Source organism: Telmatherina bonti (assembly GCF_933228915.1).
Source record: "Telmatherina bonti genome assembly, chromosome: 7".
Lineage (NCBI taxonomy): Eukaryota > Metazoa > Chordata > Actinopteri > Atheriniformes > Telmatherinidae > Telmatherina > Telmatherina bonti.
In genome coordinates this window covers 38,114,628-38,174,121 of record NC_136625.1, presented here as the reverse complement: position 1 = coordinate 38,174,121, position 59,494 = coordinate 38,114,628, and the positions used below count along the sequence as shown (strand labels likewise).

The window sequence follows — 59,494 nt, the reverse complement described above, 5'->3', positions numbered from 1 at the left end:
ACGTTTGGAAACATCTGGGGACGTCTGGGGACGTTTGGAAACATCTGGAGACGTCTGGGGACGTTTGGAAACATCTGGGGACGTCTGGGGACGTCTGGAAACATCTGGGCTGTCATCAGCAGCAGCTTCTCCTGGTGTCCTGGGACGTTCCTTCCTCCAGAATGACCCGCTCTGATTCTGACAACACACAGCAGCTCTTATCAACACACTCGTGATGAGTGTGTGTCAGGAGTCGCTGATTCTACTCACTGATGCCAGCTCCAAGTCCGATGCCTGCCGGGACTCCACGCTCTCCTTCTGACAGGACGCACTTCTCAAAAGCCAGCGCCGCCACCCTGAAGAAGAAGCTCTGCACGTTTTCCCCTGGAAACAACAGGAAGAGCCATTTCTCCTGTTACAGGGACTCGATGCACAACGCCGACAGGTCTGAGCCAAACTTTCACCTGTTTTAGACGAAACAGCCCAGAACTCGGCTCGCATGTCTGCTGCCAGCCGGACGGCATCTCTTTCTGTCCGCTGTATTTCTCCTGCAGGCTTTTAATGGGAAGACAGCAGAGAAACGGAGGAGAAACGTGCACCTGGTTGTTTGTTTCATGAGATGCAGAAGATACTCACCAGAAGGTCAGTTTTAGTGCCAAGTAAGAAGACGAAACAGGAATCAGGATCATTTTCCTTCATGGCCTCCTCCAACCACTGGCTATGTGAAGATAAAAACTCTTAAAGCACTTTTCATTCCAAACCTCTGAACTCCTCCACATCCGACACATGACTGCTCCAGACATACTAATAGAAATGGATTGAGAAGAAGCTACAACCCAGCTAGAAACTGAGAAGGATCTCATCGACCATCTCTTCTTCCCAGCAGCAGATAAACAACATGATGAATTTGAGACATTTGATGGAAAATGTGAATCTGAAGCAGTAACACATCTGTAAACATCTGGTTCTAATCAGAAACAGCTGGAGAAACATTTGACAACTAACCAGGTAAACTACCAACAGCTTGGTAACATGACGGGGTATGAAAGGAGCATTTCAGAGAAGCAGAGTCTCTCAGGTGGAGACGTTCAGGAGGAATCTCTGTATGCTTGGGACAAGGCTGGATGCTGGTGATCTCCTACATTAAAACCATGAGTCTCTACTGGAAACCAGTGCGTGGACTCAGGAAGCTTCCAGAAACCAGTGTGAACCCAGTTCATGCAGGTTAAAGCTCCATCATATGTGAAGAGGATCCAGAAACACGCCGTCTTCTCTGGACCAAAGCTCATTTAAAATGTTGAGTGGAAACCTGGATGAAGATGTGGAATAGTTTGTGGACAGCATGGACGGCGTGTCCTGCAGACTAAAGAGGAGAGGGAGCATCCAGCTTGTTATCAGCCTGCATCTCTGATGGGATGGGGTTGCATTAGTGCCGATGGCGTGGGCAGCTTCCACATCTGGGAAGCTCCATCAATGCTGAAACATCTGCTCCCATCCAGACAACGTCTCTTTCAGGGAAGACCTTGCAGGATGAACCACATCCTGCATCATCACAGCAGCTGCTTCTAGATTCACAATCAGATTTAAATCTTCCATCAGATGGTAAAATGTCTCTGTTTCCTCCGATGATGCTTATCTTCTACAGGAGGTTCAGACATCACTGCACACGCTACGACCCCAGCTGCTATCAGCCTTTAGGTCCCAGGGTTCAGTTCCTAGATAATTTCAACATGTATTTCCTGTTAATCTGCTGTTTTCTATGTTTCTTTATGTGCACGGTAAAATAAAAGACTAGAAACTTGGCCTACCGTGTATGATCAAGGGACTTAATGTCTGCCATGTCGAAAACCACCACAATAACTGAAAAACACATCAAAGTATGCAGCAAATGATTGATTGACTCCGTCAGAAAGGTTTGTGGTCTTATAGCAGCTTTTACCCTGAGCTCCTCTGTAGTATGATGATGCGATGCACTTGAATTTCTCCTGTCCAGCTGTGTCCCAGCTGCAAGAACAAGCTCAGCTGGATGAAACTGGACACGCAGAATAACTTGTGTAAATGTAACGTATTCCTACTCACATCTGGAGATAGAAAGGAACTCCACACATTTCAAAGCGTTCAATCTCAAAGTCGACTCCGATGGTGGCTTTGTAGTCTCTTTCAAACACGTCTTTACAAAACCTGAAAGTTGTCATGAAAACAATTCCTTCAATTCCCTTAGAGAAATCACATGAGCACATGTACATCACATGCTTGCATCTGCAAACCACGTGTTAACACCATAGACTGTATATAACAGATGGGCGGAGCCTCCGTGACGTCACCCGTAGGTTTCTGAAGAGCTGAATTGAAGCTCGGTGGGCGGTTCCTACCATCACCATCTTGGCAGGGGCATGCGTGTCGTCTGACCCGGAAAATACAAATATGGACAAAGAGGTGGAGCTGAGAGGGGGGCTGAGAGCGTCATGGTGGATGATTGACGTCGAGCGAACTCTGAGCTTTCTGTAGCTAAGAGCTAACCGAGCTAACCCGGAGATAACAGGAGCTAACCAGCTAACGGAGGTAAGCGGGCTAAAGCTAAGTCACGTTGTTAACCGGCTAAAAACCGCGGTTGTTCTACGTTCTTCTGACTTGAAGCGGGAGATCGGGTACCTGTCAATCAAAAGGACACGCCCCTAAATATGCCAAACTTCGAGATTAAATTACTTTTAAACGAGTTAGAAAAAAATTCACTCCCCCCACAGTTGTCATGAAGGTAAACCTGACCTATTAAACCTAAAATGGATTTTTGAACCAGCCTGTAAATATGTTTATTTCTGCTGTAAACATGTTTATTTCTGCTGTAAACTTGTTTATTCCTGCTGTAAACTTGTTTATTTCTGCTGTAAACATGTTTACTTCTGCTGTAAACATGTTTATTTCTGCTGTGAAGTTGGTCTTTTTAACATGGGAGTCTATGGGGATTTGTTCTGTTTTGCAGCCCCTAGTGGATGAAGGGGGAACTGCAGTTTTATGCACTTCTGCATAGGTTTCACATTTAACCACCGGAGGCTGCAAACCACACGTTTGTACATGTAACAATGTAACATTTTCATGTGATCCACATGAGTCATTTGTCATGTAAACCACATGTAAAGCAATAGTTGTGAATCACAAGTGTTTGGCACATGTGGTTTACTTGTAATCCATAAATGAGCCGTTTGAAAACATCTACAAACATGTGGTTCACATGTCAATCACATGTTTATGTAAATGACTTGTGAACAACATGAGTTTAACACCTGATTCATATTTTATACACATCTGGAGCTCGTGTTCCAAAACCACGTTTAACATGTGGAACATGCACATGTGGGTTTCTTGGTGAAATCTCTTGTTGATCAAGCTGAATGATTCTTGTTAATATCAGAAAAAACAGCAAAACGTATAAAAACACACGTTTAAACACAGCTGTGCAGAAACTGCAGAATATGGAGAGAAATTAGACTAAATAAAAATTAAATCTGTCGATGATCTAAGAAGGGCTGTTTCTTTCCAGACGTGTTCATACTAACACACCTGATCAAACTATGTAAAAAATGAAAGCATTTGCACAGATTTTAACTCTGATCACCATGGAAACATAACTACTTTGTGCTGAGTCTCTGATTGGTTGATCCTTCAGTTCCAGCAGATACTGACCTGTTGATGAGACAGGTCTTTCCAACATTCATGTCTCCAACAACTACAACTTTAGACATCTTCTGCCGGTCCCACCTGTCGAGGATACAACCAGGATTTAACATCGGCGTTGCGGTACGGTGTGTATGGAGGATGACTGGAGTCAGGACGAAGACACACGTCTGGAATCTTCTGTCTCCAGTTGTCTGAGTGTCCTGAGCAGGTTTGACGTGGGATGATGTGGAGGGACGTGCAGGTGAGACAGGTGGGATGATGTGGAGGGACGTGCAGGTGAGACAGGTGGGATGATGTGGAGGGACGTGCAGGTGAGACAGGTGGGATGATGTGGAGGGACGTGCAGGTGAGACAGGTGGGATGATGTGGAGAGACGTGCAGGTGAGACAGGTGGGATGATGTGGAGGGACGTGCAGGTGAGACAGGTGGGATGATGTGGAGGGACGTGCAGGTGAGACAGGTGGGATGATGTGGAGGGACGTGCAGGTGAGACAGGTGGGATGATGTGGAAGGACGTGCAGGTGAGACAGGTGGGATGATGTGGAGGGACGTGCAGGTGAGACAGGTGGGATGATGTGGAGGGACGTGCAGGTGAGACAGGTGGGATGATGTGGAGGGACGTGCAGGTGAGACAGGTGGGATGATGTGGAGGGACGTGCAGGTGAGACAGGTGGGATGATGTGGAGGGACGTGCAGGTGAGACAGGTGGGATGATGTGGAGGGACGTGCAGGTGAGACAGGTGGGATGATGTGGAGGGACGTGCAGGTGAGACAGGTGGGATGATGTGGAGGGACGTGCAGGTGAGACAGGTGGGATGATGTGGAGGGACGTGCAGGTGAGACAGGTGGGATGATGTGGAGGGACGTGCAGGTGAGACAGGTGGGATGATGTGGAGGGACGTGCAGGTGAGACAGGTGGGATGATGTGGAGGGACGTGCAGGTGAGACAGGTGGGATGATGTGGAGGGACGTGCAGGTGAGACAGGTGGGATGATGTGGAGGGACGTGCAGGTGAGACAGGTGGGATGATGTGGAGGGACGTGCAGGTGAGACAGGTGGGATGATGTGGAGGGACGTGCAGGTGAGACAGGTGGGATGATGTGGAGGGACGTGCAGGTGAGACAGGTGGGATGATGTGGAGGGACGTGCAGGTGAGACAGGTGGGATGATGTGGAGGGACGTGCAGGTGAGACAGGTGGGATGATGTGGAGGGACGTGCAGGTGAGACAGGTGGGATGATGTGGAGGGACGTGCAGGTGAGACAGGTGGGATGATGTGGAGGGACGTGCAGGTGAGACAGGTGGGATGATGTGGAGGGACGTGCAGGTGAGACAGGTGGGATGATGTGGAGGGACGTGCAGGTGAGACAGGTGGGATGATGTGGAGGGACGTGCAGGTGAGACAGGTGGGATGATGTGGAGGGACGTGCAGGTGAGCGCCTCCCTGAGGGTTCATCATAATGGACCTGCAGACCTGGGTGTGTTCTGAAGATCAATCTGACATATTTTACTACTTTATTTCACTGCAAGGACAAAGTAGAACCCGGTCCAGAGGAACCTTCAGGGTTTTGTCCACAGATTGCATCATGTACTGTCTGTCCTCATGCTGACTCCACAGGGGACAAAACAGACTTACGGCTCATTCCTGGCAGCTCTGTCTTTACAAGCCGTCTTTGTCTGATGGTCCCAGTCTGTCTTCAACTGCAGGGACGCCTCAGGTGTGTAGCACTGAAAACACAACATAGTAAGTGATCTCATAACACACGTCCTGCATTGTCCTGCAGAGCTACAATGCCGTGCAGACATCGTGGCTCTGCAGAACTGCATTGTCCTGCAGGACTACAGAGTCCAGTCCTGCAGAACTGAGTGGATGAGGCGACACAGCAGTGAATCTGTGGTGTTTTCAGCCATTCAGATGCGTGTTTGGATACAACATCCTCTGTGTGCAACGTTCACATGACTGTGTGTCGACTGAAGCCGTGATTGAGCAGAATCCCATTTGATGATGGACTCTCTGAGAAAGTAAAGTCACAACTTTCAGCTACAAAACAGACCAAAATAAATAACTTCTGTGTGACAATAAAGTGCAAACAAAGCATCATATAACCATTAGTGTCCAACTGTAAACTAAACCAGGTAAAAGTGACTGATGGTTGAAAAGGGTTTGCAGTAAATAATGAAGGATTTACTTTGGGAAAATTACAGATGATCCTATCTCTGCTGACCGCAGGTGGGAACGTCAACATACCATTTCTGTTGTTGTTCATGGTGACCTGAGGAGGAAAGTCGACAGGTGGTTAGAATCACCTGACACCAGACACAGTATCCATTTCTACGCAGGGAACCTTCCACAGACCTGTATTTACATGATGAGCCTCCAGACTCCGGTTTCCTTCAGAAACTGGTTCATCTTGTCTGTTTGTGGCCGAAACATATTTAACTAACTAGCTAAGCTTAGATAACGCTCAACGTGCTATATTTCAGCATTAAATTATCCTGGACATAAAAAATGTTTTTCTATTAAAGGTTAGCTCCTCCGTTGCGTTGTGACCGGAAGTACTGCATTTCTCCTTTAAAATAAAAGTATATCACAACAACTAATTAAAATGACCACGTACAGTTATGGCATTGTTAGAATATTATTCGTTGTGACTAATATGTTGTTTTAACAGTTTTTATGTCGTAATACTTGCTTGATGTTAGGTTACACCGTCTCTCGGGAACGAGAGGTGTTTTAATGTGAAGGGAAAACCAGGAAGTCTTTTCCACGTTTTGTTACTTTGACGTTAAGAAGCGATTGGCACGAGCACAGACTCTAGCAACCTTCAGTCCTCTTCAGAACATCAGTTTATGACACCGTAGTTACACACCTGACGCCGTGAGCGACGTCAACTCACCGTGAAAGAATTACGTCGAATTACGTTCTTTGAAGTTCCTCGCGCTGAAGCTGCGAGCTCGTGCGCTACTGGAAGATGAGCTCGTATCTATGGCAACCGCCGTTGTCACGTGGTCAATGGACGCAGACGTGATTAAAACTGCAGGACTTTTAACGATCCCGAAATGTTCATTTTCAGAGATTATTATGGGTGTCAGTGCTGGAAGCACTGAGGCACACATATTACTGTCGCTTTGCGTTTATTTCGCGATCTTAATATTAAACTTCTTCCGTTTCCGTCTCAGTTTTCGGTTCGTATCCTACAGTTTAGACTCTTATCCCCCCCCACTAAACTTATATCAAAACGTGCGTCTCGATCGGGAGAAGTGTGATATGACTTTCGCTCTACGAAAGTCTTACCGGTTTTACATGATTCGCAAAACAAACTGTGATTTTTCCACCGGTCATGACAAATAAAGCTTTTACCATCTCAAAGGACTTCGTCATATCTTGTAAAGTTTTGACCATATACAGTCTATGTTTTCGACGTTATCGCGAGTTGCGTTTTTGAAAAATCAGAAAAGCGACCAAAATCCCTCTCCTCCGCATTCTAAATCTGCCTAAAAAAGTTTAATTTATAAATTCCTCAAACAAATGGTTCTCATGCCTAGAGTTTTCGTCCTATATGGACAAGCTTTATATCAAAATATTGACTCAGAAACTGCTAGGATTAAAGGTTTTTGAGTTACCAAGATCCAAAGGTTAGAAAGTCTACTTTTCCTCCCATTGAAGCCCCTTTCAAATCTGACCGGACTGAAAAAACACCCTCATGTTTTTAACTTGCTGTCGTTTAAATTCATTTTACATTAGTGCAAAATAAATTACATTTGTGTTTCTCAAAGCCTTCTGGCGCTTATAGTTCAAAAATTATTTTGAGAGAACTTTTAGTTTGCGAACTGGTATGGTATGGTTTTCCAGTGCTTTGCTGATGATGTGCAGGTGTATTTGCCACTGAAAGGTCCTTCCTAAGATTCACTAAGCTGCATGACTGACATCAAAACACAGAAGGATTTGAATTTCTTCAAATGAAATGAAGCAAAACAGTGCTGATGTCAGGGATCTGGGTTGTCTATGGGAGTGGTGTGTTTTATCTTATATGTTTTTATTTAATTGTCATTATTTTGCAGAAAAGGTTTTCAATTTAATATGAACAGTTTTTTTTACTTTCCAATCCAATCCACTTTATTTATAAACCACATTTTAAAATCAGACGTCTCCAAAGTGCTGCGCATCAAAAATTAACTACATCACTAAATAAAATAATGATCGCATTAAAATAAATAATAATCTTTTTGAAATAATGAAACAGGTAAGCAATTTCCCCTTGGGGATAAATAAATTATCTTTGATTTGATTAAGTCAATAAAAAGTAATTCCCAGATAAAGACCGAAAAAGAACAAAACATAAAAGTACAGAGAGGACTGCAGAACTCTGTGGGTCTTTGGGAAAACCTGTTGGGAAATTCTCCTGGATTTTCTCACCATTTGTTGTGGAGTTCTATGCAGATATACTGAAAATGGTTCTATCTCATAATGAGGAAGAATCCTTCACAGCATTCCTGCATTCACACGCTCATTTGGATCACTCCTTACATTTAATGGACTCTAAGTTAGACCAGGACCAGTTCTCAGAAACACATCATGAAAATACCTCCAGTAGTTTTTGCATAAAGTTGCTTACAAACATAACCTCCTCCATTTCCTTGGTGGAAGAAATAATCCTAAAATTTTAAATAATTAACCTCTAATTTGTGAGTTATTCACTTCTTCTAGTCAGGACATTACTCTGCTTGGTTTTCGTCTTGGTGCTCCACCAGTAATAAACTGGTCCTCTCACATCTGCCAGATTCATTTTCTTCCCCCGTGACTGTAAGGGCAGGTATCTTTCCAGGAGCTGGACTGGCTTGCCTCATTCATGAGGCCACCAGCCAGGAGGTCTTTGGATGCTCCTGTGATAACAGTGGCTTCATTCTCTTACTTTAAGTCTGACCCAGTCATCTTTAAAAAGCATTTGTTTTAAAGTTTGTGTTTATTTGTTTTTTCATGTTCTCTGCATTGTTTTGTGTTTCATTGTGAAGCAGAAATCCTTTTCCATGCTGCCTGCTGACACTGAACGATGAGGTGAATGTGTTGCTGCCGTCTTACCAGAAGCACTTTGTGAGCATTAAGCAACAACTGAGCAAAAACAATGAAAAGTTCCTCTCGGTATAAATGCTTACTGAACTATTTACTCTGCTTGTAGATGTGGGGCTCGAACCCACGACCCTGAGATTAAGAGTCTCATGCTCTACCGACTGAGCTAGCCGGGCACATGAAAGTGGTGGTGACATTATAACTTTTTCTGACGACAATCACGACACTATGAATGTGTGATATCGTGCATATAATACTTAACATACAGAGGTGTCGAGGATCTTGGTCTTCCCAGGCAGACTGTATACGGTGTTTACATGCATATGAAGTGTACACAACTGAGTTTGGTCAAAACATCTGTTGACATAGCAAGCTTTACGGGTCTCTGTGGCGCAATCGGTTAGCGCGTTCGGCTGTTAACCGAAAGGTTGGTGGTTCGAGCCCACCCAGGGACGGTTATGGTTTTAATAGAATTCTTTATACATAACTGGACTCCGCATATAAAAATTTAAAATGTAATTGTTAACTTTGGGGGTTTTTTTTCATGTACGTCTGTGGTGGAATTATTGGTTTGAATATTTATGACATGTTTGAAATAAATGATCTGATATAATTTTACTTATTATTGTATGAAACTCTATATTGTATTACCACTAATGTACCATTAATGTAAACATCACACAAATAATTAGGGAAAACATATGGCTCCAAAATATTAATTATAAGTATAATACAATACTTTACAGTGAATAACAGTGTGTGTAAGGGGCAGAGTTTGTGTGTGTGTGTGTGTGTGCATGTGTGTGTGTAAGAGCAAGTGATAATGAATGAGTGAGAAAAGTTGTAAAGAGGTTACAAAAATGAATATATAAATATCAACATATATTTGAAATAATAAAATAAATGTGTATAAACATAACTTTACAGTAAAAAAAAAACATTTACAGATATTTACAATGACTATTATTGAATAATGAACGAAGCAAATGGTTTTACAAGAAAGCGTATGTACAGACAACTCTATATATCTAAACATGTTTGTAAAATATGAGAATTTGTTTATGATAAAATAAGTGTATCATACCACATAAAACGTTTTACATGAGCAGAAAACATTTAAATGAGAATAAAATATATACAATTAGATTATTTCCTTTCCTCTGACCATCTCTTTTTCTCAAGGTCATAAAATGGAGACTTCTGGAAGTCTTTCCAAGTCATTTCAGTCTCCATGCCCTGGCCACGATACAAGGCGTGCACTTTGGCGGGGCAGTATATATATTTCCCTGCAACACCAGGAAAGCCTGTGTGGATGTGTGGGCTGTTTGGTCCTTGCTTCAGCTCACTGTGGCAGAACCTGCAAAGTCGGCCAGGCCGCTGGCTTGTCTCAGGCCTCTTCCTCTTCTCTGATCTCTCCTCTGCCCGTTGCTTAGTAGCATCCAGCTCCCTCTGGAAAAAGTCTGTCTGGACAAACTTCTCAAAGGGCATCTTGGGGTCTGAAAGACCCTCAGCAGAAAACAGCTGATGGACCTTCTGGGAATTTTAATGAATGAACGACAAAAACTGTTGTCAATTCAATGTATTTATCCACAATCACGTCTTACCTTTGACTGATGAAGATGAAATAAGACGATCTTGGTAGCCACCGATTACTTTCGAAGAAAGTTTTTTAAATGTCCGCCACAAAATCTATTTCTCGCCGTCGACTGCCGCTCTGTCGAGGAAGCCGCAAGAACTAAACTTTCCCCCGAGGGAAATAGAAAAAGAGAAATAGCGCTACACCTTCGTAGTGGCCAAAAATGTATTGCATCCGTAGTGGTTTAGGACTACCATAGAGAATGAATGGGAAACGGTTTAGGGGCGTTTAGCTAAAGTGCGCGTAAAGGAGCAGTGACATGTTTTTTACCACACGCTACCTAGAAAGCACCAGGTCATTCCTCGTTAGTATAGTGGTGAGTATCCCCGCCTGTCACGCGGGAGACCGGGGTTCGATTCCCCGACGGGGAGGATCGCAAATTTTTTGTTTCCCCTCTTCCAGCATGTTAAAATCAACGTTGTGTAAATAAGGCAGTAGACATCATATCACGTAAGAAAACGTTTTGTGCAATGTAATATTTCGTATATTTTTCCCTTTGCTTTTCCACAGACAAGATAGGTAGGACATGTCGGTCCCTGCCGCCCCATCGCCTGCTCTGTGGTCATGCTCAATTTTAAAGTCCGGCTCCCCTCCGATGTTCAGCACTTCCACCAGAAGTTCCCAGATAAACTTCTGCAGGCCTCGTCCTTCAGCACCCTCAGCTATTCCTACAATACAGACGTTGTTACGGTGGCCGGCATCCTCGAGGTACGTGACTTTTTCTTGTAGCTGGATTATTGATTTGGTTGCTTCTCCCACCGCAGCGTCTATGTTGTGATTTCGGTCTTCTAAGGCTGGTGCGAGTCTCCGCCTCGGTCACGCGTGCTCCCAGCTTTTCCACTCCCGTCTGGACCGCTTCCATGCCTGATTTTAATCCACTCATGTCAGATGCGATGCCCTGTAGCAACAGTTTTATACTTGTTAACTCGGCTGAACTGTCCGTTTGCGACGGGTTCGAAGCGCTCGCCATGCTCTCCCCAGTGTCTTCCTGAGTCTGTCGAGCGAGACTTCTCAGACCGTGTTGTGCAAGACTTTTCTGGACTTGTTGCATAGAAAAACGAAGACCTACATTAATATATACTTATTATTCTAAGGTTCCTTCTGTCATTGCTTGAAGGGGGTGTAAGGTGAGCAGCCAGACGCGCGGTCCCTTATGCTGCCATCTTGGGTGTTCGCTCCACCGGAAGTCCAGTTTTGTACATTTTTAGTATATTTTTAATCTACAAAAATCAGCAATATAGAAGAATTGTGAGAATCGCAATTTAAAACAAATCGACAGACAAAAAAATCGGAATCTAATCGAATGAGGACAAAAGCATATCGTCACAGCCTGGTTTTTACCCATTAATATTACTTCTATCTTGTCACAAGACAGATCAGATGTTTATTAGATCTGATCTTTAGAGGTCTGTAGTGGTTTTTATTATTACAGTACCCTGAAATAAACCAAAGCCATGACTGCCCAGTGAGTCATTTATAACAGTAAATTACCAGTGTGATTCACTGAAGATAAAGAAAATCAAACAAAAAAAGCCTTCAGGATTGACTTGGTTTTTTTTTTGCTTTTATTTCCAGTCTAACATCAGTGTCAGACGCCGAGAGGTCGTCGCCGCTCACAACCATCCTTAAAGAGTAAGGCTTTAAAACAGTCATGCAGATGTAGCATCTTATCCAGTGGTTCAGCCACTCTCAAGGCCTGATGGCTTATTGTCCACAGCTAAAGGCAGAAAAAGGTCTTTCCTTGCACCGCACCAGGTCACAGCAGATGGCTGATGGAAATGTGGAGCTATCGCTTGAAGGTAGTTTACTATAAGGCTGAACCAGTAAAGCTTCGCCTAAAACTCTCAAACTGAGTTAGTTTCTTTTCCCTAACTAGATCATTACTGACATAATGCCTAAAATATGCTACCTATGAACAAAGTCTTATTACTCTAGCTTACAGAAGAATTACAACCACAACTCTGTCCGTCTGAGAGACTCTGCCTCTCTGAGGTGCTCTTTCATGGCCAACCATGTGACTGACCTGCAGATAATTAACCTGATTGGATTCCTCCAGATGTCTTTTCTGTGCCCATGCAGCCTTGTCCCAGGCATACAGAGACTCCTCCTGATCTGAAATGTTGCTTACCTTCCACTGGGAGGGGAAATTCTTTTTATCTACATTTTACTCAGAGCTGTTTTGCAGCCGTTTCAGAGTTAGGGTTGTAAATAGTTCTGCTTACCCTACATAAAGATGCCGTAATAACAAGCTAATGGACTCGTTACTCACTCCGCTGATCTTTGGTGTCAGAATTCAGATCTGTTGCTTGTTTTCAGTATGTTTTACTCTAAAATCAGTCACTAACACCACACAGTTCCTCTCCGTTATTAAGTCACACATTACTACAAGATGATCAGAATGAAATGACCTTATTTACTCAGTAATACTTATATTTTATGCAGGACCTTAAACATGGAAAGTCTAAACTTCAGTTTCCTAATGTGTTGTAAAGTTTTTGCGTTAACTGAGAACTGCTCTTCTTCCTACATGTATGTATGAAATTGTTCCTTATAAAGATGAAAAACAAGGCCTCTTAATGATATTCTTACTGCATTTTCAATTTGTTTACAAAAGTCAGATCTATGAAAACCACAAGCACCAGTTTAAACATCTAGCATGGTCAAGCACTTACCTTAAAGTGGGTTTATTGCATTGAATGTCACCGTTGAAAGCAACATGAAGCATAAGAACACTACCAGGGATGTGTGGCTGCAGCACAGCCACTGCTTCAACACAGATATGCAGTAACCCTCCTGCACCCAGAGGAGTTGCTGTGCTTGAAGAGGACAGGAAACAGCTCCAGCCTGCCGTAGCCAGGCCTAATCTAACCCTGGCCGCTCTGTTTCCTCTCACCTACTTTTCTACCCTCCCATTTCTTTATTTGTCAATCAGTTTAACAAGGCTCTGCCGCAGGTCGTTCAGGTCAAAGATCTTGATGTCCAGAATCTCTATCGCCCTGTGGATCTCAGAATCCACGCGATCCCGTTCCTCCAGGGCGTTGCTGAGGTTCTGCTCCGTGTTCTGGATGCGGCGCTCCAACTCCGAGTTGCGCATCTCCATCTCCTGAGGAGGACACGAGACGTAGATTAGCTTCCAGAGAAGACATGCGGACTAAATGATTGAGCTGCTGGAGACATGTTTTCATCCTCGGAGCAGTGATATCAGCGGCTGCTTCTGGCTGATCCTGCGTCAGTTTGGACTTTATGTGAGCAGAAGTAAAGATGAACGGGGTGATGAGAGAACAGGTGAATCTGGGGGTTTTATAGGGCCCTATACTTTCCGCCATCACGGAATCGCGGAATTGGCCAATTAAAACTTTTTTTTTTTTTTAACGCGGAACATCACGGAAGTTTACTTAATTTGATAGCAAAACTGTTTCCGTGTGGAGAAGGAACGTTTGTCTGGAGAAAACTGCATGGAGGCAAAGAAATCTGGTGGCACAACAAGCCGCTTCCACTGACAGAGCCCCCCCCCTTCCCCTGCCTCTTCAAAACAGGGCAAGCATGGCGAAGCGGCTGAACGCTACTCTCGCTTCGTCAGTGAAAAAACTGCGGAACTCAACAATAACCCGTCGGTACAGAACCGAGGTAAAGTTAGTTTGATGTTTGATATTCAACAGATATTCGGACACCCAGTCTCCCGACCCGAAGCCACCTCGTCGTGGGGTTAAGATGCACGATGCAACGGTCTTCTTAACTTCATACCTTCCATCTATATTTGAACACACAGTCTCCTCGTAATGAATTGCCGACCCTAAGCTGCTTTGTCGTGGGGTTGTGACAGCAAATTTCACCGCAGCGGTCTTCACCACCGGCGGATAGTTAGGGACCGTCAACAAATTAACCATGGCAGAATTTAAACAACTATCTCCGCAACCACTGGGGCTATGAATGTCAAAACAATTTTAAACAGTTTACGATTTATCTGTGAGTGCTACACTGCCTTTATTTTCTCCATTTTCATCTAGTCCTATTTTATATGAATTTTTAATCAATTCAAACATCAATAGGTTTTTACTCACATGACTTACACACCTAAAATCACTGCCTAATTACTAGTCCAGTCCTGCCACACATTGCACAGCCTTTATTTTCCTCATTTTCATCTTGTGGGATTTTATATGAATTTTTTAAGATCTCAAAGTTCAATAGCTTTTTAGTCATGTGACCTACACACTTCAAACACTGCCTAATGGTTCAGCTAGTCCTGCCACATGTTGCACAGCCTTTATTTTCCTTCTTTTCATCCTGTGTTATTTTATATGAATTTTTTAAGATTTCAAAGTTCAATAGCTTTTTAGTCATGTGACCTACACACTTCAAACACTGCCTAATGGTTCAGCTAGTCCTGCCACATGTTGCACAGCCTTTATTTTCCTTGTTTTCATCCTGTAGTATTTTATATGAATTTTTTAAGATTTCAAAGTTCAATAGCTTTTTAGTCATGTGACCTACACACTTCAAACACTGCCTAATTGCTCATCTAGTCCTGCCACATGTTGCACAGCCTTTATTTTCCTTGTTTTCATCCTGTAGTATTTTATATGAATTTTTTAAGATTTCAAAGTTCAATAGCTTTTTAGTCATGTGACCTACACACGTCAAACACTGCCTAATGGTTCAGCTAGTCCTGCCACATGTTGCACAGCCTTTATTTTCTCCATTTTCACCTCGGGTTATTTTATATGAATTTTTTAAGATTTCAAAGTTCAATAACTTTTTAGTCATGTGACCTACACACTTCAAACACTGCCTAATGGTTCATCTAGTCCTGCCACATGTTGCACAGCCTTTATTTTCCTTGTTTTCATCCTGTAGTATTTTATATGAATTTTTTAAGATTTCAAAGTTCAATAGCTTTTTAGTCATGTGACCTACACACTTCAAACACTGCCTAATGGTTCAGCTAGTCCTGCCACATGTTGCACAGCCTTTATTTTCCTTGTTTTCGTCTTGGGTTATTTTATATGAATTTTTTAAGATTTCAAAGTTCAATAGCTTTTTAGTCATGTGACCTCACTACCTCAACACACTAATTGCACAACAAGTGCTGATATTTTTTTATTCATTTTATTTTTATTTATCTCTTTTATTTAACTATTTATTTTATTTATTTGTCTATATTTCAGCATTTTTCTATTGTATGAGCTTACCAGTATATCATATAATTATTGCATATTTATGCATTATATTCCATCCATCCATCCATCCATCTTCTGCCGCTTATCCGGGGTCGGGTCGCGGGGGCAGCAGCCTAAGCAGGGAAGCCCAGACTTCCCTCTCCCCAGCCACATTTGCCAACTCTGCGGGGGGGATCCCGAGGCGTTCCCAGGCCAGCCGAGAGATGTAATCCCTCCAGCGTGTCCTGGGTCTTCCCCGGGGTCTCCTCCCAGAGGGACGTGCCTGGAACACCTCACCAGGGAGGCGTCCAGGAGGCATCCTGACCAGATGCCCGAGCCACCTCAACTGGTTCCTCTCGATGGGAAGGAGCAGCGGCTCTACTCTGAGCCCCTCCCGGATGACCGAGCTCCTCACCCTATCTCTAAGGGAGAGCCCGGCCACCCTGCGGAGGAAACTCATTTCAGCCGCCTGTATACGAGATCTCGTTCTTTCGGTCACGACCCACAGCTCATGACCATAGGTGAGGGTAGGAACGTAGATCGACTGATAAATCGAGAGCTTCGCCTTCTGGCTCAGCTCCTTCTTCACCACAACAGACCGGCGCAGAGCCCGCATTACTGCAGACGCCGCACCGATCCGTCTGTCGATCTCAAGCTCCATCCTTCCCTCACTCGTGAACAAGACCCCGAGATATTTAAACTCCTCCACTTGAGGCAGGACCTGACTCCCGACCCGGAGAGGGCAATCCACCCTATTCCGGCTGAGGACCATGGTCTCAGATTTTGAGGTGCTGATTCTCATCCCAGCCGCTTCACACTCGGCTGCGAATCGCTCAAGCGAGAGCTGGAGATCACGACCAGACGAAGCCAACAGGACCACGTCATCCGCAAAAAGCAGGGACCCAATCCTGAGGCCACCAAGTCGGATCCCCTCAACCCCTCGGCTGCGCCTAGAAATCCTGTCCATATAAGTTATGAACAGAATCGGTGATAAAGGGCAGCCTTGGCGGAGTCCAACCCTCACTGGAAACGAATCCGACTTACTACCGGCAATGCGGACCAAGCTCTGACACCTGTCGTACAGGGACCGGACAGCCCGTACAAGGGGGTCCGGTACCCCATACTCCCGGAGTACCCCCCACAGGAGCCCCCGGGGGACACGGTCGAATGCCTTCTCCAGGTCCACAAAGCACATGTAGACTGGTTGGGCAAACTCCCATGCCCCCTTCCAGGACCCCAAAGAGGGTATAGAGCTGGTCCACTGTTCCGCGACCAGGACGAAAACCACACTGCTCCTCCTCAATCCGGGATTCGACTATCCGGCGGACCCTCCTCTCCAGGACCCCTGAATAGACCTTACCAGGGAGGCTGAGGAGTTTGATTCCCCTGTAATTGGAACACACCCTCCGGTCCCCCTTCTTAAAAAGAGGGACCACCACCCCAGTCTGCCAATCCAGCGGTACTGCCCCCGATGTCCACGTGATGCTGCAGAGGCGTGTCAGCCAGGACAGCCCCATAGCATCCAGAGCCTTAAGGAACTCCGGGCGGATCTCATCCACCCCCGGGGCCTTGCCGCCAAGGAGCTTTTTGACCACCTCAGCGACTTCAGCCCCAGAGATAGGACAGTCCACCCCTGAGTCCACCAGCTCTGCTCCCTCATGGGAAGAAGTGTTGGTAGGAGGTCTTCGAAGTATTCCCTCCACCGACCCACAACGTCCCGAGTTGAGGTCAGCAGCTCCCCACCTCCACTGTACACAGTATTGATGGAGCACTGCTTCCCCCTCCTGAGCCGCCGGATGGTGGACCAGAATCTCCTCGAAGCCGTCCGGAAGTCTTTCTCCATGGCCTCGCCGAACTCCTCCCATGCCCGAGTTTTTGCCTCGGCAACAGCCGGACTAGCTGAACCATTAGGCAGTGTTTGACGTGTGTAGGTCACATGACTAAAAAGCTATTGAACTTTGAAATCTTAAAAAATTCATATAAAATACTACAGGATGAAAACAAGGAAAATAAAGGCTGTGCAACATGTGGCAGGACTAGCTGAACCATTAAGGCAGTGTTTGAAGTGTGTAGGTCACATGACTAAAAAGCTATTGAACTTTGAAATCTTAAAAAATTCATATAAAATACTACAGAATGAAAACAAGGAAAATAAAGGCTGTGCAACATGTGGCAGGACTAGCTGAACCATTAGGCAGTGTTTGAAGTGTGTAGGTCACATGACTAAAAAGCTATTGAACTTTGAGATCTTAAAAAATTCATATAAAATCCCACAAGATGAAAATGAGGAAAATAAAGGCTGTGCAATGTGTGGCAGGACTGGACTAGTAATTAGGCAGTGATTTTAGGTGTGTAAGTCATGTGAGTAAAAACCTATTGATGTTTGAATTGATTAAAAATTCATATAAAATAGGACTAGATGAAAATGGAGAAAATAAAGGCAGTGTAGCACTCACAGATAAATCGTAAACTGTTTAAAATTGTTTTGACATTCATAGCCCCAGTGGTTGCGGAGATAGTTGTTTAAATTCTGCCATGGTTAATTTGTTGACGGTCCCTAACTATCCGCCGGTGGTGAAGACCGCTGCGGTGAAATTTGCTGTCACAACCCCACGACAAAGCAGCTTAGGGTCGGCAATTCATTACGAGGAGACTGTGTGTTCAAATATAGATGGAAGGTATGAAGTTAAGAAGACCGTTGCATCGTGCATCTTAACCCCACGACGAGGTGGCTTCGGGTCGGGAGACTGGGTGTCCGAATATCTGTTGAATATCAAACATCAAACTAACTTTACCTCGGTCGGTAACCGACCGAGCAGTTCACCAACGACTTTTCTGTGTCAGGTGAACTGATGTTTTGCAGATTCTGTCAACACTCCGTTGAAAAGTAAAAATACACGCAGTGACATCGTGTCCAAAAGCCACGTCGAGAACAAGGAAAAGCACGATGCAATAACAATATAATAAGATGACTGAATGTAGGTTTTCTAAAAAAAATTATGATAATTAATAGATTATGCATAAAAAAGAAAAAATAAAACTCATCCAATGTGGGAATCTGACTGACATGCACATACAATTAGAATAAAAGGCATTACTTTCTGAACATGTAAATCAAATTGTAATAGAAGTAAAATGTTGCCCATTTACTTTCCCTATTTTTTCTTTTTTTTTTAACTGATACTTTTTAAAATTACATGTTCAAAATAAAATATAATAAAATTATAATCAAATAAAAATAATCTGAACAGCCATACAATTGATATTATTCTTATTACTAATAATAATTAACATCAATAAATAAAACACATTTAGTATTACATGTGTAAATTAATGTTTTCATCTTCTTTTATCACAGGAGTTAAAAACCAAAACTTGCTGGTGGATGTTGTCTCCATGCAACTGCTCAACAGTTTCTCAAACCACATAACTCCATAACTTAGTGCTTGTTTTTGATGCACTTTAATGTACTGTATTTAGGACATGTCTTGTCTGTCACCTCAATAAATTTAAAGTACATTTTTATTTAATTTGTGTAAATTATAGTTATTTAAATAAAAAAAAAAACAATGTCTTTGAAAGTAAAATAGGAGTAAAAAGAAAAAAAAAAGAAAGAAAAGGTGGGATTCCCAAAAAACATAATGGAAAAAATGGAATTTCCAAAAATTAAAATGGAAAAAACAGAATTTAGGAAAAAATAAAACGGAATTAATAGGGCTGTGACGCATATTTTACTGCTTCTTTTACTGAAACCAGGTGATGAGTTGATCTTGTATACTTCCACATAAATATATGAATGAATCCAGACAGATAAACAGATGATTTATACTTCTAAATGACGAGCATGAGAGTGCAGCTGCCGTTTGTAAAATGTCTGCAGGAACATTTAATCATCAGTAGTTTATAAATTCATGACAGATGTAGAAACTTCCAGCAGACGATCTGCGACTGGAACAGCTGGAAACATCTGACTTTAATGATAAGGAGATTATGATCTAAGATACTGCATCGTAACGGCAATTCACTTCCCACAGTTGATCGTTGTTAACATGCCTTATTCAGGTGCTGACAACAGCAGCCATTCTGTCAACGTGCCAGACAAAGCCGCTGAGATGTGAGAAAGGGACTAAATACAGAAAGTACTTAGTTAATTCCTCAGGTTTTATGTATCAGAACATGAAACAGAGATAAATATAACCTCAGATAAACATAAAAATGTTGTGACAAATGTGCAATAAATCTATTTAAAAAAATCTATTAAATTACAGGCTTTGTAATGAATTATTCGTGATTAATCGCATTTTTGTCGCATAATAATAATATTTGCCCAAAAAAGCAATATTTTTTTCATTTAAAGTAATTTCATGGGATGGTTAAATTAAATAATAGAAAAAGAGATTCATATTGTAAACTAAAGCTCCTTTATGTCTAGAAAATTGCATTTAACTTTTAAAACAGAAAAAAGAAATCTGAACAGACCCAAAGTTAGAGTTATTTCAACTAACAGCTCCAGCTGTTCTCCAGTTAGAACAACATTAAATTACAATAATTTTACCTTTATAAATGTTGTCATCCACACTTCGTTAAATAGTAAACTAGGACAGGATCAATTAGTGTCAACAGCGTGGAGCTGCATGAGGACCAAGCAGCAACCTCTGGCGGTTAAAAGTGAAGCCAACGCGGACGTGCCTAAAACTGCAGTTCCCCTGTCATGCAATAAGGGCACCAAAACGTAACAAATCCCATAGACTCCCGTGTTAAAAAGACCAACTTCACAGCAGAAATAAACATGTTTACAGTAGAAATAAACATGTTTACAGCCTGGTAAACATTTTAGGTTTAAATCTCTAGTAGGTAATGTTGCTCAGAGACATGTTCCTCTGGGTGAAGTGGTTCCTCGTCCCGATAGTAGTCTATACATTCTGTAATGATGAACAGTAAGAAATATAGTTAGACCCCTCAGTTTACTGTAAATCTGTAAAAACTCTGACCAATCCAAACGTTCCGACCCAAATGAAGTTGTTCATTTCTTAGATTCCGTAAGCTTCTTCTCCCGGCTCCCCTCCTCCCCCTCCAGCAGAACATACCTGATAGCTACACCCTGCATATAAACAGCGTGTTAGGATGAAAATACAAAGTAGTGAAGAAGAAACTCGGAAGGAAAACATGGCTGAGAAAATGCAGGAAGGATTTCCCGACCCGACTCGGTTTATTTGCCTCCTCCTGCTAAACAGCCGAGAAAGAGAAAATCTTTGGTGGAAAAAGCTGCGAATAAAAAAGCCTTGAATCACACAAGGAGCAGAACCAGAGGGGGAGGAGCCAAGACAGGGGGAGGGGCCAATGCAGGGGGAGGCGCCACTTTCACATCCTGCTATCTCCCCAACACTACCTATCCCAGCTTCAGGGGGATAGGTCAGGTTTACCTTCATTGACAACTGTGGAGGGAGTGAATATTTTTCTAACTCCTCCAGTAAGAAGTAGTTTAATCTTTTAAATTCAGCATATTTAGGGGTGTGTCCACCTCTTTGCCCATATTTGTATTTTCCCAGAGAGACGAAATGTGTGATACTGCCAAGATGGCGACGGAAGAAACCGCCCAATGAGCTTCAATTCAGCTCTTAAGAAACCTACGGGTGGCGTCATGGAGGCTCCGCCCATCTTTATATACAGTCTACGGTGAGGACCGAGCTACATATGTGTAGCGGGGGAGGGAAGGGACTTCACATCTCCTGCTAATAAAGAAGAGAAAACTTTTAATGTCCCGATAACACCAGAAGAAGAAGCTCGACTTGATGGTTGCTGTTTTTAAACAGACTCTCTGAAGGGTCTGAAGCATGGCTAAAAATACCGATAACACCGATAACACAGTGCATCTGTGTTATCGGTGTACCAGGAAACTTACACCCACAAACATCCTGCAGTTAAATTTGCTTATTTTTTCCGCGCATTGATTTCTGTAAGTGATTTATTGTAATTAACGTGTTAAGGTCCCACCTCATTTATATACAAGAAATAGAAGATATTGCAGAACAATCCATTCAAGGGCAAAGAAATTTGAGTCTAAGTAAAAAAAAAACTTAACATTTTTGCCTCTTTTACAAAACAAGGTTAAAATTTAAATGAATGAAATAAGAAAAAATCAAATTTTATGAATAGCAATTTGCTAGAAATTTTTGTTCATTAAATCAAATGAATTGGCTGAGAAAATAGTAAATAAATGGAGAAAAATTAAATAGGCAACATGATATGCATGACCAGGCATACTTGGTAAATAAATATTTTGCTTAGAGGCAACAAAAGTTTATAATAATAGTTTTGTTAAGTTGCTGGTTTAAATTCACCCAGAAATCAGTTTGATTTATTAATCATATCGTATTTCATGTATGAATCATGAGGTGCTCCTACCCTCAGCCTGTGCATGGCCTCGTCCCTGTCGTGCTCCATCTCGTGGTATTCTGCTTTCTTGCTTTGTAAAATGTGGATTTCCTGAAAAGAAACCAGGAACTGGTTACAGGGTTTGTTTTACCACGATGGATCAGGATTTCCTGGATTATTCTCCATCATCTGACAACAGAACTCGTCCAACCTCGTCCTTGGCCTTCAGCAAGGCCTCCAGCTCCTCCAGGGACTGAGTCAGCTCATCCTTGAGTAAATCGCTGGGCCCTTGACCTCCGTGGGCCTCTAGTTCCGCTACCTAGGAAACAATACGCAAATAAACATCTGTTAGACCAGATTTAGGTTTACACCAGGTACATCCTCCTCCTGTTGTCCTGGTCTAATTTCAGCCTATTTTTCTTCTTTTCTGGTCTCTGGTTGCTCCTGATTGGACTGACAGTTTAATCTCTCTGACTGGTGGAAAGCTTGTTGATGGTAGTTAACACACGTAGCATTAGCATTACCGCTAACAACCGATGTCAGACGGTGGAATTGAGCTCTGAACTCAGCACCGCCCACTAGCAGATGAACTGACAGTACCCATGGCAACGTAGAAGAAGCATGGAAATATGAGAGCAGGGACGAATGATTGAAACGTTCCTCAGAACTGGACCTGAAAAGAGGAACCAGGTACACGGTTCAGAGAGTTCTGGAGTCCCGCAGCAGGACGGATTATGTGCTGCTGTAAATACGTAGAGACCGCAAAGCGAAAGAGACAGAAATAAGAATGGTTGCCAGCTCCCTGTGGTGATTTTTCATTTTTTCCTAACTGGGGCATTGAAAGTAGGATACTGCTGTCCTACAAACCTTTTTCCCTCTTACACCCCCCCGGAGACTTGAACCATTTTCAGCCAACTGGTCCCTTTCCTCAGACAGTTCTGGTCCAGTGGAAACAAGCTTCTCACCTACAGAAAGTCTTCTGTTGACAGAGACTAAACTGGTAAGTGTGATTCAGAGATCTGAGCATTAAAAGTTCTGCACAATAACTCATCTGAGTCAGTTATGTTGGAGCAGGAAATATGCAAAAGCTGCAGTCCACAACAGTTTAAAACTCCTGCTTTGAGCCAGTATAAACCAGTATGATGTCATTTAAAGAGATGGTCGAGTTTCCTTTTGGCTTGCCGTACAGCAACCTCAACGTCTGGCGCCGTTACAGAGCTATGCCTGTTCTGACCATCAGCTTTCACCCTGCAGGTTACCATAGACACCGCATAAAAGCGATAGATTTACAGTCTGCGTGGCGACGGCAACACATATTAACCTGCGATCAGGTGTTACTGAGGACATAGATTATAAATGGACCAGAATGAATTCACACGTAAGCGTGGGTGCATTAAGGCTGGGCGATATGACGAAATATATTCTCTGGACGAGAGAAAATGTCTGTTGTTTCATATGAGGCTCGATTGTTTACGCCACCATGAACTGCTTTACTGCAGTATTTTACGTTAAGGTGCGCTTTACGGCACGCTGCAATATATAAACAAACATGGAGGAAGACGGTAGCAGACGTTTTTCAGAGCAGGATAATTCACTAAAAGATGAGCAGCCGACCCAAACTGATGAGTTTGTTCCTAAAAGAGTAGGGCTGGGCGATATGGCCGAAAAATTTAGTTTTAGAAAAACTTTAGTCTTTTAAACTAAAGTTTTTTAAAACCAAATCTGATTTCAGATTTTAATTTATTTTTTTCCCCTTACTGTAAAGAAAAAAATATTAATAAATTACAAAAGTAAAAAGTTATTCTTTTTCAAAAATGTTTTTATTGCAGTCAGCCGAGGAATTGGAAAGTGAGGGAGAAAAGCTTCAAAAATTCAAAGCAAATTCTCCGCAGCAAGTAGAAAACCCTAAAATAACGCTACGTGCCCACTCTGCATTAACCGCAATGTTTGTAAAATCTCACGAAACGAGATTTTACGACACTTCATGCTAATGTGCTGAACATTGTTCAATGAAAACATCTGCAAATCACAATTGTTTGTCGAAACGTACAAATATCGTTTTTATTTTGCAAAAAAATGTAATGGAAACGCAGAGGGGGCACTTGTTGTTCGTTGCTAGCTGCCATGTGCGTTTCTGTGGGAAACCAACGGGAGTGCGCTGACGTCACTATAAGGTACGGAAGCCCAAAAGGTGATGCAAAAAAAAATCCAAATTTTTATAAAAATAAGTCTTCATAAACAGCAAATTCAAAATAATCGATTAAATCGATTAATGCTACAAATGGTACGGATCCTTCCCAGAACCCGGACCTCGACGGGTCCGGTGGAGGTACTGGTCCTTCCCAGAACCCGGACCTCGACGGGTCCGGTGGAGGTACTGGTCCTTCCCAGAACCCGGACCTCGACGGGTCTGGTGGAGGTACGATGATGATAGAAATGACTGATGATGAATGAAGCTACTCAGATAAAATATTTTAACTAATCAGAACTGAACTGTTTTCCATGCTTTGGTTTGTGTGTTTCTGTAAACTCCTGCATGTTTAAAACCCAGAAACTCTGCTGAGCGTTGAAGCCAACCTGCTCTCTGAGTCTGTCGGTCTCCTCCTGATATGCCACCAGCTGCTTCTTCCACTGCTCCACGTTAGCATTAGCCTCGTGCAGAGCCGCCACCAGCTTGGAGTTGCTGTCCTGCAGAGTGAAGAGCTCAGCCTCCAGGTTCATGTCACAGACCGACCTGAAGACACAAACAGATCACATGACACACTGCAACGCAACAGACTTCGCTCAGTTCTGATTGGTTGCTCATCATAGGAAACTTATATTTTCTGGCTTTAATCACTATTATCTGTTAGTCTCTTTGCTTTGTAAAGCACTTTGCTCCTATGCATTTGATAAAGAAATATAAATAAGGTTGAGTCCTGATCTATGATTCATACGGAACAACTCGACTTGTTCCTGGTCTTTCTGTGTGTTTACCCTTCAGTGTGAGTTGTGTTTTAAATCATTTATTTTCTCTACAAAACAAAGGACTGTTTGTCTAATAAACAAACAAGCCTTGAATTGTAGGGTTGGGACAATACACTTTTCTCTCATTTAGATTTTTTTTTTATTCAATTTAAAATGCAAATCCTCAATAATGACCATTTTTATTTTGCTTTTTAAACATCAGACTATAAAAAAGCTACATGATGTTTACAGACTACAGATTTCTCCCATAAAAACATCAACTGTGTCAGTTTGTAAGATTTTTTCAGCAGTAATAAATCTGAAGCAGCTCTCTGAACTTCTACTCTTGTTCCAGAAGCTGGAACTGCGTATAAAAGTTCTGGTTTGAGTGTCTGTTGTCTTCCTGCTGCGCTACGTTTGGCTGCTAGCTCTGCATTTACCTCAGGATGGCGTCTTGCTAGGTGGGCGGTAACGTTAGTCGTGTTACCGCAGGACGCCACATGTGCTTTACAGAGTTTACAGCTTTCCACATGTCCAGCTCTGCTTTTCCCTTCAGAGCTAAACATCCAAAACGTTTCCAGACTTCTGATTTAACATGTGGAGGATTTATCTCTGCAGGCTGCCACCGTTCTCCGTCTTCTGTTCACGTGTTTTCCTAAACGGATGAGAAAATGTCGCCCCCTGCTGGAGAGAAGCGGTAACTTCTTCTCCATTTGCCATCGAAACATTCATTCCCCTAACTGGGGAAGCGGAGAAGCTGGAGCCTATCCCAGCAGTCTTTGGGCAAAAGGCAGGGTACACCCTGGACAGGTTACCAGTCCATCGCAGGGCCACACAGAGACAAACCACCACTCACACCTGGAGGCAATTTCAAGTAACCAGTATACCTAACATGCATGTCTTTGGAAAGAAGCTGGAGAACCCACATATACACAGGGAGAACATGCAAACTCCACACAGAAAGGTCACTGACCAAACCCCTCCCCAACCAAGGATCGAACCAGCAACCTTGCTGTGAGGCCACAGTGCTAACCACTATGTCAGTTTTTTTTCTTTCACCGCTATTCATGGGTTTCACTGACCTCACGCATTTCTTTAGGACGTAGCGCCATCGACTGTCCGAGGAAAAAATGTCAGTAGCCTACCGCTACTTTACATCAGGATGGGTAACTGATGCCAAACTTCACCATCTGATGGACAAAAGTCTTTTCTTCATCACAGGAAAGGTACGTCTTCATTCACTGTTTTGCTGGCTTAATATTTGGTTACAACTGGGAAAGTTACGTTTACCATCTCTTTTTGTCTCGCTGTGTTAATTTACAAGCGCCTTAGTTTGCTGCGTGAAAAAAACAGCCTTAAAAGTAGCGGGGCATTTATTTATTTATTCCTTAATTGTTTTGTTATAATTGATGTTGAAATACCCAAATAATACTCTGATTATCTGAACACTGAACATAATCAAAAGCCGGTGTTCTTGCTGGAACACTAAACCTTTTCTTCTTCTTGTGTTTGTGTGGGTGTTGTAAACTTCAGGTAAAACGTTCTGAGTCTGACCCCCACACATCCCTGGATCACGGTGCAGGAGGGTGGGACCGTAGTCATGGCTCACTGCACCTGTAAAGCAGGCCTGGGAGAGGTGTGTTCTCATGCGGCAGCCTTCATGTATTCAGTGGTGGCTGCTGTTGAGGTGAGAAGTGGACAGGCCTGCACGCAGAAGCCCTGTGCTTGGACTCAGCCGAGTAGCGCATCTGTGAGTGGAGTTCCATATGAAGAGCTACGCAACATCCGCTTTTCCCATCAAGAGCCCCGCCAGACTCCAGCTCCTGGTCCTGACATCACACCATCAGATGAAGAGTGCCAGAGATTTCTGGACATGCTACATGACAGCGAGAAGCAGGAGTCCAAGCCCAAAAGAAGTGCGATCCTGTCTGTTTCAGAGGAACACTCCTACAGGTCAGACAGATCAGAACTTAAAGTGTTTCCTTTGCATTTCCTCCAAGTCGTGGTTTATTCATTTTCTCTCTTTTTCCTCTGTTCCTCTCTTTCAGGTTCATCCCGAAGGTGATGCTGCTGGACCTGCCCACTCCTCTGTCCAACTTGTTCTCAAGCTCCCGGCTTCAGATGGACTCGCCCTTCCTTCTGGTTGAGAGGGCCATGGTCTTTGATAATTTTCATCTCACACAGCAACAGGTATTTGAAATCTGAATTGGGCCATTTCAAATTATTTGGAGTATAATAGCTGTAAGTTTTTAAAGGTAACATCATTTCAGTTTGGGAGAAAAAATTAATTTTTCATTTTGAAAGTTGTACTGTGGCTGCTGTTTCAACTAACCAGGGTACTTTGGAACTGTATTCATGTGTCACAGTTTTTTTCCAGTGTGAAGGTTGAGGAAGAGACCAGGGAGAAAAGTAAAGGTTTGGTTTGATCAGAGGGCAGGAAGAGTCACATCATTACTTTTTAGTGAGGCAGCCAGAGATCAGCATCTTTGATCAGAAGGCTTTGCTATCCCCCTGCTTCCCAAGGTACATAGATGATAAGTTTGACAGGAGACTTCTGCACAGCTTCCAGTACATCTACTGAGAAGTTAATGCTAGAGAACCCTGCATTCAGCAGGATCTATTGAGTTTAAACTTTAGTTGGTCAAATTTGGATTCACAGGTGAGGTCACACTGATGACGTAAAGCAGAATGCTGGTAAGAGCTGGAAGTGGTGATGGTAAACATGCAGATCCAGCAGATTTAAACTGTTTCCTTTAACCAGTTTAGGGTCAAGCTGGATGTTGTGTGAAGTAAGCTGTATCTGAACCGCTGCCCAGACTTTGTGATGAAATACTGCTGACCTGGTTTTCAGCCTCTGAGCTGCTTCAGCAGCTAGAAAGACCTGCAACGGCAGGTCCGTAGAGGACATATCGGACCAAACACACCGTCTTTTTCTACAAACCCAACGACTGTCCATGAACTGACTCCACATCTCTGCCAGATCTGGATACACCTGTTGGTATCACAGACCAGGCATGGTGGACCTGACCAACATGGCAGACACCAGTAAAGACCAATAAAAACTCAACGTTTAACATTTCTGTATACTTTTTAATACCAATGCAGTTAAACCATTAAATGAATATAAAACTCCTCTAATTCTGTTCCTTTGCCACCGTTATGTTCCGCTGCATCTTGGAAGCTGTTGAGGTTGTTCCCCTGGCAACTATTTACCATGGCAACCAACAAGGATCACTTTCTGTCAGAATAACTGGACTGAGAGGGTGGTAAAGCACTCGACTGAAAGGGCTGAATGGAGAGATGCTGGCTATGAGTCAGTAGCAGAACGGCAGCCTCCTCGCGTCCTTGAGGACTTCACAAATAAAATCACATAGAACTCCAAAAAAGCCAAGAAATCAGAAACAGGTGATGTCAAGTAAAATGGAGCAACTTCATCCCACGAAAACTGAATATGTGTAGAATCCTGACTAAATGACAAAATGCTTTGCAAGCAGAATTTTGCTCTAGAATTTTTAGTTTTCATAAGTGGAACATTTCAGAGTTTCAGCCTCACACGTTCACACCGGTTGCTGCAGCCGTGCTGTTCTCAAGTCCACATTTTCAGACTTTCAGATACGGCTCCGTGTACCACCACAGTAGTTTACCAAACACGTCAGAAACCTTGTTATCAATCTGAAAACTGCTGCAAAAAAGTTTTTAAACCTAGAAACTTCAGTTTTGAGATGTTAGAATCTGCAGACATCATGTAAGCGAGCTCTGTGTGCAACGCTGCTGTTTGTCTTGCAGAGTTTCAAACCTCCAATTCACCGTCACGTTTTCGCTTTCGTCCACACGGCAGCGAGGTCGTGGGATTTTCGTCCCAAGTTTCTTGTTTTGTGTATTTTCATGTTTCTTGTTTTGTGTATTTTGTGTGTTACTTGTTTGATGTGTTTCTTGTTTCATGTTTTGTTTTGTGTTTTTGTCGTTTTATACAGTTCTTCTTTTGTGTTTTGTCTGTATTCTTGTTCTTTTTTACGTGTTTCTTATTTTACGTGTTTCATATGTTTTATGTGCTTCAGTTTAATGTAATTTATAGGGTTCTTGTTTTGCATGTAGTGTGTGGTTTGTATGTTTTGTGTGTTTTATGTAAGCGTTCAGATGCGTTACCCTTCAGAGAGCATCTTCTTGATGCGTTCCTTCTCAGCCGACAGGGTGATGTCGGCACTCTGGCTGCGGAACAGCTTGTCCTCCGGTCCGTTTACACACATCATCGGTGGAGACTGGAGATCATCCGAGAGGTCCTGAGGAACACATCAGTAAATGGACTCTCCTATGGACTAAGTCTAATTACACATGTACAAACACCTGTTTGTATATCGATTTAAAGTTGCTTATAAATAAAAATGTGTTTTAAACTGTCTGGCTTCTTTGTTCTGGATCCGAGTCGACTGTTTTCTATCAGGAACAGCTTGGAGGATATGATATGATAAATGGACGACATAAATCTGATCATGTGACCAAAATCCTCTTCATAAGGAAGTAATTTAACTTAAACTTTGCTGAATGATGGAGTATTTCTGAAGGTAGGGATGATGGCAATGATTAACTTTATTACATCTGGTCTGGTAACAGCCATGATGTCTGAGATGGAGGACAAGAACCAGCAGACAGAAAGTCTGAACGTTATCAGCTGTTCAACAGATCATTTATCAGGTTAGCTTGTTTCCATCCTGAGTGTCCACAACGTCCCGTGTCCCTCTGATCTGTAGGTCTCATGTCCACCTTTTCCACATTAACAGATTCTGCAGAACCAGATGATGAACTTCACGGTCGATCTGGATCTGCTCTCTGTCTGGTTTATATAAACGGTTACAGAGATGTGATCAGGTCTGTATCCGTCGTCTTGTGTCCATCATGAAGCTGAAGAGCCTTTGGTCACATGATCAGTGATTTGGACAGATCCGTCTAGTCTCTGTTATGTCAGGTGGGAAGGAATGTGAGATATAAATAAGAAAAAGCTCATGTTTATAAGAAAGACACCATCATATCTGTCCAGGCAGATGTGTATCCCTGCTGGTCCTGGGTTGTACATGGACCAGGTCTGTGAAACTGGTTTAAATACAGCTGAACTGAATTGAAAGCATTTTAAAACGTTTTTATTCAATAAGTTTATATTTTTTACTAAAGTATTTATTTTTGTGCCACAACTTCAGATGAACATGGATGCATGTTCAATTGGACACACATGACCGTTCCTCTATCCTGACATCACACAGCTTTATCATGAAATACAACATTTAAACAATTTTACAAATGCGACTTTTCTCACAGCAGAGGCCAATAAAAATCAGTATGAATGTTTAAAGTTTACTCTTAGAAAACATTAAATTTAGTTTGTGGATAACTCTTAGAGACATTATGAACCACACACACACACATCTGTTGCAACCCTGGTTCTGAACCACACACACACACACACACACACACACACACACACACATCTGTTGCAACCCTGGTTCTGAACCCCACACACACACACACACACACACACACACACACACATCTGTTGCAACCCTGGTTCTGAACCCCACACACACACACACACACACACACACACATCTGTTGCAACCCTGGTTCTAAAAGAGTTATAAACTATAAAAACAGAATCGAGTCATGCAGCTTTACTTCCCAGTCGAAGATAAACACATGATGAAACTGAACGCATTTTATCATCTGATGGAAAATATTAATTTGATGCAGCAACACATCTGTAAACAGCTGGAATAGGAGCAACAACTGGCTGGAAAACATCTGGAGGAACTTTTACTGGTTCAAATGGGACGAGGTTGGCAATATAACTGAGTATAAAAGGGAGCATTTCAGGGTGGCAGAGTCTCTTAGATGGAAAGATTTACCAATCTGAGCCAAACTGGATCTAAACATGAATCAAAATGTTCTGATTTCAAAAATCCCACCATCTACAGTGTAGAATGTGATCAGAAGATTCTGAAGGAATATCTGTATGCATTAGACAAGCATACTTGTGATTTTGGGCTCCATAGAAAAGAGACATCTGAAGCAACAAGTTAAGAGCTAATCAGGTTAATGCAGTCACATGACTGGGCATAAAAGAGCACCTTAGAGAGGCAGTCTCTCAGATAGGAACAACTTCACCAATCTGAGACTAAAGACCAGGCCAGGACTGATGTAAACAAACAACATTAAATTTCAAGTATTTCAGAGCTAAAATGAACATTCAAAAACAAAAATGGATTCCACGTCCAGAAAAAACAAAGCAATGAATTTACAAGGACTTGTTTATTAGTCCAGGACCTGAAACTGGACCACTTCAGGACTTCAGGACGTCTGTGGGAAAGTCTCAGGATCTGCTTTATCAGCTAGTTTCTAGCTTGAAGAAGAAGGAAAAAATAAGAAGCTCAGCCATGGTTGCCATGGTGATACAAATATGGCAAAAAGAGACTTGCATAGCTCTCGACTGGCTCTGGTACCAGTGTCAACACGCCTTCTCTGATTGGGCTATTGTGTATCTGTTAGACAGAAATATTACAAAAAATACACCTCAGTTTGCAAAAATGAAACTCCCAAAATGGCTGGATGAAATTTCGTCACTGATGTGAACATTCGCATTGATTCAACATTGATTCCATAAAAAAACAATGCTGTGTGAATTATTTGGACGAGTAGGTGTTTGTAAAGGTCTTTAAGGTCCAGTTATACTGGACACAGACAGACTCTTTCATCCAATGCCTGTGCTTTTTACTCATATAGTTTTTGGTTTGTTTTTGGGATCTTTCCAATCTGTCGCTTGATGCATCAAACAGCAATACCACTGGAAACCACAGGGGGCAGTGCTAGGCAAGAGAGCTGGGAAGAGAGAGGAACAGGAGGAGAAGGAAGAAGAAGACGACGATAACCAGGACAAATATAAAGATGACGGGAGTGTTTGAGTGTCAGGTAGTTGTATGATGTTGCATTTCTGCCTCCAACCAGTGTCTGAACCTGGTGTCAGAAACCTAAAGTCAGCACAGCCTCCTAGAGGATGAACTGACTTAACCGCTGCATGACTTAAAAGACACATGGACATATGAGTACGTATGACAAGGTTTAAAACTGATGTAGTGGTTTACGTACGTAGGGGGCAGAAATGGACATTAACTGGGTCTAAACATGACATCTTGTTTAACTTCTACTGGGAATAAAATACGAGTGGATAATATTCTGCTTTTATTAACAGAATGGCAACTTCTTTTGTAATGGTGGTTTAATTTCGTGCAGATGTAGCTAAACCAGCAGAAGACTCACCTGGGAGAACTATGGGTGAAATCCATGCAGGGGAAAGCAGAGAGAAACATGTCAGTGCGAACAGAACCTTTCAGAACAGGAAAATCCGGGTTGGACTGGATCCGGCAGTACGAGTTTGTCAGCAGTGCAGCTTCAGGAGCATTGGCTTCTCCAAGGTTTGTTTAACCAGGCAGAAAACCACATGGAATCTGGTCAGTGGAAGTCTGGAAATGGGAACCTGCTCAGTGGGGGTCTAGAAATGGGAATCTGGTCAGTGGGGGTCTAGAAATGGGAATCTGGTCAGTGGGGGTCTAGAAATGGGAATCTGGTCAGTGGGAGTCTGGAAATGGGAATCTGGTCAGTGGGGGTCTAGAAATGGGAATCTGGTCATTGGAAGTCTGGAAATGGGAACCTGCTCAGTGGGGGTCTAGAAATGGGAATCTGGTCAGTGGGGGTCTAGAAATGGGAATCTGGTCAGTGGGGGTCTAGAAATGGGAATCTGGTCAGTTGGAGTCTGGAAATGGGAATCTGGTCAGTGGGGGTCTAGAAATGGGAATCTGGTCATTGGGAGTCTGGAAATGGGAATCTGGTCATTGGGAGTCTGGAAGTGGGAATCTGGTCAGTGGAAGTCTGGAAATGGGAGTCTGGTCAGTGGGAGTCTGGAAATGGGAATCTGGTCAGTGGGAGTCTAGAAATGGGAATCTGGTCAGTGGGGGTCTAGAAATGGGAATCTGGTCAGTTGGAGTCTGGAAATGGGAATCTGGTCAGTGGGGGTCTAGAAATGGGAATCTGGTCATTGGAAGTCTGGAAATGGGAACCTGCTCAGTGGGGGTCTAGAAATGGGAATCTGGTCAGTGGGGGTCTAGAAATGGGAATCTGGTCAGTGGGGGTCTAGAAATGGGAATCTGGTCAGTTGGAGTCTGGAAATGGGAATCTGGTCAGTGGGGGTCTAGAAATGGGAATCTGGTCATTGGGAGTCTGGAAATGGGAATCTGGTCATTGGGAGTCTGGAAGTGGGAATCTGGTCAGTGGAAGTCTGGAAATGGGAGTCTGGTCAGTGGGAGTCTGGAAATGGGAATCTGGTCATTGGGAGTCTAGAAATGGGAATCTGGTCAGTGGGAGTCTGGAAATGGGAATCTGGTCAGTGGGAGTCTGGAAATGGGAATCTGGTCAGTGGGGGTCTAGAAATGGGAATCTGGTCAGTTGGAGTCTGGAAATGGGAATCTGGTCAGTGGGGGTCTAGAAATGGGAATCTGGTCATTGGGAGTCTGGAAATGGGAATCTGGTCATTGGGAGTCTGGAAGTGGGAATCTGGTCAGTGGGGGTCTAGAAATGGGAATCTAGTCATTGAGAATCTGGGAATGGGAATCTGGTCAGTGGGGGTCTGGAAATTGGAATCTGGTCAGTGGGAGTCTGGAAATGGGAGTCTGGTCAGTGGAAGTCTGGAAATGGGAATCTGGTCAGTGGGAGTCTGGAAATGGGAATCTGGAAATGGGAATCTAGTCATTGGGAATCTGGGAATGGGAATCTGGTCAGTGGGAGTCTGGAAATTGGAATCTGGTCAGTGGGAGTCTGGAAATGGGAGTCTGGTCAGTGGAAGTCTGGAAATGGGAATCTGGTCAGTGGGAGTCTGGAAATGGGAATCTGGTCAGTGGGAGTCTGAAAATGGGAATCTGGTCAGTGGGGGTCTAGAAATGGGAATCTGGTCAGTGGGGGTCTAGAAATGGGAATCTGGTCAGTGGGGGTCTAGAAATGGGAATCTGGTCAGTTGGAGTCTGGAAATGGGAATCTGGTCAGTGGGGGTCTAGAAATGGGAATCTGGTCATTGGAAGTCTGGAAATGGGAACCTGCTCAGTGGGGGTCTAGAAATGGGAATCTGGTCAGTTGGAGTCTGGAAATGGGAATCTGGTCAGTGGGGGTCTAGAAATGGGAATCTGGTCATTGGGAGTCTGGAAATGGGAATCTGGTCATTGGGAGTCTGGAAATGGGAATCTGGTCAGTGGAAGTCTGGAAATGGGAGTCTGGTCAGTGGGAGTCTGGAAATGGGAATCTGGTCAGTGGGGGTCTAGAAATGGGAATCTGGTCAGTGGGAGTCTGGAAATGGGAATCTGGTCAGTGGGAGTCTAGAAATGGGAATCTGGTCAGTGGGGGTCTAGAAATGGGAATCTGGTCAGTTGGAGTCTGGAAATGGGAATCTGGTCAGTGGGGGTCTAGAAATGGGAATCTGGTCATTGGAAGTCTGGAAATGGGAACCTGCTCAGTGGGGGTCTAGAAATGGGAATCTGGTCAGTGGGGGTCTAGAAATGGGAATCTGGTCAGTGGGGGTCTAGAAATGGGAATCTGGTCAGTTGGAGTCTGGAAATGGGAATCTGGTCAGTGGGGGTCTAGAAATGGGAATCTGGTCATTGGGAGTCTGGAAATGGGAATCTGGTCATTGGGAGTCTGGAAGTGGGAATCTGGTCAGTGGAAGTCTGGAAATGGGAGTCTGGTCAGTGGGAGTCTGGAAATGGGAATCTGGTCATTGGGAGTCTAGAAATGGGAATCTGGTCAGTGGGAGTCTGGAAATGGGAATCTGGTCAGTGGGAGTCTAGAAATGGGAATCTGGTCAGTTGGAGTCTGGAAATGGGAATCTGGTCAGTGGGGGTCTAGAAATGGGAATCTGGTCATTGGGAGTCTGGAAATGGGAATCTGGTCATTGGGAGTCTGGAAGTGGGAATCTGGTCAGTGGAAGTCTGGAAATGGGAGTCTGGTCAGTGGGAGTCTGGAAATGGGAATCTGGTCATTGGGAGTCTAGAAATGGGAATCTGGTCAGTGGGGGTCTAGAAATGGGAATCTGGTCAGTTGGAGTCTGGAAATGGGAATCTGGTCAGTGGGGGTCTAGAAATGGGAATCTGGTCATTGGGAGTCTGGAAATGGGAATCTGGTCATTGGGAGTCTGGAAGTGGGAATCTGGTCAGTGGGGGTCTAGAAATGGGAATCTAGTCATTGGGAATCTGGGAATGGGAATCTGGTCAGTGGGGGTCTGGAAATTGGAATCTGGTCAGTGGGAGTCTGGAAATGGGAGTCTGGTCAGTGGAAGTCTGGAAATGGGAATCTGGTCAGTGGGAGTCTGGAAATGGGAATCTGGAAATGGGAATCTAGTCATTGGGAATCTGGGAATGGGAATCTGGTCAGTGGGAGTCTGGAAATTGGAATCTGGTCAGTGGGAGTCTGGAAATGGGAGTCTGGTCAGTGGAAGTCTGGAAATGGGAATCTGGTCAGTGGGAGTCTGGAAATGGGAATCTGGTCAGTGGGAGTCTGAAAATGGGAATCTGGTCAGTGGGGGTCTAGAAATGGGAATCTGGTCAGTGGGGGTCTAGAAATGGGAATCTGGTCAGTGGGGGTCTAGAAATGGGAATCTGGTCAGTTGGAGTCTGGAAATGGGAATCTGGTCAGTGGGGGTCTAGAAATGGGAATCTGGTCATTGGAAGTCTGGAAATGGGAACCTGCTCAGTGGGGGTCTAGAAATGGGAATCTGGTCAGTTGGAGTCTGGAAATGGGAATCTGGTCAGTGGGGGTCTAGAAATGGGAATCTGGTCATTGGGAGTCTGGAAATGGGAATCTGGTCATTGGGAGTCTGGAAATGGGAATCTGGTCAGTGGAAGTCTGGAAATGGGAGTCTGGTCAGTGGGAGTCTGGAAATGGGAATCTGGTCATTGGGAGTCTAGAAATGGGAATCTGGTCAGTGGGAGTCTAGAAATGGGAATCTGGTCAGTGGGAGTCTGGAAATGGGAATCTGGTCAGTGGGGGTCTAGAAATGGGAATCTGGTCATTGGAAGTCTGGAAATGGGAACCTGCTCAGTGGGGGTCTAGAAATGGGAATCTGGTCAGTGGGGGTCTAGAAATGGGAATCTGGTCAGTGGGGGTCTAGAAATGGGAATCTGGTCAGTTGGAGTCTGGAAATGGGAATCTGGTCAGTGGGGGTCTAGAAATGGGAATCTGGTCATTGGGAGTCTGGAAATTGGAATCTGGTCATTGGGAGTCTGGAAGTGGGAATCTGGTCAGTGGAAGTCTGGAAATGGGAGTCTGGTCAGTGGGAGTCTGGAAATGGGAATCTGGTCATTGGGAGTCTAGAAATGGGAATCTGGTCAGTGGGAGTCTGGAAATGGGAATCTGGTCAGTGGGAGTCTGGAAATGGGAATCTGGTCAGTGGGGGTCTAGAAATGGGAATCTGGTCAGTTGGAGCCTGGAAATGGGAATCTGGTCAGTGGGGGTCTAGAAATGGGAATCTGGTCAGTGGGGGTCTGGAAATGGGAATCTGGTCAGTAGGGGTCTAGAAATGGGAATCTAGTCATTGGGAATCTGGGAATGGGAATCTGGTCAGTTGGAGTCTGGAAATGGGAATCTGGTCAGTGGGGGTCTAGAAATGGGAATCTGGTCAGTGGGGGTCTAGAAATGGGAATCTAGTCATTGGGAATCTGGGAATGGGAATCTGGTCAGTGGGGGTCTGGAAATTGGAATCTGGTCAGTGGGAGTCTGGAAATGGGAGTCTGGTCAGTGGAAGTCTGGAAATGGGAGTCTGGTCAGTGGAAGTCTGGAAATGGGAATCTGGAAATGGGAATCTAGTCATTGGGAATCTGGGAATGGGAATCTGGTCAGTGGGAGTCTGGAAATTGGAATCTGGTCAGTGGGAGTCTGGAAATGGGAGTCTGGTCAGTGGGAGTCTGAAAATGGGAATCTGGTCAGTGGGGGTCTAGAAATGGGAATCTGGTCAGTGGGGGTCTAGAAATGGGAATCTGGTCAGTGGGGGTCTAGAAATGGGAATCTGGTCAGTTGGAGTCTGGAAATGGGAATCTGGTCAGTGGGGGTCTAGAAATGGGAATCTGGTCATTGGGAGTCTGGAAATGGGAATCTGGTCATTGGGAGTCTGGAAATGGGAATCTGGTCAGTGGAAGTCTGGAAATGGGAGTCTGGTCAGTGGGAGTCTGGAAATGGGAATCTGGTCATTGGGAGTCTAGAAATGGGAATCTGGTCAGTGGGAGTCTGGAAATGGGAATCTGGTCAGTGGGAGTCTGGAAATGGGAATCTGGTCAGTGGGGGTCTAGAAATGGGAATCTGGTCATTGGAAGTCTGGAAATGGGAACCTGCTCAGTGGGGGTCTAGAAATGGGAATCTGGTCAGTGGGGGTCTAGAAATGGGAATCTGGTCAGTGGGGGTCTGGAAATGGGAATCTGGTCAGTTGGAGTCTGGAAATGGGAATCTGGTCAGTGGGGGTCTAGAAATGGGAATCTGGTCAGTGGGAGTCTGGAAATGGGAATCTGGTCAGTGGGGGTCTAGAAATGGGAATCTGGTCAGTTGGAGCCTGGAAATGGGAATCTGGTCAGTGGGGGTCTAGAAATGGGAATCTGGTCAGTAGGGGTCTAGAAATGGGAATCTAGTGATTGGGAATCTGGGAATGGGAATCTGGTCAGTTGGAGTCTGGAAATGGGAATCTGGTCAGTGGGAGTCTGGAAATGGGAATCTGGTCAGTGGGGGTCTAGAAATGGGAATCTGGTCAGTTGGAGTCTGGAAATGGGAATCTAGTCATTGGGAATCTGGGAATGGGAATCTGGTCAGTTGGAGTCTGGAAATGGGAATCTGGTCAGTGGGAGTCTGGAAATGGGAATCTGGTCAGTGGGGGTCTAGAAATGGGAATCTGGTCAGTTGGAGTCTGGAAATGGGAGTCTGGTCAGTGGGGGTCTGGAAATGGGAATCTGGTCAGTAGGGGTCTAGAAATGGGAATCTGGTCAGTTGGAGCCTGGAAATGGGAATCTGGTCAGTGGGGGTCTAGAAATGGGAATCTGGTCAGTAGGGGTCTAGAAATGGGAATCTAGTCATTGGGAATCTGGGAATGGGAATCTGGTCAGTTGGAGTCTGGAAATAAGAATCTGGTCAGTGGGGGTCTAGAAATGGGAATCTGGTCAGTGGTAAATGGTAAATGGACTTGTACTTCTATAGCGCTTTTCTAGTCATACAGACCACTCAAAGCGCTTTACACTACTTGTCACATTCACCCATTCACACACACACTCACTCAACACACTCATACCCCAATAGGCACATCGGGGGGCAGTTTGGGGTTCAGTGTCTTGCCCTAGGACACTTTGGCATTTCAGGGGAAGCCTGGAATTGATCCCCCAACTTACCAGTTGAAGGACAACTGCTCTTCCTCCTGCGCTACAGCCGCCCCCAGACTCCCACTGACCAGATTCCCATTTCCAGACTCCCACTGACCAGATTCCCATTTCTAGACTCCCAATGACCAGATTCCCATTTCCAGACTCCCACTGACCAGACTCCCATTTCCAGACTTCCACTGACCAGATTCCCATTTCTAGACCCCCACTGGTCATTGGGAGTCTGGAAATGGGAATCTGGTCAGTGGGGGTCTGGAAATTGGAATCTGGTCAGTGGGAGTCTGGAAATGGGAGTCTGGTCAGTGGAAGTCTGGAAATGGGAATCTGGTCATTGGGAGTCTAGAAATGGGAATCTGGTCAGTGGGAGTCTGGAAATGGGAATCTGGTCAGTGTGAGTCTGGAAATGGGAATCTGGTCAGTGGGGGTCTAGAAATGGGAATCTGGTCAGTTGGAGCCTGGAAATGGGAATCTGGTCAGTGGGGGTCTAGAAATGGGAATCTGGTCAGTAGGGGTCTAGAAATGGGAATCTAGTCATTGGGAATCTGGGAATGGGAGTCTGGTCAGTTGGAGTCTGGAAATGGGAATCTGGTCAGTGGGGGTCTAGAAATGGGAATCTGGTCAGTTGGAGTCTGGAAATGGGAATCTGGTCAGTGGGGGTCTGGAAATGGGAATCTGGTCAGTAGGGGTCTAGAAATGGGAATCTAGTCATTGGGAATCTGGGAATGGGAATCTGGTCAGTTGGAGTCTGGAAATAAGAATCTGGTCAGTGGGGGTCTAGAAATGGGAATCTGGTCAGTGGGGGTCTAGAAATGGGAATCTAGTCATTGGGAATCTGGGAATGGGAATCTGGTCAGTGGGGGTCTGGAAATTGGAATCTGGTCAGTGGGAGTCTGGAAATGGGAGTCTGGTCAGTGGAAGTCTGGAAATGGGAATCTGGTCATTGGGAGTCTGGAAATGGGAATCTGGAAATGGGAATCTGGTCATTGGGAGTCTGAAAAAGGGGAATCTGGTCAGTGGGGGTCTAGAAATGGGAATCTGGTCAGTGGGAGTCTGGAAATAGGAATCTGGTCAGTGGGAGTCTGGAAATGGGAATCTGGTCAGTGGGAGTCTGGAAATGGGAATCTGGTCAGTGGGGGTCTGGAAATAGGAATCTGGTCAGTGGGGGTCTGGAAATGGGAATCTGGTCAGTGGGAGTCTGGAAATGGGAATCTGGTCAGTAGAAGTCTGGAAATGGGAATCTGGTCAGTGGGAGTCTGGAAATGGGAATCTGGTCAGTGGGGGTCTAGAAATGGGAATCTGGTCAGTGGGGGTCTGGAAATGGGAATCTGGTCAGTGGGGGTCTGGAAATGAGAATCTGGTCAGTGGGAGTCTGGAAATGGGAATCTGGTCAGTAGAAGTCTGGAAATGGGAATCTGGTCAGTGGGAGTCTGGAAATGGGAATCTGGTCAGTGGGGGTCTAGAAATGGGAATCTGGTCAGTGGAAGTCTGGAAATGGGAGTCTGGTCAGTGGGAATTTCCCTCATGACCACTAAAGTCACTGATTGTTGATAATCTTCTCAGGATAAAAAGCCAGAGCTGGGATCGGTCCACCAGTGGTGATGCAGTAAGACATCTGGACAGCTGTGGCTGTAGAATAAGAATGTGCTGTGCTTCTGAGCAGCATGGGATAATTTTATCATCGTCCTAGTTTTCCTCACTTTCGCTTCCCTCCGAGACAAGTGACCCAGCTCCTGCTTCATCTTTTCTTTCCTCTCTCTCCACCCATCTCTTCATGTTCAGTGTGAGAGCAGAAACTGTTGTTCAGGTAGAAGACGAGCTTCTGGAAACACTTCTGGTTCTCATAATTCTGACTTTTCCACTCATCTTCAGCTTAAGTTCTGCTTGGAATAAAAGAAAAAGCTAATTTGTGATTCTAAAACAGGGATTCTAGTTTATAACCTGCACTCACGATCCTCTTCATCAGCTTCCTCAGCTCCACCTCCTGTTAACCAGCCAATCACACGTAAGCATGTAGGCACTTAGACATGCTTAAGTTTAAACTGGGCATCAGAATGGGAAAGAACTGGGATTTCAGGCCGCTGGTCTGAGTGTTTACTGGGATTTTCCCACACTAACATCTCCAGTGTTTCCAGAGAAGGTCTGAAGGAGAGAATAGATCCAGCAGCAGCAGTTGTCTGGACCAGGATGCAGCAGAAGATGGAGAAACTGGTCTGATGAGTCTCCAGTTCAGCTCCACATCCACATGGTAGGATCAGAACCTGCTGGAAACATCATGACAACATGGATCCATCCTGCCGTCAGGATCAACGCTTCAGGCTGCTGCTGGAATGGTGTGGTGGTCGTAAGGGGCATTATCTTAGCATCAGCTGTTTAAACCCAACAACACACCTGACACAGAGAGATACAAATGTTTGGCCCAAATAAGGCCCACACCCACATTTTAGTTTGGTCCTTATTTGGCATCAACTCACAGCTTTGACTCCATGGGAGTGTGGCGGCCATAACCCGCCCATATGACCCCCACATTGGTCTTAATTTGTGGGATAGACTCTAGCTTCCCCGCAGCCCTTAACTGGAATAGTGGTGAAACAAATAAATTAATTATATTTGGACTGGGTCTGTCACATCATCTCCACCATGACGATTAGTTCACTGTCCTCCAATGGCATCCACAGTCACCAGATCTACATCCAACAGAGCAGCTTTGGTGATGTGGTGGAATGGGAGATTCTCATCATGATGAGGTGGAACGGGAGATTCTCATCGTGATGAGGTGGAACGGGAGATTCTCATGGTGATGAGGTGGAACGGGAGATTCTCATGGTGATGAGGTGGAACGGGAGATTCTCATCATGATGAGGTGGAACGGGAGATTCTCATCATAATGAGGTGGAACGGGAGATTCTCATCATAATGAGGTGGAACGGGAGGTTCTCATCATGATGAGGTGGAACGGGAGATTCTCATCATGATGAGGTGGAACGGGAGATTCTCATCATGATGAGGTGGAACGGGAGATTCTCATCATGATGTGGTGGAACGGGAGATTCTCATCATGATGAGGTGGAACGGGAGATTCTCATCATGATGAGGTGGAACGGGAGATTCTCATCATGATGAGGTGGAACGGGAGATTCTCATCATGATGAGGTGGAACGGGAGATTCTCATCATAATGAGGTGGAACGGGAGATTCTCATCATGATGAGGTGGAACGGGAGATTCTCATGGTGATGAGGTGGAACGGGAGATTCTCATCATGATGAGGTGGAACGGGAGATTCTCATCATAATGAGGTGGAACGGGAGATTCTCATCATGATGAGGTGGAACGGGAGATTCTCATCATGATGAGGTGGAACGGGAGATTCTCATCATAATGAGGTGGAACGGGAGATTCTCATCATGATGAGGTGGAACGGGAGATTCTCATCATGATTAGGTGGAACGGGAGATTCTCATCATGATGAGGTGGAACGGGAGATTCTCATCATGATTAGGTGGAACGGGAGATTCTCATCATGATTAGGTGGAACGGGAGATTCTCATCATGATTAGGTGGAACGGGAGATTCTCATCATGATGAGGTGGAACGGGAGATTCTCATCATGATGAGGTGGACCGGGAGATTCTAATGGTGATGAGATGGAACTTGATGAAGAAGACGACAATGTGGACCTTTTGAAGAGGATGGTGGTCCTGATTAAGAGGAGGTTGGATCTAGGTGGCAGATCTTCATCTCCTCCAACATATTTCTGACGTGTTAAAATCCTGAAAATACTTTCTTCACCACATTTTCCTGAATTATAACCCGAAGTATCCATGTGGACGTACCAACTCCGTGTTGGTACTAAGAGCAGACTGAAAAACAATTGGCAGGTTTTGCAGCTGCGCATGAGGACATGCAAACAGGACGTGATAATCCAAGTACATAAAATGCTGTTTTGCTGGAGAGGATTGAGAAGAACTTTGGAGGATTTTATGGAAGTACAAACAGCAACATCTTATGGAGGGTTTCCAGGTCCTTTCATCTGATCTGACTTATCATGTCTGCAGCTCACCTGAGGGGCAGCGATGGTGAGCGCCGTGTTGGCCAATTCTTTGTCTTGTGATTTCTCTCGAGCAAGGCGAGCAGCATCCTTCACCTCCTTAAACTTCTCAGAAAACTTTTAGAAAGAGAGAAACAGAGCGAATATAGACATAAGCGGTGCAGAGCAGCTCACCAGGCTGGTGTTGGAATAAAGTTGAGGAGCCCGCTGCTGAGGCAGGAGATGGTTTCCTACCTGATGCAGCTGCTGCTCAGTGGCGAAGCCCAAACCGTAGACGGTGTTGGCCCTGCTGTCCGCCCACTGCCCGAACTTCTGGGACGTCTTGGTGAAGGTCATGCTGGGCGTAACGGTGCAGTTAATAATTGCCTGCAAACAAAACGGCAGCTAAATCAGTTCATCAGTTCATGTACATTGAACTTCACCTTCATCCAAAGCTTTTATAAGATCTACATCACGCAAACAGTTTTACACTGATTTCTCCTTCACCCGCTTTGTGTGTCGTCATCATTACTGCAGGAACCATAGTATCATGCTGCCTATACAAGTCGCTGCCATCTTGGATGGGTCTCCATGCACCTCCAATGCATTTATTTGTAAGGTGTAGGTCCAACCACAACAATAACTTCACAAATTTTTACCAGATTTTTCTCACAGTTTGGTTTGTTACAAAGGACAGAGATATTGTAATGATACAAATCACTGTAAAACATTAAAAACTATGTGCTAAAATATTATTATAATGCTATTTAAGACATAAGGTACCTACAGTATAAATAAATGTTTAAATAAATTTGATACTAACATGTTTGATTGATGCATTTAGATTTATCTGTTTTTATCTGGTCAAATAAATTCAACCTTGTGAAATGTAATTCCACACGATCTGCTTTCAATATTTTGCCGGTTATTGCAACCGTATGCTGAACAAAATATAGTTGCTGCTTTCTCTTGACTACGGCTGACTCTTTCTTTTATTTACATTTATTAATTTATCAACATAGAAATACAGTTGGACAAAGTCTGAAAATAAAGTATTGTATCAAAATTGTGCAATTCAAAAGTTACCCAGAAAAACACTCGGAGAGCACAAACCTCCGCCAAGGCCTTTAAAAAGTTCCTGGATCAAAACAGTGATCTGAATCAGCACCAAAATTAAATCAGTTCTTTTGTTTCATGTTTCCAACAGGTCCTGAAAATTTCATGAAAATCCATCCATAACTTTTTAAGTTATCTTGAACACAAACAAACGGATAAAGCCGGTAAAACCATAACCTCCTGGGTGGAGGTAATTATGCTACCCTGTAAAACTCTCTTTATGAAGCATCAATATCATATTTTTCCATAAACACCTTCATATATCATATTTTTCCATAAACACCTCATAGGAGTAAAATTTCTCCCGACCGTCGTCATGGGTAATGTGAGATCGCTAGCTAACAAAACGGACGAGCTCCAGATGCTAACAAGGTTTCAGAAAGAATACAGAGAGTGCAGTATTGATGTGCTTCACCGAGACATGACTGCATGAACACATCCCTGACTGTAATGTGTCTGTACCGGGCGTTAAAACGGTCCGTGCAGACCGCAGTAGACAAAACAGCGGAAAGCTAAAGGGTGGTGGAATTGCAGTGCTGGTTAACCAGCGTTGATGTCATCCTGGACATGTTACTGTCAAGGAGAAGATATGCACAAGGGACATGGAACTGTTAGCTGTGAGCTTTTGTCCATATTATTTACCCAGAGAGTTTACCTGTGTTATTCTGGTAGCGGTTTATATAATACCTGGTACCGCACCAGACACAGCCTGTGACGTCATCAGCTCCGTCGTTGCTCGGCTACAAACACAGCATCCAAACTCATTCATGGCGATCTCCGGAGACTTCAACAACGTCTCCCTCTCTGCAACTCTACCAACATTCCAGCAGTTTGTCAGCTGCTCCACCAGAGAAAATAAAATGTTGGACTTATTTTATGCAAATATGAATAATGGATACAGTTGTTCTGCCCTGCCTCCTTTAGGAAGATCTGACCATAATCTGGTTCTTCTCACCTCCACCTACAAGCCCATCGTTCAGCAGCAACCAGTCATCACAAAGACTATCAAAATCTGGTCTGCTGAAGCTGAAGATGCTCTTAGAGGAGGCTTTGAGGCTACAGACTGGAACGTCCTCTGTGAACCTCATGGAGACGACATCAACGCCATGACTGAGTGTGTGACAGATTACATAAACTTCTGTGTGGACAGCATCGTCCCAACAAGAACAGTGAGGTGCTTCCCCAATAACAAACCCTGGATCACCAGTGACCTGAAAAAGCTGCTGAACATCAAAAAGAAAGCCTTCAGGGATGGAGACAGGGAGTTATTGAGGGCAACACAAAAACAACTTAAAACACAAACTAAGAAGTGCAAGGAGGACTACAGGAAGAAGTTAGAAAGTCAGCTCCAGCAGAATAACCTGAGGGATGTGTGGTCTGGAATGAAGAAGATCACCGGCTTCAAGTTAAAGGGGGAGCAGCCTGATGGAGGTCTGGACAGAGCTAATGAGCTGAACATATTCTTCAACAGGTTCAGTTCACCCCCTACCTCCAGCCCAACAGACCACACACCCTCCATAAGCCCACTGCTTTCCTGTCACGCCTCCAATCTGTCACCCTGCAGCTCAGTCATGGACCAGAACACAGCTTCATCTTCCTCCACATCAGGACATCCTGAGACCTCCACCTTGTTTGTCTCCTGCAATCAGGTTAAGAAGCAACTTGAGAAACTGAACCAGAACAAGGCTGCAGGTCCAGATGGTGTCAGTCCCAGAGTTCTCAAGACTTGCTCAGAACAACTATGTCCGATTCTCCAGCACCTTTTCAACACCAGTCTGAGACTAAATAGAGTCCCAGTGCTGTGGAAAACCTCCTGCCTTGTTCCAGTGCCTAAAAAAACACAACCAGCTGAACCAAGTGACTACAGACCAGTTGCCCTGACATCTCACATCATGAAAGTCCTGGAGAGACTCTTACTGGCTCACCTCAACAAGCAAGTAAACACCTTTCAGGACCCATTCCAGTTTGCATATCGTAATGGACTTGGGGTTGAAGATGCCATCATATACCTGCTCCAGAGAGCACACTCTCATCTGGACCATTCAGGCAGCACTCTGAGGGTCATGTTCTTTCATTTCTCAGTGCTTTTAATACCATTCAGCCTGCTTTGTTATGTGAGAAGCTCCATAAATTCCAGGTGGATACCTCCACAACCACCTGGATCTATGACTACCTCACAAACAGACCCCAGTTTGTGAGACTGAAAGGTTGTGTGTCTGAGATGGAGGTCAGCAGCACTGGTGCACCACAAGGAACTGTACTCTGGCCATTCCTCTTCACTCTGTACACCTCAGACTTCCAGTACAACTCTGAGTCCTGTCATCTGCAGAAATACTCTGATGACTCTGCAGTTGTGGGGTGTATCAGGGATGGACAAGAAGCAGAGTACAGAGAACTGGTCAGTCAGTTTGTTAAATGGTGCGGTGACAATCATCTCATATTAAATAGCAGCAAAACAAAAGAGATGATTGTTGACTTCAGGAGGAAGAAGAATAAACAAAGCACTGTTTCCATCCTGGGAGAGGAGGTGGAGGTGGTGGAGGAATACAAGTATCTTGGAGTTCAGCTGGACAACAAACTGGACTGGAAATGCAACACTGACTACATCTACAAGAAAGGTCAGAGCAGACTGTACTTCTTAAGGAAGCTGAGATGGTTTAACGTCTGCACCAAGATGTTGCATATCTTCTATAAGTCTGTTGTGGAGAGTGCAGTCAGCTTTGCAGCATCTGCTGGGGTAGTAGCATCAGAACCAGAGACTTGAAGAGAATCAACAAACTGATCCAGAAAGCTGCTTCTGTGCTTGGAGTAACTCTGGAGCCGCTGGAGCTGATTGTCCAAAGAAGAATGAGGCATCTACATATATATGATGTCTATGGCAGGAACCTTTAGCATGTCATGAAGCAGAAATCCGTGATGGAAAAATGCAGTAAACTCTGGTTGGACTTAAACTCTCCATTATAACGTGTTGCTTTCTACTTGCTGTGTAAATTGTCTTTCATACAAAGTAATCCTAGGAATGAGTAAAGTAATTCTAGGAATGAGTAAAGTAATCCTAGGAATGAGGAAAGTAATCTTAGGAATGAGGAAAGTAAATTTAGGAATTAGGAAAGTAATCCTAGGAATGAGGAAAGTAATCCTAGGAATGAGGAAAGTAGTACCGAGTGAAGTCATGTGATGAGGAACGATTCTGCACTAGAAGGTAAAAAGTGAAGCTCAGCAGTTGACAGATGTTACCAGGTAAATATCTCAGGAAACTGCCTGAATGTTCGTTTCTATGCAGATGATTTTCAGATCTACGTCTCCATGAAATCTGACTAAACCAATCAGATTATCAGATTAAGGACGTCTCGAAGACCTGGATGGATTTTCTTCTTCCACGCTTGTTGTCTCTGGACCTGAGAACCTCAGGAAGACTGTCCAGCTATGGTCCTACCTGAGCTTCCAGTTCTACAGAGGATCAGTCCTCTAACTCATATATAAACCAGGTTTCTCGGACCTCCTTCCACCTTCCATGTAATATTCCTATAATGAACGCAGCCTGCGTCAGAAGGATGCAGGACATCTGTTTCATGGATCTGTTCCTTCCAGATTGGACGACTTAAAGTCCTGGTTATTGTTCTGGAAAACCTTTAGTCCTGCAGCTATAGGATGAAACTACTGGCAGACGTCCCATGACAGACTGGGAAATGTCCTGTGATGCACTGGGAGATGTTCCGTGACGCTCTGGGAGACGTCCCATGATGCACTGGGCTCCTCTCTGCTCTCCATGTAGAAACCCGCAGCCCGATCCTGGATCGGAGTTCTGTTGCTGGTTCCGCCTCTTTCCCATCCTCTCCACCCCACAACTGGTCCAGAAACATAAACCTCCTTCCTTCCTGGTTCTGGTCCTGATGGAGGTTTTCCTTCCTGGTCCCGGTCCTGATGGAGGTTTTCCTCCCTGGTTCTGGTCCTGATGGAGGTTTTCCTTCCTGGTCCTGGTCCTGATGGAGGTTTTCCATCCTGGTCCTGGTCCTGATGGAAGTTTTCCTTCCTGGTCCTGGTCCTGATGGAGGTTTTCCTTCCTGGTCCTGGTCCTGATGGAGGTTTTCCCATCTAGGCTCTGATTTCCTGGTTTATGTAAACTGGGTTATAATAAACTGGACTGATGAGGATCCTCTGATCCATCTGGTTTAACTGGGTTCCAGTTGGACCATTCTGAACTGGGCTGCGTCTCTGATATTGATGAGGAAGCGTAACATATTTCTGCACCTTTCAGTTTATTTTTCAGTGTTATGATAACAGACCTGATCCAGATCTGTTTGTTAAACTCAGATTATGTCACCCCCCCTCCCCCCTCCCCCCTCCAGGAAATCCCTCCATGGTCTGGACGCGCTGCTTTGACGTGTTTGTCCTCAGATGTTGGACATCTGCTGTGAAGATTAGCATGCCAGACATCGGTCCTGGCAGAGGCCGTCGCCTCGCACTGCCTTCTGGGAGGCAGCAATGTGGGTCACACAAGGTGCTAAGAAGACCCTCCCCCTCCACTCAGCCTCACATAAATCCCTGCTGGAAAGAAGCCGTCATGTTCACTTCATGGCACTTTCCTCTGCTTCCTCTACTCACTTTGGTTCCACCCACACTGATGATCCGGTAGACGTTGCGGTTGGCATCGTAGAAGAAGGACACGGAGACGGCGTGCTTGCTGGCAGGGATCCAGTTCCTCTTGGTGGTGGGATCAATCTGGAAAACGTGGGCACGTGTGCTGAAGATGGGCTGCTCCCTGTGGAAGGAAACATTACACACATTACCAAACTTTTCCTGCTTCGGAACAGACGTCTGCCTTCATCATCTGGCTCAGCTGTCAGACGTCTGTCCTGGGTGTGAGGAGAATGCCGTCTAATCTCACTCTTCCTCCTCTTCCTCAGCAGCTAGAGCCCAGTTTAACAAAAACAACTTCCATAAAACATCACAAATTCATATTTCCCCCAAATTGTTTTGAATTAAATTTACTTCAATTATTCAATTGATTTTAACCCTTTAAATGTTGGTTTACTGAAGAAAACCAGTTATATTCCTCGTAATACATGCTGGGAAGTTGGAAAATGTGGACAACGTTGATTTGGATCCACTATTTGTGCTTTTTCCATTTTATGTTTTTTTTTTAAATATTTTCTTGTTTTCTTTGTTCAGATCAACTTCGGTTTTTGGGAAACTATCTACTTACTGAAATTTTTAACCCTTTAAATCCAAAATAAATTACTTAATTTTACTGTTTTTTTTGTTTTTTTTTATCCTCTCCAAAAGCTGCTATAAAACATTAAAGAGTTAGGCTTGCTGCTGTAGACGTCCCTATCACTCCACTGTGTATTACATGGACAAAAAAAATATTTGTGTTATTTTTAAGGTAAAGACAGCTTCATTGTGTGAGACGATTGGTAAATAAACATTTAAAATCATTTAAATTATTCCATATTTGGTTGTTTTTAAAAGAAACAACATTTGCTTAAAGATCTCTACAGAAGCAAAGGTAGAAATGTTCTAATGTTCTTTTGGACGGGACGTTTTTGTCCTGAAAGGGTGGAAAATGAGTCCAGCTGAACTGAGGAAAATACAACAAGAAATGAAGGGGAAAAAAGTCCAACCCTTAATTTCCCATATCGACATCAGCCGATACCGATATGTACAGAAACATCTGGAACAGTCTACACGACGTGTCAAATTTGGACATTTAGAGCCAGGAGACGTCTCTGAAGTTTAGGATGCTCATGTTGTGTAAACCAGGACCGTCCCAATAGGACAGTCCCAGTGGGAAAATCCCAGTAGGATAATCCCAGTAAGACAGTTCCAGTAGGACAATACCAGTGGGACAGTCCCAGATGTGGCGTGGTCTGTCTGCTTTACTTCCAGAGATCCAGATGTGGCGTGGTCTGTCTGCTTTACGTCCAGAGATCCAGATGTGGCGTGGTCTGTCTGCTTTACGTCCAGAGATCCAGATGTGGCGTGGTCTGTCTGCTTTACGTCCAGAGATCCAGATGTGGCGTGGTCTGTCTGCTTTACGTCCAGAGATCCAGATGTGGAGTGGTCTGTCTGCTTTACATCCAGAGATCCAGATGTGGCGTGGTCTGTCTGCTTTACGTCCAGAGATCCAGATGTGGCGTGGTCTGTCTGCTTTAAGTCCAGAGATCCAGATGTGGCGTGGTCTGTCTGCTTTACATCCAGAGATCCAGATGTGGCGTGGTCTGTCTGCTTTACATCCAGAGATCCAGATGTGGCGTGGTCTGTCTGCTTTACGTCCAGAGATCCAGATGTGGCGTGGTCTGTCTGCTTTACGTCCAGAGATCCAGATGTGGAGTGGTCTGTCTGCTTTACGTCCAGAGATCCAGATGTGGCGTGGTCTGTCTGCTTTACGTCCAGAGATCCAGATGTGGAGTGGTCTGTCTGCTTTACGTCCAGAGATCCAGATGTGGCGTGGTCTGTCTGCTTTACGTCCAGAGATCCAGATGTGGCGTGGTCTGTCTGCTTTACATCCAGAGATCCAGATGTGGCGTGGTCTGTCTGCTTTACGTCCAGAGATCCAGATGTGGCGTGGTCTGTCTGCTTTACGTCCAGAGATCCAGATGTGGAGTGGTCTGTCTGCTTTACGTCCAGAGATCCAGATGTGGCGTGGTCTGTCTGCTTTACGTCCAGAGATCCAGATGTGGCATGGTCTGTCTGCTTTACATCCAGAGATCCAGATGTGGCGTGGTCTGTCTGCTTTACGTCCAGAGATCCAGATGTGGCGTGGTCTGTCTGCTTTACGTCCAGAGATCCAGATGTGGCGTGGTCTGTCTGCTTTACGTCCAGAGATCCAGATGTGGCGTGGTCTGTCTGCTTTACGTCCAGAGATCCAGATGTGGCGTGGTCTGTCTGCTTTACGTCCAGAGATCCAGATGTGGCGTGGTCTGTCTGCTTTACGTCCAGAGATCCAGATGTGGCGTGGTCTGTCTGCTTTACGTCCAGAGATCCAGATGTGGCGTGGTCTGTCTGCTTTACGTCCAGAGATCCAGATGTGGCGTGGTCTGTCTGCTTTACGTCCAGAGATCCAGATGTGGCGTGGTCTGTCTGCTTTACGTCCAGAGATCCAGATGTGGCGTAGTCTGTCTGCTTTACGTCCAGAGATCCAGATGTGGCGTGGTCTGTCTGCTTTACGTCCAGAGACCCAGATGTGGCGTGGTCTGTCTGCTTTACGTCCAGAGATCCAGATGTGGCGTGGTCTGTCTGCTTTACATCCAGAGATCCAGATGTGGCGTGGTCTGTCTGCTTTAAGTCCAGAGATCCAAATGTGGCGTGGTCTGTCTGCTTTACATCCAGAGATCCAGATGTGGCGTGGTCTGTCTGCTTTACATCCAGAGATCCAGATGTGGCGTGGTCTGTCTGCTTTACATCCAGAGATCCAGATGTGGCGTGGTCTGTCTGCTTTACATCCAGAGATCCAGATGTGGCGTGGTCTGTCTGCTTTACGTCCAGAGATCCAGATGTGGCGTGGTCTGTCTGCTTTACGTCCAGAGATCCAGGTGTGGGGTGGTCTGTCTGCTTTACGTCCAGAGATCCAGATGTGGCGTGGTCTGTCTGCTTTACATCCAGAGATCCAGATGTGGCGTGGTCTGTCTGCTTTACATCCAGAGATCCAGATGTGGCGTGGTCTGTCTGCTTTACGTCCAGAGATCCAGATGTGGCGTGGTCTGTCTGCTTTACGTCCAGAGATCCAGATGTGGAGTGGTCTGTCTGCTTTACATCCAGAGATCCAGATGTGGCGTGGTCTGTCTGCTTTACGTCCAGAGATCCAGATGTGGCGTGGTCTGTCTGCTTTACGTCCAGAGATCCAGATGTGGAGTGGTCTGTCTGCTTTACGTCCAGAGATCCAGATGTGGCGTGGTCTGTCTGCTTTACGTCCAGAGATCCAGATGTGGAGTGGTCTGTCTGCTTTACGTCCAGAGATCCAGATGTGGCGTGGTCTGTCTGCTTTACGTCCAGAGATCCAGATGTGGCGTGGTCTGTCTGCTTTACATCCAGAGATCCAGATGTGGCGTGGTCTGTCTGCTTTACGTCCAGAGATCCAGATGTGGCGTGGTCTGTCTGCTTTACGTCCAGAGATCCAGATGTGGAGTGGTCTGTCTGCTTTACGTCCAGAGATCCAGATGTGGCGTGGTCTGTCTGCTTTACGTCCAGAGATCCAGATGTGGCATGGTCTGTCTGCTTTACATCCAGAGATCCAGATGTGGCGTGGTCTGTCTGCTTTACGTCCAGAGATCCAGATGTGGCGTGGTCTGTCTGCTTTACGTCCAGAGATCCAGATGTGGCGTGGTCTGTCTGCTTTACGTCCAGAGATCCAGATGTGGCGTGGTCTGTCTGCTTTACGTCCAGAGATCCAGATGTGGCGTGGTCTGTCTGCTTTACGTCCAGAGATCCAGATGTGGCGTGGTCTGTCTGCTTTACGTCCAGAGATCCAGATGTGGCGTGGTCTGTCTGCTTTACGTCCAGAGATCCAGATGTGGCGTGGTCTGTCTGCTTTACGTCCAGAGATCCAGATGTGGCGTAGTCTGTCTGCTTTACGTCCAGAGATCCAGATGTGGCGTGGTCTGTCTGCTTTACGTCCAGAGACCCAGATGTGGCGTGGTCTGTCTGCTTTACGTCCAGAGATCCAGATGTGGCGTGGTCTGTCTGCTTTACATCCAGAGATCCAGATGTGGCGTGGTCTGTCTGCTTTAAGTCCAGAGATCCAAATGTGGCGTGGTCTGTCTGCTTTACATCCAGAGATCCAGATGTGGCGTGGTCTGTCTGCTTTACATCCAGAGATCCAGATGTGGCGTGGTCTGTCTGCTTTACATCCAGAGATCCAGATGTGGCGTGGTCTGTCTGCTTTACATCCAGAGATCCAGATGTGGCGTGGTCTGTCTGCTTTACGTCCAGAGATCCAGATGTGGCGTGGTCTGTCTGCTTTACGTCCAGAGATCCAGGTGTGGGGTGGTCTGTCTGCTTTACGTCCAGAGATCCAGATGTGGCGTGGTCTGTCTGCTTTACATCCAGAGATCCAGATGTGGCGTGGTCTGTCTGCTTTACATCCAGAGATCCAGATGTGGCGTGGTCTGTCTGCTTTACGTCCAGAGATCCAGATGTGGCGTGGTCTGTCTGCTTTACGTCCAGAGATCCAGATGTGGAGTGGTCTGTCTGCTTTACGTCCAGAGATCCAGATGTGGCGTGGTCTGTCTGCTTTACATCCAGAGATCCAGATGTGGCGTGGTCTGTCTGCTTTACGTCCAGAGATCCAGATGTGGCGTGGTCTGTCTGCTTTACATCCAGAGATCCAGATGTGGCGTGGTCTGTCTGCTTTACGTCCAGAGATCCAGATGTGGCGTGGTCTGTCTGCTTTACGTCCAGAGATCCAGATGTGGCGTGGTCTGTCTGCTTTACGTCCAGAGATCCAGGTGTGGGGTGGTCTGTCTGCTTTACGTCCAGAGATCCAGATGTGGCGTGGTCTGTCTGCTTTACGTCCAGAGATACAGATGTGGCGTGGTCTGTCTGCTTTACGTCCAGAGATCCAGATGTGGCGTGGTCTGTCTGCTTTACGTCCAGAGATCCAGATGTGGCGTGGTCTGTCTGCTTTACGTCCAGAGATCCAGATGTGGCGTGGTCTGTCTGCTTTAAGTCCAGAGATCCAAATGTGGCGTGGTCTGTCTGCTTTACATCCAGAGATCCAGATGTGGCGTGGTCTGTCTGCTTTACGTCCAGAGATCCAGATGTGGCGTGGTCTGTCTGCTTTACATCCAGAGATCCAGATGTGGCGTGGTCTGTCTGCTTTACATCCAGAGATCCAGATGTGGCGTGGTCTGTCTGCTTTACATCCAGAGATCCAGATGTGGCGTGGTCTGTCTGCTTTACATCCAGAGATCCAGATGTGGCGTGGTCTGTCTGCTTTAAGTCCAGAGATCCAGATGTGGAGTGGTCTGTCTGCTTTACGTCCAGAGATCCAGATGTGGCGTGGTCTGTCTGCTTTACGTCCAGAGATCCAGATGTGGCGTGGTCTGTCTGCTTTACGTCCAGAGATCCAGATGTGGCGTGGTCTGTCTGCTTTACATCCAGAGATCCAGATGTGGTGTGGTCTGTCTGCTTTACGTCCAGAGATCCAGATGTGGCGTGGTCTGTCTGCTTTACGTCCAGAGATCCAGATGTGGCGTGGTCTGTCTGCTTTGCGTCCAGAGATCCAGATGTGGCATGGTCTGTCTGCTTTACATCCAGAGATCCAGATGTGGCGTGGTCTGTCTGCTTTACGTCCAGAGATCCAGATGTGGCGTGGTCTGTCTGCTTTACGTCCAGAGATCCAGATGTGGCGTGGTCTGTCTGCTTTACATCCAGAGATCCAGATGTGGCGTGGTCTGTCTGCTTTACGTCCAGAGATCCAGATGTGGCGTGGTCTGTCTGCTTTACGTCCAGAGATCCAGATGTGGCGTGGTCTGTCTGCTTTACGTCCAGAGATCCAGATGTGGCGTGGTCTGTCTGCTTTACGTCCAGAGATCCAGATGTGGCGTGGTCTGTCTGCTTTACGTCCAGAGATCCAGATGTGGCGTGGTCTGTCTGCTTTACGTCCAGAGATCCAGATGTGGCGTGGTCTGTCTGCTTTACGTCCAGAGATCCAGATGTGGCGTGGTCTGTCTGCTTTACATCCAGAGATCCAGATGTGGCGTGGTCTGTCTGCTTTACGTCCAGAGATCCAAATGTGGCGTGGTCTGTCTGCTTTACATCCAGAGATCCAGATGTGGCGTGGTCTGTCTGCTTTAAGTCCAGAGATCCAAATGTGGCGTGGTCTGTCTGCTTTACATCCAGAGATCCAGATGTGGCGTGGTCTGTCTGCTTTACATCCAGAGATCCAGATGTGGCGTGGTCTGTCTGCTTTACATCCAGAGATCCAGATGTGGCGTGGTCTGTCTGCTTTACATCCAGAGATCCAGATGTGGCGTGGTCTGTCTGCTTTACATCCAGAGATCCAGATGTGGCGTGGTCTGTCTGCTTTACATCCAGAGATCCAGATGTGGCGTGGTCTGTCTGCTTTACGTCCAGAGATCCAGATGTGGCGTGGTCTGTCTGCTTTACGTCCAGAGATCCAGATGTGGCGTGGTCTGTCTGCTTTACGTCCAGAGATCCAGATGTGGCGTGGTCTGTCTGCTTTACATCCAGAGATCCAGATGTGGCGTGGTCTGTCTGCTTTACGTCCAGAGATCCAGATGTGGCGTGGTCTGTCTGCTTTACGTCCAGAGATCCAGATGTGGCGTGGTCTGTCTGCTTTACGTCCAGAGATCCAGATGTGGCGTGGTCTGTCTGCTTTACGTCCAGAGATCCAGATGTGGCGTGGTCTGTCTGCTTTACGTCCAGAGATCCAGATGTGGCGTGGTCTGTCTGCTTTACGTCCAGAGATCCAGATGTGGCGTGGTCTGTCTGCTTTACATCCAGAGATCCAGATGTGGCGTGGTCTGTCTGCTTTACGTCCAGAGATCCAGGTGTGGGGTGGTCTGTCTGCTTTACGTCCAGAGATCCAGATGTGGCGTGGTCTGTCTGCTTTGCGCCCAGAGATCCAGATGTGGCATGGTCTGTCTGCTTTACGTCCAGAGATCCAGATGTGCCGTGGTCTGTCTGCTTTACATCCAGAGATCCAGATGTGGCGTGGTCTGTCTGCTTTACATCCAGAGATCCAGATGTGGCGTGGTCTGTCTGCTTTACATCCAGAGATCCAGATGTGGCGTGGTCTGTCTGCTTTACGTCCAGAGATACAGATGTGGCGTGGTCTGTCTGCTTTACGTCCAGAGATACAGATGTGGCGTGGTCTGTCTGCTTTACGTCCAGAGATCCAGATGTGGCGTGGTCTGTCTGCTTTACATCCAGAGATCCAGATGTGGCGTGGTCTGTCTGCTTTATATCCAGAGATCCAGATGTGGCGTGGTGAGGAAGACTGAGGTGACAATTAACTGGACATTTCAACATGTCCAACACGCCCATCAGTAAATAAATTCATGAAAAATCAGTTTGTTTTTGTCTTTTACAGCTGCTGCATGAAATGATCCGTTAAAGAAACAGCTGGACAAGATCTGGTTGCAGACATCAGCTAACACACACACACACACACACTTACAAACAACCTGATCATATTTTTTTTACATCTCATTCATCGTATTTAGTTTTAAATAGGCGTTAACACATGCAGAGGGTTGAAAATAACTTCACATTTCTATATATAAAGAATTATGAAGTTTTATTTCTTTTAAATATACTGAGTTATAGTTTCTACATCGATCAGCTGACTGAGAGATGATGGTGGTTATCATGTCTCACAACTCATGTTTTCTAGTTTAATCTGGAATAAATACTTCATAATTAAAGGGTTTTGTTTTTTGTTTTTTTGTTTTTTAGCAGGAATTGTGTTTAGATGACAGAATAACATGAAGGAATTTGATCAGATCAGGAAGGTTTCTTCTTGTTTAGATTCCGCAGCAGCAGGATGGAAACGTTTTACTTCTACAGTCTGAAACTTCTTTCTGATGAAGATTTCCAGTTTTACAGGATCAGGCTCACATTTACCTCCCAAAGCGTTACAATACGTCGAGATGTTCTTACCTTTCTCTGTGGTGAGGAAACATCCTACAGGCTGCCAGAAGCTTCTTTTCTACAGAAAAAATCACGAATGAAATGTTTGTTTTCTTCTGCTGAACAAACGCCGTTTCAGCTTCAGTCCGGAGCTTCAGAACTCAGCCCATTTCTGAGTTACAGCTTTCCGGCTATTCTGTCGCTCCGTCTGAGCAGCGCGAGCTTTAATCCCGCTGGATTCTCCAGGGACTACTTTCCTCTGCAAGACGCTGCGGCGGAGTCACAAGCCGGAGGAAGCTGCGCAGCTGCCGCGCTGCAAGACCGGACTGCCCGCAGATCGCCTGGACTCCATCCTGGACCCCATCCTGCCCGCATCCAGCCTGTCGGAGACCACCTGCTGTCCGCGCGCTCACGCTGCTGGCCGCACGCTCCAGCTGCGTGTCCGGGAGAAAGTGTGTCACCCCGCCTGCGCTGGCATAGCGCGCGCTGCAGGTCTGCAGGCAGGACTCATTTTAGGCTAAAACCATCAGAGCTTCAGTAAAAAGGCCGAATCAAAGAAGACTTTTATTTTTCTAGGAGTTTGAACACACTTATTTTCTTGGAGTTTGAACACACTTTTATTTTTTAGGAGTTTGAACAAGCTTTTATTTTCAGGAGTTTGAACAAGCTGTTATTATTTTCTAGGAGTTTGAACAGACTTATTTTTCAGAGGTTGGAACAGACTTATTTTCCAGGAATTTGAAGAAGCTTTTATTTTTTTTAGGAGTCTGAAAAGACTTTTATTTTGCAGGAGTTTGAACAAACTTTTATTTTCTAGGAGTTTGAACAAACTTTTATTTTCTAGGAGTTTGAACAAACTTATTTTCTAGGAGTTTGAACAAACTTTTATTTTCTAGGAGTTTAAACAAACTTTCATTTTCAGGAGTTTGAACAGACTTTAATTGTACAGGAGTTTGAACAGACTTTGATTTTCTGGGCGTTTAAACAAACTTATTTTCTAGGAGTTTGAACAAGCTTTTATTTTCAGGAGTTTGAACGAGCTTTTATTTTTTTAGGAGTTTGAACAGACTTTTATTTTCTAGGAGTTTGAACAAACTTATTGCGCAGGAGTTTGAACAAGCTTTTATATTGTAGGAGTTTGAACAGACTTTTATTTTCTAGGAGTTTGAACAAGCTTTTTTTTTCAGGAGTTTGAACGAGCTTTTATTTTTTTAGGAGTTTGAACAGACTTTTATTTTCTAGGAGTTTGAACAAACTTATTGCGCAGGAGTTTGAACAAGCTTTTATATTCTAGGAGTTTGAACAGACTTTTATTTTCTAGGAGTTTGAACAGACTTATTTTTCAGAGGTTGGAACAGACTTATTTTCTAGGAATTTGAAGAAGCTTTTATTTTTTAGGAGTTTGAAAAGACTTATTTTGCAGGAGTTTGAACAAACTTTTATTTTCTCGGAGTTTGAACAGACTTTTATTTTCTGGGAGTTTAAACAAACTTTTATTTTCTAGGAGTTTGAACAAGCTTTTATTTTAAGGAGTTTGAACAAGCTTTTATTTTTTTAGGAGTTTGAACAGACTTTCATTTTCTAGGAGTTTGAACAGACTTATTTTTCAGAGGTTGGAACAGACTTATTTTCTAGGAATTTGAAGAAGCTTTTATTTTTTTAGGAGTTTGAAAAGACTTTTATTTTGCAGGAGTTTGAACAAACTTTTATTTTCAAGGAGTTTGAACAAACTTATTTTCTAGGAGTTTGAACAAACTTATCTTCTAGGAGTTTGAACAGACTTTTATTTTCTAAGAGTTTAAACAAATGTTTATTTTCAGGAGTTTGAACAGACTTTAATTGTGCAGGAGTTTGAACAGACTTTTATTTTCTGGGAGTTTAAACAAACTTTTATTTTCTAGGAGTTTGAACAAGCTTTTATTTTCAGGAGTTTGAACGAGCTTTTATTTTTTTAGGAGTTTGAACAGACTTATTTTTCAGAGGTTGGAACAGACTTATTTTCTAGGAGTTTGAGGAAGCTTTTATTTTTTAGGAGTTTGAAAACTTTTATTTTCTAGGAGTATGAACAGACTTATTTTCTAGGAGTTTGAACAGACTTTTATTTTGCAGGAGTTTGAACAGACTGATTTTCTAGGAGGTTGAACAAACTTATTTCGCAGGAGTTTGAACAAGCTTTTATATTCCAGGAATTTGAACAAACTTTTATTTTTTAGGAGTTTGAACAAGCTTTTATTTTCTAGAAGTTTAAACAAACTTTTATTTTCCAAGAGTTTGAACAAGCTTTTATTTTCAGGAGTTTGAACAGACTTATTTTTCAGAGGTTGGAACAGACTTATTTTCTAGGAATTTGAAGAAGCTTTTATTTTTTTAGGAGTTTGAAAAGACTTTTATTTTGCAGGAGTTTGAACAAACTTTTATTATCAAGGAGTTTGAACAAACTTATTTTCTAGGAGTTTGAACAAACTTATCTTCTAGGAGTTTGAACAGACTTTTATTTTCTAGGAGTTTAAACAAACTTTTACTTTCAGGAGTTTGAACAGACTTTAATTGTGCAGGAGTTTGAACAGACTTTTATTTTCTGGGAGTTTTAAAAGACTTTTATTTTGCAGGAGTTTGAACAGACTGATTTTCTTGGAGTTTGAACAGACTTTTATATTGCAGGAGCTTGAACGAACTTATTTTTTAGGAGTTTGAACAGACTTTTATTTTGCAGGAGATGGAACAAGCTTTTATTTTTTTAGGAGTTTGAACAAACTTTTATTTTCTAGGAGTTTGAAGAAGCCTATTTTTTTAGGAGTTTGAAAAGACTTATTTTGTAGGAGTTTGAACAAGCTTTTATATTCTAGGAGTTTGAACAGACTTAATTTCCAGGAGTTTGAACAGACTTTAATTGTGCAGGAGTTTGAACAGACTTATTTTTCAGAGGTTGGAACAGACTTATTTTCTAGGAGTTTGAAGAAGCTTTTATTTTCAGGAGTTTGAACAAGCTTTTATTTTTTTAGGAGTTTGAACAGACTTTTATTTTCTAGGAGTTTGAAAAAACTTATTTCGCAGGAGTTTGAACAAGCTTTTATATTCTAGGAGTTTGAAAAGACTTTTATTTTGCAGGAGTTTGAACAAACTTATTTTCTAGGAGTTTGAACAGACTTATTTTCTAGGAGTTTGAACAGACTTTTATTTTCTAGGAGTTTGAACAGACTTTTATTTTCTAGGAGTTTTAAAAGACTTTTATTTTGCAGGAGTTTAAACAAACTTTTATGTTCCAGGAGTTTGAACACTTTTATTTTCTAGGAGTTTTAAAAGACTTTTATTTTCCAGGAGTTTGAACAAGCTTCTATTTTCATGAGTTTAATCAAGCTTTTATTTTTTAGGACTTTGAACAAACTTTTATTTTCTAGGAGTTTGAACAAACTTATTTTCTAGGAATTTGAACAGACTTATTTTCTAGGAGTTTGAACAGACTTTTATTTTCTAGGAGTTTGAAC

The 59,494-nt window shown here is 44.4% G+C and overlaps 2 protein-coding genes across 2 annotated transcripts; both read right to left on the bottom strand.

Moving 5' to 3' along the window:
* Positions 1 to 241: 241 nt before the first annotated feature.
* On the bottom strand, positions 242 to 5,920 carry rab36 (RAB36, member RAS oncogene family; the record flags this gene model as incomplete). Its single annotated transcript, XM_079243912.1, has 9 exons — positions 242 to 363; positions 444 to 534; positions 616 to 697; positions 1,788 to 1,839; positions 1,919 to 1,983; positions 2,059 to 2,160; positions 3,661 to 3,735; positions 5,290 to 5,381; positions 5,843 to 5,920. The coding sequence occupies 9 exons, from the start codon at positions 5,918 to 5,920 to the stop codon at positions 242 to 244; spliced, it is 759 nt and encodes a 252-aa protein (XP_079100038.1).
* A 7,354-nt stretch (positions 5,921 to 13,274) lies between these two features.
* On the bottom strand, positions 13,275 to 56,062 carry LOC306758630 (homer protein homolog 3; the record flags this gene model as incomplete). The annotated part of the gene is made up of 10 exons (XM_079243968.1): positions 13,275 to 13,460; positions 21,922 to 22,002; positions 22,103 to 22,210; positions 24,469 to 24,625; positions 28,984 to 29,117; positions 32,140 to 32,148; positions 42,333 to 42,437; positions 42,555 to 42,686; positions 48,021 to 48,177; positions 56,040 to 56,062. The coding sequence occupies 10 exons, from the start codon at positions 56,060 to 56,062 to the stop codon at positions 13,275 to 13,277; spliced, it is 1,092 nt and encodes a 363-aa protein (XP_079100094.1).
* Between the last annotated feature and the right edge of the window lie 3,432 nt (positions 56,063 to 59,494).